Source organism: Leptonychotes weddellii, chromosome 5 (assembly GCF_054177405.1).
Source record: "Leptonychotes weddellii isolate Sample4059 chromosome 5, ASM5417740v2, whole genome shotgun sequence".
NCBI lineage: Eukaryota > Metazoa > Chordata > Mammalia > Carnivora > Phocidae > Leptonychotes > Leptonychotes weddellii.
The window spans coordinates 133,912,569-133,984,657 of NC_138373.1; positions in this window are offsets into that span (position 1 = coordinate 133,912,569).

The following is a 72,089-nucleotide window of genomic DNA, read 5'->3' on the forward strand; positions in this document are numbered from 1 at the left end:
TTAAAGGTTATGTGTCTGACATGGTGCTCAGCTAGTTGGAATTAAATGATTTGAAGTTTAAAAGCACTGGGCGTACTTCTCTATTCATTCTATTTCCTTCCAGTTGTATCCCGGAGATGTGTGTGGCAGTAATCATTGGTAAGTGGGTTTGGCCTCAGTAGACCTCAAATTTTCCTGGAGTGGGCTATCTGAATGTCTAAAATGGGGATGGAAGTGTATATAAATAGCAGAGTGTTTTCCAAACCCATTTGGCCACTGACCTAAGCCATGTCTTCTAGTGTAGGTTTTATTGGCAATGAAGTTGACATATTTATTCTATCACTTTATATCCTATATACAAGATGAGTTTTATTTGTGACCCCATAGAAATTCAATATCCCTTCTGCACGGAAATTCTAGATCCACTCACACCACCAGCTGGGACTCAAACACAGATATGACACCAAAGGCCTTTTTCTTAACTATTAATCATCTTTGCCTACATGCTACAATTATTTTAAGATTTAAATATTTCTATGAGCCAGTATCTCACACATAATAAATGTTCAATAATTGTGAAATCCCTCTCACTGCCTAATGATTAGAAAGAGAATCAAGTAAACTAGAAATTTTAAAATATTGTATAAGGTAATTGTTACTTTAATCAGCTCTCAATGTATAGGGCAAGTAATTTTTAATTTAATGGTTGGTTTGTTCATTCTTTAAACATCCCTCATTCATATGTTCAATTAGTTTTACTTCTCAGAAAAAATATAAGGTAAATGAATAAGACCAAATTTGGTTTTGTTCATGCCATTCATGTTTTTAAATGAACAGTGGAATCCAACTGTGTCTCTGTGACTCTCAGAGCTAACATTTCTTTTTTTTCTGATATAGAATAACGTAACCAAAGAAGATCAGCTGCCTGGAACTTAAAATAAATAATACCAATTCAGCTTTGTAGCCATAATTTTTACTTTTGTTAATCCAGCATAAATTGATCCTTACATCTGACGGTAACATACTTAGGCATAACTAACAGACAGTGTCTGAATATTAGATCCCCTATAATAATAAGTAAGCAAAACGAAGATAAAATTTTACTTGATTAAAAAAAATTGTGGACAAGATACTCTCCAGTATTATTAGGCTTTCCTGGAAAAGCTAATTACCAGCACTTACTAACCAACGAATGACAGATTTTCTCTGTTACAGCTGGTGGTAAGTTTTAGAGATCAGTAGATATTTCTCAGGACATCAAATACAGGATGAGATCAACCTGCTCCTATGGGATTAGTCTGCACAGCTATTAGTGTTTTTGAGGAAAAACAGTGACAGATGGTGTATCATTCACTTTTGTTGTTGGGCAGATTTATATAGGCATGCGCTACCACGTAGCTAATGTCAAAACCAGAATTTCCACATGTAAAAATATACACTGCTGGTTTAAGAAGTTTGAATACCTGTTGTATCATCTTATACTGTAATAGTCAAGTAGAATGTGGAAATTTTACCCTTTTGGAAAAATAATTTGGAAAACCAGTGCTGGTTGGATTTTCTCAACTACAAATTTTTCTAAGCCCTTTTATGCATATACTTTTTTGATATTTGCTCTAGGGTGCGATTTGCAATATAGGATCACATAATAATTAAGAGACTAAACTCTGGAGTCAGAAAATCAGAGTGTGAATCATTCGCCCATTTGAGATGCATGACCTTGGGGAGGTCATTTAACTTCTCTAATATTTACCTATAAATAATATTTGCCTATAAATAATACATGTCAGCCTCAGATGATTATTTTTATGAGCTTTTATAAGTCATTTTCACTTTTAAATGCAATATTTAGCATAGTATAATATTTATTAGCTATTATTATTACTTCACATTAGTTAGGGTTTGAACAGAAACAGCACATTCAAAGTATTGAATTGAAAAGACTCAAATGAAGGGGCTCCACAAAGATGCGGTCAAGCTATAAGGAAACTAGACAGAATGGTTGCTCATCCAGGAACCACCAACAGTGACAAACTATGACCATCCCTGGAGAGAAAAGGAAGAGGACTGGTATTATCAGAATGCAGGGAAATCTGTAGCTTTGACGGGGCAGGGGTCACTGAATAAACTCTGCAAGAAAGCAGAGGAACATGGCCACTGACACAATTACAGATGGTGGGGGGGGGGAGGGAGGTGAGGACAATCACTTCTCCCCCTGCCCTGCAAATGACTCTCATTCGTCAAACCCAGTGGACGCCAGAGACTAAGGAAGCACTGTGATGAAGTCCATAGAGGTCAGTCCTCTGGGGCAAGGGTCAGGACAGAGATGGCAAATAGAGGAGAGCCAGCATGGCCTGCAAGTTAACGATTTCCCCTGCAGGTCCCGTATCTCCTCTTGCATGAATTGTGACAGTCTGGGCCTGCTGTCCTACCTAGGATCCAGCTGTGGCGTCTGTCCAGCCCTGGTGCTCTGGACCCCAGTGTCTCTCTTTCAGCCATGTGGCATTCTTTCAGATCAAGGGTCTTGAGGTTGTAAGTCCACAAAACTTCCCTGTACTGGGAGACTTCTCAGCCTGGCCTGGTGATGGAAAACCAATGCAGGGGTGTTTTGATGGGAAGACAAGTAGTAGGTCTAGCTGTGTGATTCTATAGGGTCATTTCCGGTACCAACAATTCTGAGATGAGCAGCCGGACACAGCACATGTTCCTCTCTCAAAGACACACTATTTAATCTTCTTTCTGGGTTCTCAACAAAACTCTGCATAGAAGAGGGTGACTTTATTAAATATAAGATACTTGACAATAGTTGCCCTCTCCAGTAAATTTAATTCAGGAACTCCCTTTTGGTGAGTATGGTTGGTACTTTTAAATTATTTCATCCACAGAAGTATGTTAGGGGAAATAAGATACTGGCATGGTGTGTGATTGAACAGAAAACACATTTTCATAACGTCTCTTCTCTTTGCTTCAGAAACAGATATAATTTAAAGCAGAAAATTAAAGTAAATGTCTAACTCCACTATTCATCAGCTCAGAGAGATCACTTCATCTCACTGGGCTGGGGTGCTTTCTTGGGTGACATTAGGATACAAATATGTGGGCTGCTCTAGAGATGAAATCACATGACAGATATGAGAATCTTTATGTAAATTATACTTTATTTGGGAAACGCCTACTCATTCTTTTTTCTTTCTTTTTTCTCGCTCTCTGTCCCTGTCTCTCTCTCTTTCTTTTTCTTTGGCAACATGAACTCTGCTGTCTTTTAACTCAGGGAAGCCCTAGGGGTTTGGTCATGACGTGTGTATTGACTAGCTCTGAGATTTTGAAGAAGTCACATAACACCAGACAGGTAAAATACACTTTTAAAGATGCATTCTTTTAAAAGCATCCTGAATACAGTATATTTAATTTTATCTTTCTTCAGTCTTACTTTTACTATCAGTTATTTAATTATGATCACACTTGCACACTAATTATTTTATATTGAGATCTAGTTATTTTTATAGTTCCTTGCTAACTTAGTAAAGAATAATATTGTTTCAAATAATTTGACTGGTATAGTTAATTCAGTTATGCTGTTAGTATAACTTTAAAAAAAAACTGTTCACTCTCATCATAGAAGAAGGATGATATAATATACCAGATGGAAATCCACTTACTCCTTAGGGGTCAGGAATGCAAATAAAATAGCTATGTAATAATGTGGTCCAGCTGCACTTTTGGGTTTAGCAGAGGCCCCAGTTGTGATGTGACATCTGAAAGATTTTTCACAACATATTTTTCCAGCTGAAATTTGTCATGCCCAGATACAGGATCTGCCAAATTACAAAAATCTAGACAGATGCTAGATTAAAAAAAAAAAAAAAAAAGGTATTTATACAAGTTAGGAATTGTTCGGTAACTCCTTCCCCCCCCCTCCAAAATGGAATACAACAACTCAAAGAGATATTGTTCATTGAGTCTGTAAGATAAGTAGATCTACCCTGCTCAAGAGTTTATCTTTATTTCTTTATCTGAAACATATCAAATGCTCCTGATAGGGGGTATTTGCATACATGAGTGTGCTTGTATGTGCTTGTGTATATCCATGCATGTATGTATGCATGTGTTTGTGTGTTTTCAAAATATGGACCATTATTGGGAGAACTAAAAGCATTTAAGAAATGTACATTCACATTTTCACCCCTGTCCAAAAGACCTCATGGTTGGTGGCCTGCATCACTGACTCCTTCAAACTACTGAGTCAGTCAGTTGATCTAGTGAAGAATGTTATAAACTTATGAGTGAAGTGAACTAGGTTCAAGTTCAGATTCCCCCATTTGCATGCTTTGTGGCCATGGTGACAGTCAAACTTTCTGGACTTGAGGTTCTCAAATGAACAAAGACATGCTTAGACTAAAGAATCTCTGTGGGCCTCTGAAATCTGAAATGTATTGGATCTTAGTATTTTAATCTTAGAATTCAATTATCTATGGCTTATGTTGCCCCAAAATAGCTTCTAAATAAATATTTTTTAAAAAGTATTAGTAAATTTTACTTTTTAGAGCAGTTTCAGGTTTATAGAAATTTTGTACAGGAAGTTCCAGGGGCTCTCTTCTCCGTTTCCCCTGTTATTAACATCTTGCGTTACTGTGGTATATTTGTTTCAACTGCTGAGCCAATATGGCTACTTTAGCTAAAGTCCATAGTTTGCACTGGGGCTCACCCTCTATGCTGCACGGTTTTGACAAATGTGTTATGTCATGCATCTAGTATCAGACAGAATAGTTTCTACAGCCCTAAAAGTGCTCTGTGCTCCAACTATTCACCCCTATTTCCCTCCTCCTAAATCTTGGGAAACCACTGATCTTTTTCTTATCGCTATAGTTTTGCCTTTCCCAGAATATCATATGGTTAGAATCATAGAGAACATAGCCTTTTCAGATTGGCTGTTTTCTCTTAGCAACATGTGTTTAAGATTCTTTAGTGTCTTTTTGTGGCTTGATAGCTTATTTTATTTTATCATTGTATAATATTCCATTGTATAAATATACTACTGTTTGTTTATCCACTATCCTATTGAAAGACATTTGGTTGATCCCAATTTTTAGCAATTATGAATAAAACTGCTATAAACATTCGAGGGCAGGTTTTTGTGTGGACATAAAATTTTAACTCATTTGGGTAAATACCTAGGAGCATGATTGCTGGATTGTATTGTTAAGGCTATGTTTAACTTTGTAAACTGCCAAACTGTCTTAGAAAGTGGCTGTATCATTTTGTATTCCCACCAGTATTTTTATTTTAAGAAATACAATCTAAATAAAGTCATTCAGAATAGCTCCTGAGTATGAATAGTTTAATAAATAAACACCAATTAGCTTATACTTCATATCATAGGAATTCTTATTTATACAAGATAAAAAGCTTTTGATGCATATCCAATGGTGGTGTTTTACAGACTTTATCATCCGTTAAAATATATATCTAAGATATCCTATAGACATTAAACATTGCTTTTGCATAAAATACCTTAAGAGCAATTTTTGTTGCATGGGATAATGTTTATTACACTTCATGTATATTTATATTACTGCAAGCTATATATACAACTGATGAGTCCCAGAAATTTCTAGAGCACTTCTGAGATAGTCATAAGTCATGTTTATATTACGGAATTTCAGTATTTGGTCTACACTTGATGTAGATGCTTTCTGGTGATCAGACATGTCTCAGTGGTATCCAAGTATATCACATGTAGGACCCCTCTGCATATGAAATTAACTTTTTCAGCTCTAAAATCTAAACTTTGGAGCATGATATCCTTTTATAATACAGCCCCTGATTTCCTCTCTACTTTCATTTATTTATACTCCTGTTCATATCCAAGATACAAAGAAATATTTGCCATAAGAATATTTGCTGTAGTGTCCATATTCTGAAAACCAGTAGTATATAGTGAATTTAGATGTGGATCCTGGAGTCAAAGTGCTTGGTTAAGTTTCCAGATCTGCAACCTCATTGCTATTTGAAAATGAGTAAGTCATTTAACTTTTATTAGCCTCAATTTCCTCATTTATATAAAAAAAGTATACTTCACAGAGTTGTTATAGGGGTAAAATGAGACAATTTCTGCAAATATTGTTGCAGCAGAGAGATGGCAAACAAGAAATGTTAATGAGTATTATCTTGAATGGTGCTGGGTTTATTTTGCTTTTTGGTTTTGTCCTTGTTGTCATTGTTTTTTTAAATGACTCTTTTTGTTCTCTGTTTCACTTGTTTATAAAAGGCACTTTAGGGATCCTCTCCAAGAAATATTTCTTGGCAACTCTTCACTGTTGCCACTAACAAGCCAAGTGGGTTCTCCTTGCTAGATGAATCCTTCTCCCCCTTTATGCTAAAACTCGTCACTCTATACAATGTTACTTTTCTGTTTCTGTCACTAACATGAAAATCCCCTGATGCTACAGACTCTGTGTTATCCCTTTGTTATTGCCAGCATGGGGCACATAGTAGTTGCGTCACTTAGGAATTTTTCAGTTGAAATAACAGAAACTTAACTGGAGTAACTGAAGACCAGAGATTCGTCCTGGCCTGAGGCGAGATTTGTCCCAGTGTTCTCGATGGCATCACGCAAGACTATTCTTTCCATGCCTCCTTGTCACTCTTCTTAGTGCTGTTTCCACTGATGGCTGTTTTCTCATGGGGTTACAAGATGGCTGCCAGGACCTGCAAGTGGCTACCAGGCTTCTCATGTACCATGAGCAGAAGGGAGAACTTTGGTTTCAGGAATCTCTTGGGAGAGTAAGAAAGCTTCTTTCTCAAAAGCCCTCAAAAACATCTCCTCCCATCACATTCACCCGAATCTGATCATATCTTCATCCTTGAAGGCCAAGAGCATGGGTTTGCCTATTGGCTGAGGTCAATTGGGTCAGACCTATAGCTGAATTTGCTGTTATCTTTCTCCCTTTACGTGGGTTGCACAGAGAAGGAGGAAATTAGAATAAAACTAGCATACTGTTACCAAGAAAAAGGAAGAATGAATGTACTAAATATAAGAATTAAATCCTCCATTTTCAAAGGCACAAAACCCGATCCAAAAATATCTTGTGACCTTTGATGCTACAGTATCTATGAAAAGGGTTGGTATTATGCCTAAGCATGATTTCCCCCATGTTTACCTCTTTGAAATGAAATTCAAATTATGTGAATGGGAGTTAACCTTCGACAGGTATAAGTTGCATAGACTGTTTGAATTTTAATATAAGCTTCATGAGAGCAGGGTCCTGGTTTATTTTGTGTCTTGCTAAATCCCCAAATCATAGAACAGTGCCTGACACATGGTAGACATACAATAAATAAATAAATAAATAAATAAATAAATAAATAAATAAATATATATTTATATAAATATATATTTATTTATTTTATTTAATGAATTGATATTTCCAGTGCTTGAGGTTTACCAATGGAAAGTCCACAATGTAGACATCGGGGTAAAAAAAATCACATTATTTCTAGATTATTATTATTTCTAGATTATTAAGGTGCCCCAAAGTTCTTTGCTAGCAACTAAAGTTACATGGCATTAGAAAAAAGGGAGCAAATTAAGACCGTGTGTTTCAAAGAACGTGTCCAAATCATGTGAGCAGCTGCATCATGACATGACTGATGAAGAAATTAGAAGCAGTGAAGGAAGGACTTTAGCCCTGCAAGCTAGGGGAGAGCAGGCTTAACTCCTTCTGGGCTATGCTCAGTATAGCAATCTGAGTGAGGTGTTAAAATCTAATTCACAACACAGAACTTCTCTGCACAAAACCTTGCAATGGTTCTTCATTTTCCAAAAAAAAAAAAAAAAAATCAGCCCAAATTCTTAAAAGGTCTCTGTGGCGTTCAGAAGCCAGCAACCCCCTCCCCTCCAACTACCTTCTCTGATTTACCTTGTGATAATCTCTCCCTCCCTTACTCCCCTCCCACCATTGTTACTTCTTTGCCCTGGTTCAAATAAACCAGTCACTCTCCTGCCTTAGGGCCTCTGCACCAGCATTTCCCTTTGCCTGAAAAACTCTTCCCTTGGATTGTCCAAGGCTGTTCAGAGTTACTTCTCCATCAGGACTAACGTGGTTATCCTGTTTAACACTGTATACCATTCCTCCCTTCCACCCTGACACTAAATCCCCTTTACCATGCTCTACCTTTATTATTCCCATAGCATTTATTATCTTCTCACTTGTCACCTAATGTATTTTATCATTATTATTCATTTTTTGTCACCCCCCCATCAGAATGTAAACTCCATGAGGGTAGTGATTATGACTTTGTTCACTGATTTATTCCAAGGTGTAGTCCGAATACATACTGACCAAATACATGACTGAATGGGCTTAAACTGCATTAACCCTTTATTCAAGTCAATAGTTTAGGCTTATTCCATATGAAAAAAGAACCCAAAAGGGTTAATTGAGTGTCTATCCTTATTTTCCAGCACACTGACTATTATTTATCTAGGTCTCATCTATGTTAGAAAATATTCTTGCCAAACAAAATTTATTTTGAGCATATTTAATATTCTGATTTTTTTTCTGCATTTTAATGAAACCCAACTGTTAAATAAAACTAAACAGTGATATAATAGGCATAACAGTGACTAGTTCAGAGCCAACTTTGGGTTTCTGAACAATTGTCCAGCATCCAAGTATATTAAAAACTTTTGAGCTGAAACTCAAATATATGCTTCATTATTTTATTATGATACCCACCATGGTTGAAACTTGAGTTTTTCTAGCAGAACACTGCTCCGTAAGAGAATTTTATCTTTGATCACAGAATGGCAGATATCTTTATCTGAAGAACAGAAATTTCTAAAATCTTATGATCCTACATTTAAACTTATTTTTTTTTTAAAGTGCTAGCCAATAAATAATCTCTACTTTAGGGGAATCTTCCTTTTACAGACACTAATGCATATATGAAAGAGATAAGTTCTCCTTGGTATTTTTTTTTCCTGATCTAAGTCTTTCTTCCTAAATGTTATTAATTGATACCTGTTACCAGTAATAGCCTCTTACTTGGAAAATAGTCACCTGTTCTCATGGATGATGACTGTCCCAGTCTGTTCAGGCTGCTATAACAAAAATACCATAAACTGGGTGGCTTATAAACATTTATGTCTCACAGTTTTAGAGGTTGGGGGTCCAAGATCATGGCACCTACACATTTTGGTGTCTGGTCCAAGCTGGCTTCCTCACTGATGGCCATCTTCTTTCTAATACCATCACCTCAGGAATTAGAACTTCAACATATGGATTTTGAGGCATTGAGGGGACACAATGTTCAGTCTATAGCAGTGATTATTTGGCACTTTTTTTTTATTACGTTGATAGCAAAATTTAATGAAGTGGTTATTTGGCAATGTTTTGTTCTGCAGAGCTTAATTCCTTGAAGATGTTAATTTTGTTTTGTTTTAAATTTTTCAGAATTCTTGCTTCATTTATATCTGTTTACCATATGTTGAGAAAGAATAATGCTGAAATCTCAAATGTTGTAACTTTAAACTGTTTATATAACTTGATTATCTATAGACCAGGCCATATATTTTCCTTCCATCAGGCTCTCTGACAGCCCTCTGTGTTCCCTATGATATTCTACATCTCTCAGAAATCCCTCACCTGAATTCATCCAAACTTTACAAAATTAGAAAATATTCGTTGTCTATGACAGCCCTCTATTTAATTCTTACCCTCTTTAATCAACCAAAATTTTTCTTATTCCTCATATAATTTATCCATTCCTTTACTCAATCATTTCAATACATTTTTTTAGCCCCTAATATAAACCAGGCACTGTTCTAGAGAAAGAAAATACAGCGGTGAACAATATAAACAAATTCCCTGCTCTTATGGAATTTGCTAGATGTGGCCTCCTTCTCCAATAAATCATGCCTCCCTATATCCCCATTCTTGTATAGTTCTTCTCCTAAAATCTTGGTTTTTCGGTGACCTGCTTTAATCATAAAATGCAGGGAAGTCATGGTATGCAAGTGTTGGTCTGAAGGTTAAAAAGGATGGGAGATTCTGCCATTGCACTCTGGGGAAAGCTACTTGCAATGTTAAGCCATAACTACCATGAATCCATCATGCTGTGAGAAAGACAACCTAGTTACATAAAGAGTCCATGTGAGTGAGGCCATCTTGGAAGTGGATATTCAGTTGGTGTCACCCAAATGAGCCACCCTAGCTGGTGTCACCTTGAGCAGAGACAAGCCCCACTGGCCCTGGCTCAAACTGCAGAACTGTGATCAAATAAACAAAGTAATTGATGTTTTAAGCCACTAATATTGGGATAGATCGTTATATAACAATAGATAACCAAAACACAAGATCTTTTCAGATAAGGGTTGTTTGTAAGAAGTTAAAACTCATCAAACATCCCCACCCCCAACTGTCTTATTATGTATTTATAGATTTGGAGAAGAAAATGCATTTAACAGTAATCATACAATCAATGATGATATAATACAAAAATATCAAGTTCCATTGTATTTTATATATATATAAACATACACACACATGCACACACACATTTATTCTTTCATTTATTCAAGATTTTTTAAAATAATAATTGAATGATAAATATTTGTAGTGTTCAGCCACTATGTTTTGAATAATTTGTTACGCTGCAATAAATAACTAATTCAGGAGCTCTACTTCAGACTATCATGATAAATCTTGTTTGTTTTTGTTTGTTTGTTTGTTTGTTTTTGGTACACTAGCACTTTTTAGAGTTGACATCATTGTAACAGTTGAACAGCTATGGTAGAAGTAGTCCATTGCTATTGCTATTTTTCTTTCTAGGTTGGTTGTAATTTTGTCTTTGTGGTAAAAGGAGATGACATCCAAGTGTCTATTTAGAAAGAGAAAGGTCATGGAAGATACAGGATGCATTCAGCACACTACACTGACCTAACATATACTTTTATAGCCTTGTGTGTAAAACAAGATTGGTAAGAGAGTTAAAAGAAATTTGGTTATATATGCTTCATGTTTTAAGTGAATTATGGGGAAACTTAGAGGTTCCCCCAGGGTTGGGCTAAAACTTAGATCTAGATTTTCTGCCTTCCATTCAGTGATGTTTCTACCTTATCACATTTAATGCTTATACTAGGAGTGTTTATATTGGGGCAGGTATAGATGAAACAAGATAGACTGTGTGTTGGTTCTGGGTCATAAGTTCATGGAGTGCGTTATGTTATTCTTAAATTTTATCTTTGAAAATTTCTATATAAAAATTTTAAAGTAGAAAGTTCATTTGTCCTTTAGTTTGTTATTATAATTTATAATATATTACATATACTGTATTGTATATGTAATTTATAATAACCAAGTATTATATAACTTTTGAGGAAAATAAGTACAGACTACAAAATATTTGCCAGTTTAAAACATCCACCCATAATCATTCTAGCAAGCAGAAATTAGAATCCATTTTAGGAAAATAAGCATGCTATAGAATCACCATTTTTCCTCTTTGTTTTTGTTTTTATGCTGACTGGATTTAAGTTGTGTTGATAAAGTGTTATTTTTAACAAGTCCAAAGTGTGAGCATTTGTGATGTCCGATGTACCATATTGGTTCATTTTATACTCAACCTAGTAAAACATTCATCCAACAGCTGGGACCCTATATTACCATCTTGTCCAGTTATCTGGGCAAGAGTAGAAAGAACACATATTGATTGAGAAGATGTAGTGATTGAAAACTAAATTCTGGGATATGTCTTGTGATTTCTACAGATTTGGTACAACCTCTTAGAAAAACCTACAAGAATTTATTGCAAGTCAGCTGTTCTAAGATACATAAAGATACTACATCTCTAAAGGAAGATTGGACTGTTAGTTTCACTAACTGCACTCTGTCCACAAGATATGTTAACACATTTTAGAAAGTTGCTAGAGCAAGGATAAAAACAAAACAAAAGAAAAGAATCTTCCTTTGTACATTTTAACTAACTAGAAAATTCAGTAAACAGAACTGATCATTCTCTATGAATTAGGGTTATTCAATGAGTTTTAGGATAGTAATACGGTAGAATAAAATGTATGACTCAAAAAAATGCAGTACTGATAAAATTCCTGAGTGTTGATAATTGTCACAGAGTTTTCCTCATATCTTATCTGATGTTTATGGCACAGAATAAAGGAATGGAACATTTTTTCCAACAACTCTGAAGACAGTGGATTGCTAAACGGTCTTTTTTCCCAGAATCAGGACTATTCTTGTGATTTAAAACACCGCAATTCATATTATTTTAATTACTCATTTTTAAGAGCATGGTGTGTCACAAAACCTGTGGCTATAATTTTGAAGATTTATTTTTTCCAGAGTTTACTAAATGAGACAAAATATTATAGTAAAGCCACAGAACGTTACTGACTTGGACTTTCCAGACTTCAGAACCACAAACTGCCAGCCCTTTGTATGTCATCTGCAATGATCCAAAGTTTGCTCACCCAGTACACATCCCCACGTTCCCAGTTTGAGCAAACACAGACATTTGATGAGGAGCCAAACCCAGAACAGCATGCCTGGGCCTTTTTTGAACATGGAATTGCCTCAAATTAAAACAAATTTATTCAAGAACCCCAGACCAGATAACAGTTCTTTCACTCTTTGAGCTCTGTAATATAGAGAACTATTGTATTCATCCATCCATCCATCCATCCATCCATTCATTCATTCGTTTGTTCGTTCATTCATTCATTCATTTATCAAGTACTTATTGGCAGAAATCAAGGCTCCTTGTCCCCATGGGATCTATAGTCTGGTGGGTGTGACAGACAGTAAGTATGGGAACAAATAAATAGACAAGATGATTTCAATAGCAATGAAAATTTAATCCCAGTTCCCTTCTGAATAGTTGTGTAAAGTTGATAATGTTTCTTAACCTTTTTGATATATTAATTTCTAAGATGTTAATGAAACAACAGTTTCCCTGGACTTTCTGTGAAGATTAAATTAGATTATGCAGCAAAGTGCTTAGAAAATAGTATCTGCCTCATTTGCATAGAATGTACGCTCGGATGTCTATAGTACTATTTGTAATGTGGAAAAAATGGAAACAATCCAAATTTCCTCAGAGGGAAATGGATTGGTTAATAATAAATATTATATGTATATGGTATAATGCTGCCCAGCTATTAAAAGGCACATACTAGGTTTAAAAAGATAATAGACCTTAAAATATAATTTGAGTAAAAAAATGGGGCAGAATATATATGGTATGATGCTATTAACAATATACCATTCGTGAACATATATGCATGTGCGCGGCAATGCATATCAAGAATAGAGAAAATGCACATCGAATTCATGCTGATGAATGCTCCCTGAGGGAAGGAAAGGGCAATTTAAATAGGATTTGATAGGAGAATTCAAAGACTCATGCACCTTTATCTAGTATGTATTATTTATTTTATCTTAAAAATAAAGCACATGATGAACTGAATTAAAAATACTAAGAGGGAAAGTGCTAGGGGAGATAATATCCATTGTATGGATAACTGAGATACTATATGAAAAAATGGTCCATTTGAAAGGAAAGTTCTTTGTATATTGGCGACCATCCTTTTACATGGCAGTCACTTTGACAGTACATTTTCCCTCACTTAGCAAGGTTTTGTGGAAGGAATGTGCTATTGGTCTTCGGGGAGCTCCTGTGTTTGAGGTAAAACATATTTACTTAGGATAATCAAGTAGATTTTCTTCTCTCTCTCCCTCTCTCTCTCTTCCTCTTCTTCTTCTTCTTTTTTTTTACTTAATACTTAATGTTTTGTTTACACGTTGTTTTCAGCCAGGGACTTCATCACATCTGGGATACAGCACAAGATTCCTGACTGCTGTTCTTGAGCTTAAATCAAAAAGTCAGGGTGTTCTAGTGCATTGTCACAGAATAGCTGACACATGATTTCTCCCTGCCCCACATATTACCAAGACTTGATTGACTTTTACAGATTCCAAGTGGCCATTCTTCGTGGGCTTTTTATATTACTAAATATACACATTTGTCTAATGCTGCCAGCTTAAATTCTTTCCAGCTCTGATGGTTTTTAACTTTCACTGAGCACTTATAATCCATGCACATAGTCACTAAATGAGGTTGTTAAGTTTCCATTTTCCATCTCACATGAGTAGCTACTCAAGCAGATGTGGACTGAGATGGTTGTCCCCCAAACCAAGGCTATTTGGCGAAGATACGTCTTTCCTTACACAAGCAGGGGAAAGGGTTCTGGTGGCTAACATCTTCATTCACTGTACTTATTGCATGAAAACCAGAACATGCTTAAAATAGGAGTAGCTGCCATGGTAGCTGTTCAAAAGTTAAATGAAATGAAAAAAGCATTGTTAGTTTTATTGCAATAACTTTTCCTGGATGGATTCTGATCAGGAAACAATGGGACATATTTTTCTGTTTTTTTCTTTTGGGACACATTGCTCGTGAGATTTTTGGTACATCTCAGAAGACTTCAGGACAAATGAGAATATACCTAGAGTACACTCATTTAATGAAGTAAATCTATAAGAATGCAACGAAGGGGGGTGAAAACTCTAATCTTCTTTGTTATCTTCCAATGTCCAGATGTTGACTTCAGATCTCTGACTCTGTGCAATTCTCTACCAAAGACTAAGGTTCATGTTTAAAAAGTATTAGGTTGACTTGCTTGCATGGTTTTTCACCTCTGTCTCACCAAGTCATACTATCCATGCTTCAACCAAGTTCTTAAGCTTATAACAATGTTGACAAAGCTGGCAGAGACTTCTGGGATGCCTACAATATGTTATCCATTGAAACAGGTGAATTAGTTATTAAAAAACATGAAGGACTCTCTCAAACTCCTAGAACTTGATCATAAAATCCTTCTATGGAATGCTCATTCCTATCCATCTGACCCCATATTTGTTAACTTGTAATGTGGCTTCTCTGATCATAACAAACCACTTTTGCCCATTCTTCCCTTTAATTTTCTTGATACTTCTTACCTTTGGGCTATTAACCTCAGAGATTCCCTCTTCACAGTTTTTCAGTAATCCTGATTGAAGAGAATGTTCCAACCTCACTTCCTTGCAGGAAATGTCCCTGATTTTTTCTCACTTCTCTAATTAGTTCTGTTTTACACTTCCTTAGCACTTAATATGTACAGGTTTCACCCTAGCATCTGGTATTTTTTCATCTTCTCTTTAATACTTGCTCTGTAGCATAATGAAAGCATGTTTGATTTCACCCCTGAAACCCTCACCATTGCCATCACCATCACCATCAACCCAAGACCAATGCCATGTCTTTTTCTTTGTGTCTTGCCTCTCAAATCTCAATTAAACACTGACAATGTGTCAGGAGAGAAGATAACATTGGTTATAACCACCAAGAACTCAAAATCTTAAGGAGTAATCGAGGAAACAATATTTATTTTTAAATAATGAAAAAAAAATTAAATAATTTCTAACAAAGATAGAAGATATACACAATGTTTCCAAGCAAATCCCCTCAAAACTAAATTTTTGAAGGACCTGGGATAAGGAGAAATTACCTCTAGATGGGGATGAAGACATACTATATGAAGAAAGTACAATTTGACATTAAATAAATTTTAATTTATTCATTTAACATATTCACCAAGCACTGTGATAAACACTGGGCTAAATAGAATTTTACTAGGTGAAGAAAAAGGGATGAAAAATCTGTGAGCAGATGAATAGTTACAAGAATGCTTGAACAATAGTAACGGGGTCAATCTAGTGTTCATTCATCCATCAATATATTCAACAGATAGTTGTACTATTTCTGTGTACTTGGTATTATGTTCAGTTCTGAGAATTCAGGAGTGACACAGAACAATACCATCCTCTTCCAAGAATGCAAAACATAGTAAGACAGACAAGAAAACGATTGTCAGAAAAAAAGGTAATTGGTGTAACAGAGGTATATAAACCAGAATTCAGCTCTCAGAACTAAGAGATACTAAAAAGTAAGACACAGCTCCTACTCTTAGTGAGAAATAGACAAGTATTATAATTGATGTAATAAATTTTGAGACTAAGAATGGACATAAGGTGCTTTGTGCTTTGGGAGATTTGCAAATATACTGGAAAAACTACAGGTGCAAGAGAGTGTGACTGGAGCCTGCATAAAAATAAAATGTGGGGTCCAGGTCAGCTAAGCTTTGTATGATATACTAGGGGATCTGATAGGTTATACCCAGTGGGAGTCTTTGAAGAATTTTAAATTGGTCAGAGACATGATCAGAATGGCCAAATTCAATAGTCAGTTTATTCCTTAAAGCATTAAAAATATGCTTTAGGATGGGACAGTTAGGAGTCCGGAATTCAAAAGGTTAGCTTCAAATGAGGCTAAAATATAATGGCGGGTACCATAGGCATCAAAATAAGTAAGGGAGTCAATAAAAACTTGCTGAGTAAATGATTCAATAATTCTTTCCTGGTTTCTTGCCTGAGAGAGAAAAGCATGAAACTTTGGTTAAAGATTGCACTTTTGTGTCTTGGTCCAAATTCCACTGGGGAGGAGCATTGACTACACAGGAGGCAGGAAAGGCTCTGGGCCACACCACATGGGCCTCTGCTGTCTGCAGATCTGTGTCCATCTGGTCAAAGGGGAAATTGGTTGGCCTGAGGCAAATATAAATGGGCCAGAGGAGCATTTAGTCAGAGTTAAGTAACAATTCTCTTTTGGGAAATTTACCTGTTATTATAACTAAAAAGTAAAGTTCTGTATTCAATGGCTCATGGCTTCATAGCAGGAAGTTCTGGTCCCCATTCCAGAAAGTTCTGCATTACTTTTCCAGTACCTCAATTATCAAAAATGTTCAGAGGTAACAGAGAGTTGGGAACTCTGTCTTCTGACAGTCCCTCTTCCTATGACTTGCTCTGAAAACACTGGCATCTCAAACTCAGTGGCTCCCTTCTTCATCTGAAAACTTACCTCTGTGTCCCTTTTAGTTTTAGATTTTTTATAAATCTCTTACTATAAGGTCATAACCATTTCATTTGAGAAATTTAGTAATCCCAAATGCTTTTTACATCTATTTTGAATTATTATTATTTTATCACCCTTGACTTTACTCAATTTAATCGGTCTTCTTATTATTAGACTCCTAACATTTGATATTGATTATCTTCCTGTTGTTTCTTTTGCCTTGCTTTGTTATTTAATACTGACTGCCCTTCACCACAGACAAACTCTTCTAATAACTGTTAATATCCTTTGTCTTGGACCTCAAATCATTCCTTTTTTTGTCCTTTAAACCTTAGTGAAATTTTATCCTGTTTAGTAGGTGGTCCTTAATTTTTGTATGAACAAACAGAACTACCTATCAAAACATTCCATCTGAATTCGTTCAACTAGAATGAGTTAGTCAGTTACACTAAATGTATATTAATCATATAATCCAAGTTGCATGCACACACACACATACACACACACACACACTCCTCACATATTAGCACACTGGTCTTGCTTACTTGTTTCAGTATTAAGTGTCTGAGGATAAAGATCACACCCCATCTAACTCTATTAAAATAACATAGCACTAATATAGATCCACATTTCTTGTAGGTATGAATTAAATACGGAGCAATGAGGATGCCATACCTTGTTACAAGATTCGTGTCCCATTATCAGAATTATTGAACTAGCTAAGGTTTTATCAAATTTCTTGTCTAAACATGAAGAGATGAGATTACTTTTTAGATGGAAAATACAGACCATAAAAAATAAATATAAATATACAAAAAAATCATTCTCACACAACTTACACCATTTTTTAAAATAAGAATAATGTAATTTTAAGGGAATATTTGAAGAAAACACAATGAATGAGATTAAAAAAACATACAATTTAGCATTTAAAAACAAATAGCACTAGAGGTATATGAAATTTCAATTCTAACATTCATCTGAAGAAACACCATTTTATTTTGCTGTTGTTCTGGTCAAACATGTGTTTAGGGTTGATATATATGTATCTTCAGGATAGGGAATATTAAAATTTTGTGTCAAAAAATAGACATTTTCACTAGCAATGTGTCAGTGGAACTCTTGACATGTTAGCAAGTACCCCCAACTACAGATTTATCCATTTTTTGGTCTTTTTTTTTTTTGTGGACTATGAGGCTGCCACTGGCTCTGGGATAAGTATACATTATTGGGGTTTGGTTTATCCAAAACCACATATGGTAAACTATGCTAAGTAGAGGTTTAAACCTGAAAATGATGTTGAAATGCTACTTTGGTTGTAGACATGTGGGAGTAAACAGAATTTGCCTCTCCACTGCCAATGTCTTCCACATCAAAAGGATTGGGTCAGAGATGTCACTAGTATGTTTCCTTTTTTATTTTGCACCTCAGAAGCCCTTTCCCTATCCATTTATCCCTTCCTTCCCCTCCATGCATAAGAAGGGTCAAAAGTCCCCAAACAGTCAGCCATTTTAGATTGAATAACTGCAAGGTTTTGTTTTTGGTTTTGTTTTTGTTTCTTTTTTTGTAGGTCAAAGGAGACGTATGGTCTCTGGAAAGACACTCTGCTTAGGTCTGACTTACTAATGAGGATCATGGTACAGTCATAGGTTAACTGGCTGACATAGAAATTTATATTGTTTGTGTTCTATAGTCTCTTCATTTGAAGTAGGAAGGCAGACACTTGATACTCCTTTACCCTAGAAAAGTCTGTGTAGTGCATTCTGCCTCAAATTTTCCTTTCTTTCTTTTTTAGAAAATTTAAGCTACTTAAAAATAAGACTGGGGGATTGAAAAAAAAGAGGGAGAAATAGCTAAAGGGGAAACAATTTTGCCTCATTCCACAGTATAGGTTTTAGCTCTATTACTAATTATAAACCTGGCAGTTGGTTGATTTCTCCCAGGGTAGCCTAGTATACCATCTCATTTTCCAGTCTTGTCATAACTGTGTAAAAGAGTCCATGACCAATGAATGCATATTTGTAAATTGGAAATTATATATATCTACATATATATGTGTATATATATATATATATATATATATACACTTTAAATCATAGTAGTAATACCATTTTCTATATATTGAAAATCTTTAAAAATGCCTAGTATAATGGAGTAACAACCTAGGTACAGTGTGAAATTCATAGATAAAAATTTTTCATAGATACTCAGTTTCAAAATATCTGGGAAATGCAGGATCTGCAATGAATGAATGGATGAATGAATGAATCCACATATATACATGCATATAGAAATTGGGCAATTTTAAAATGTCTCAACATCTTCCAGCTTATTTTTTTATGTATTGCCTAGTTTTCACATAATTTTATATTATAGTAAGGCAAAGATGTTTGAAATTACCACAATTTACTTCAGGGCAAAGTAGATACTGCTTAATGACCAAGGAAAGAGATATATTTTAAAATCTAAAAAAATATATATACTGTTTTGTCATCATTTCCCTTGGAGGAAAAGAAAACATGTTAATTTCCATATGAATAAAATATCTTCTAGCCTGTCATTTCCACGTATTATTTTTTCTAACTCTGGAGTCTTTAATTGGATAGATGAAAATATATCAGCTTGAAGAAATCTAAAATATTAGTCTCTTGTTAGCTTAGGCATAGAGCTAGGTAAAATACTTTTCACTTTTGGCAAAAACAACGGGAAAAAGCATTAGTCTCTCCGGGACAATTTTTGATACTTCCTACTCTAGGCAAGTCCAGAAACACAAAGTGAGATCAGAATTTTTCACTAATTTCTGGCCCTCTGTTTCTCCACATTCTGGCAATAAAATGTGGAAAATATATTTGTTCAAGGGCAACATGAACTTTTTCTGAACCTCTTAAGACAGCCACTCTTAGTCATAGAAAAATAGAACTTTTTGGTCCTTCCTTAACTTCAGTTAGTGAAGCAACGAATGAATCGTGCAGTGGCTTCTCCCATTCGCCACCCAGTTGGCATTCATTTTCCTTTCTTTACATATTACCTTATAAGTAATATTAGGCCAAGCTCTGGATTTATAGAACATTTGATTGAAGACATGAAATCAGTTTTGTTGCCAGAGTGAAATGGCCAGTATTCCTAAAAATGTCCCTTTACTCCTCCCAAGCTACTTAAGCCAAAAGTACTATTGAAATAGAATGATGATTGAGTAGGGCAAATTCTCTTTCAAAAGGTCAAAGTCTATTATCATGCTTAATTTTATTATCCTTCAGAGTTATTTGGTCATTTGAGAGTAGTCACGTGAAGAAGTTAGTTTAGAGATTGTTTATCTTATTTTATGAATGGAAAAAAAACCATAAATGAAGACAAGAGGCAATATTTGTTTGAATAAGTTTGCTAGAGTCCCAAGAGTTTTTCAAAGATTAAATGCTTCTTCTAATACAATTATTCTCAAAGATTAATTTGGTTAATAAAAAGAGGAATCTGCACAATTTCTGATCGTAAAAGATTTTACCTACCTATAAACTAAACAGTAGGATCTCTTTAGGAAGAGGGACATATGCTGATGAGAAGTGAAGAAAAGAGCAAAAGAAGAGGAATTACCTTCCCATCCATCTGTCCCCAAACCCTCTCCTTTATTGCCTGAAGAAGTGTTGAGCAGCTTCCAGGAATTATCTCTTGCTGTGTCATTACTCAACTGAGGATATTATTATGGGTTACAAAAAAGAGACTTTCGTATAAGAACTTTTATTTCCGGGGCGCCTGGGTGGATCAGTTGGTTAAGCATCTGCCTTTGGCTCAGGTCATGATCTCCAGGTCCTGGGATCCAGTCCTGTGTTGAGCACCCTGCTCTGTGGGGAGTCTGCTTCGCCCTTACTCTCTACCCTTCCCCCACCCCTTCTTGTGCTCTCTCTCTCTCAAATAAATAAATAAAATCTTAAAAAAAAGAAATTTTATTTCCTTCCAACTCTTTTGTAGAAAGCTTCAATTATATTGCTTTAAGAAAACGAGGAACTAATAGCATTACTGTTAATATATTTATTTATTTGAATATTTTTCAGCAATACCATCCTGAGATTTATATTTTTCTTCAGTTTTTTAAAAAGTGAATTTAGGGCTCAACATTATAAAACACAAAGGTGAGCTGCATGATTTGGGCACGCACTGATTTAGACCACATGCTCTACCAGCTGAAAGGAAAATGCATTGCTGACTGTTTCCATTGTGTGGTGGCCTCAGAAGCATCAGGTTCCCACTCCAATTTCCTTATATACTTTCCAATGCTTAGAAGTACCAAGAACAATTGCTTTAGAAATTCTTTGAAAAGCTGTTTAGGTTGCTTTCCAATCTTCAAGAAATCTCAAATTCATCTGTTCTTCACATGGACGCACATAACCTGAATTACAATCTATCAGAGAAAATTCCTCTACTTCCTGGAATAGAACATTACAAGGTAGAGATTTTCTGTACGCAGATTCATTCTATATGGATGCCCTAGTGCAGGAGCCAGGAAACATTTTCTGTAAAAATATGGTAAGTTTTGTTGTTCTTACAGTCTATGTTTCAACTAGTTGACTACTTGCATTTCATACAGTTTTCACACGCCATGAACTACAGGCTTTTGGGGCTTCTTAAGCCTTTAAATGGTTAAATATATAAAAACAGTTCTTAGCTCATGGGCCATACAAAACAGGCTGAACGTGGATTTGCCCTTGAGTTGTAGTTTGCCAACCTCTGACCTGGTGCATTGGTTAGAAACCTGAAAGCTGAAATTAGCCATTCTTGACTAGAACTCAAATCCCGCCATTTCTTGTGCAACCTTACACAAAATACAAACCCCTCAGTGTCTCCTGTTTTCTAGGCACAACAATGTCTATTTAATAATGTAAGGATTAAATAAACTTGAACTCTTATAGTGTACTCATTTAAGTAGCTTCATTTGAGGCTATAACTTTTTCAGGTAGAGAAGTAAACCTCTGTCACCTTGCTTCATCTTCTGTATAAACAAACAATAGCCAACTACTATTTTTGGCAAGTATCTTTTTGCAAAACTTGAAGCCTCTTTGGGTCATTCCCTTTCCTCCCTCAAATGATGCTGACTCCTCCAGCTTTAACTTAGAGATAGTTTTTTTTTTTTTTTCCCCAACTCTTTAATCATGTTCTGAAAGTCTTTTAAACTCTCTCAAATGTTTCATAATCCTCTGAAATTGGGATGCCAAGAGTGGACTGAATTTTATGACCAAGTGTGCAGCCATGGTCTTTGCAAAACCACACGAAGCACTCCCAGAATTGCTGGTTGGTATTTTCTGAAAATATAAGTATTAGATCTAATGCTTATTCTTTCAGCAAGAGTAAGGTGTCTTACAGATTGTTAAGTATTCACTTTGCTCTTTATATTGTAGTCATATTTGCTGTTTTTACTTGAATTCAAATTCCTATTGATGCTTTAAAGGATATCTTGTTTGATTTAATATTTTTCAACGCATTACCTCGGCAGTGCTCTTTTAAGAATTGCCTTTTTACCTTTATTTTCTCTTTTTTTTAATACAGATATATTTATAAATCATCAGTCACTGCCAGGACGCTGCTGGGTGCACTTCTATAACAATACCTACCTCCCTCTACCCTTCCCCATTCATAACACCTGACAAACACTAATCTTCTCTCTGTCTGTATACTTTTTTAAAAGATTTTATTTATTTATTTGTTTGTTTGTTTATTTATTTGAGAGCGAGAGGGAGAGAGTCAGGGGGAGGGGGAGGGGAGGAGGGAGAGAGACAAGCAGACTCCGTGCTGAGTGGGGAGCCCGACTGAGGGCTCCAATCCCATGACCCTGAGATCATGACCTAAGTCAGAATCAAGAGTCAGACTCTTAACTGACTGAGCCACCCAGGCACCCCCTTTGTCTGTATACTTGTGTCAGTTCAATAGAGTTATATAAATAGAATCATACAATATATAGCTTTTGGGCACTGGCTGTTTTTACTGAGCATAATTCCTTGAAGATTTATCTGAGTTTTGTGTATCAGTAGTACAGCTTGCCCTTTTTGACTGAGTAGTGTTCTATAGTATGGATGTACCACTGTTTATCCATTCATTGGTTGAAGAACATCTGAATTGCTTCCAGTTTGGGGCTATTATGAATAAAACTATTGTGAACATTCCTATAGTGTGTGTGTGTGTGTGCGCGTGCATGTGCTTGCACACACACACAAACATTGCTTCTCATTTCTCTAGAATATATACTGAAGAATTCAATTGCTGAGTCATAAAATAACTACATGTTTAGTTTTATAAGAAACTGCGAAACTGTTTTCCAGAGTAACTGTGCCATTTCACATTTTCACAGTGTATGAGTGACCCCCTTTCTTCCCATCCTCACTAGCATTTGGTTCTACTATTATTTTTAAATTTTGGCCATTCTGATGGTTGTGTAGTAATATATCATTATAATTTAAATTTGAATTTCTTAAATAGCTAATGATGTTGAATATCTTTTCATATGCTTATTTGCTATCTGTATATCCTCATCATTAAAATTTCTATTCGTGTATTTTGCCCACTTCCCTTTCTAATGTTGAGTTTTGAAAGTTCATTGTAAGTCCTGGATAATAGACCTTTTTCAGATACATGGCTTGCAAATAAATGTTTTCTCCAAGTCTGTAGATTGTCTTTTCATCATTTAAGCAGGGTCTTTCATAGGGCAAAAGTTTTTAATTTGATGAAGTCCAAGTTATCAATATTTTATGTTTTATATTTAAGTCTGCAATCCATTTTGAGTTCATTTTTTGGTATAATATGTGAGGCTTAGGTCAAGGTTATCGTATGCCATAGATCTACTACAGTTCCTCCAGCACCGTTTGTCAAAGAGGAAATCTTTCTTCCCTCGAGTTCCCTTTAAAACTTGGTAAAAATCAGTTGGCCATATCTGTGTGGGTCTATTTCTGAATTTTCTTTACATTTCCATTTATCTATATTTGTATCTCTATAACACTTTTTTTTTGTTTACTATAGCTAAATAGTAAGCCTTAGGTAGAGTAATTTTATTGTATTATTTGTCAAGATCATTTCAGCTATTTTGGGGTCTGTGTGTTTTTATATAAATTTTAGAATAAGCTTGACCAAAAACTTTGGGAATTGCACTAAATGCAAAGATGGATTTGAAGATAAATGACATTTTCAGTCTTTCAGTTCATGAATGCAGTGTATTTCTCTGTTCATTCTGTGAGGGGGTTGCTGAATTCCTCAACTATAATTGTGATTTTGTCATTTTTTTAAAGATTGTTCAGATATAGCTTTAATCACTTCATAATTCTTAGACCATTGATGGAATATGATTTCTTTGAGGTATAATTGACATATAACATTGTGTAAGCGTAAGGTGTACAATGTGTTGTTCAATGCATTTATATATCATAACATTTTTTCATGTTCAGTTAACCAATCATAGAGTTAACTAACACCTTTATCACATCACATAATTATCATTTCCTTTTGTGGCAAGAACATTTAAGATCTAGTCTCTTGGCAACTTTGAAGTATATAATATAGTATCTTTGATTATAATGACTATGCTGTGCATTGGATCGCCAGAAGAATGTGATCTTGAAAGTTCTTCTTTCACCATTGCAAATATTTTCCTCAAAGAGTAGAGCGACAAAGTAACAGGAATTTGATCTATTTCATGGGAGATAAAAACTTGTGACAAAACACACAAATTTGGAGTTGAAAAAAGTAGCAAATTTCCAAAGGGGGCAAAATATTTGGCAGTCTCCAGGAGTCCAAGTGAATGCTGAAGAATTAAGTTCTATGCTGTTCTGGTCCCCTGTAATACACACATAGTATGTGAAGATTGCACTGCATTCATTCCATAACAGACTACATTGACTTGACTTTTCATGCTATTAAATACTGACTTACGTAGCAGTCCCCATGGTAGGACATAAAGGGAAGCAATTGTTAACAAAGTTGTGACTAGAACCCAGTTTATCTAACATTTACACTCTGTTTAATAGACTCACTGGCCATACATACATATGTAAGTCTACCCTTACCATCTCATGACAGAGACTTTTGTTAAATTTAAAATGAGAAGTCTCTTTTCTTAGTTTGGGCCTTTCTATTCCATAGCCACCAAAGACCTATAACTAAGGGCAAACTGAGGAACATTCTTTCTGGTAGTGTTACTATCTAATGAATCACAGCTGATTTTCTTGGCTGAATAGTCTCAGAAGAAAGTTTTATAATGTGTCCAGAGTTTAATAATTGCTGAATCAGTATATCTTTATAGAACAGGAAAATAAGAAAACTCTGCAGGAAGCATGTTGAACAAGGTTTTAATTAAAAGCAGTTCTACAGCTGGCAGCAGCAGACCCTGTCCCAACTCTGTTTTTACAAAATTATCCAAAATATTTTATAGTAATCTCTACCGCCAATTATTATAAAGGCAGATGCATTCTCCTGACTGATATGGGTAAGAGTCATTTTCGGCACATATAATTAGTAGGGTAACAAATGTACTTATATGTTACAGTCAGCCAACAATGGGTGTGTGTGCAATAAAAAGTCCACCCTTATCTCCCTAGTGTATGACCTCAACTTTGGAGAAGATAATAGAAATGGCTTATGGAAGAGATTAGTTCCTGATGTTTATGCACTTACATTCCGCAGAATGTGCTGTTTGTTCCAAAACAGAAATGAGCTTGCTCTTGTAGTCAGTGTCTTATTTACATGTACACATGTGTCATGTTTTTAAAATATGTCCTCAAGTATAAGCTCTACTCGTAGCTTCCAACGTCCATCTCTGTGTTGTCTTATGACATTTTCCTTCTTTTCCTCCCTTACTCCTATTTATGTTGAGTGGCAGTCTGACATTATAAAGAAAAGGCTAATCAAAAAAGCCTGCAGCTTTTTCAATTTTCAAAAAGAGAGCACTATGTTTGAGGTTTTATAAGCCATGCTAAGTGTCTTCAGTTCTCTGGTGACTTTGATAAATTACTTTAAAGGAGTTTTGTTATAAAGAAACAAATCCCCAGGATATATAGTTCTCTCATTGCCTCATCTCCTTATTTCTCACATGATTGCCCTGGGACTCTCTGGGAACATCTGGGAGAGCTCTGATTACAAAATCCAAACTGTTTTTAGCACAGAGCAGTTTGTAATTCTGATTTCCTTTCATGCTGAATCTTGTGTTCTCATCCCTTCTTCACTCCTTTCAGATAGAAGCCATGTTCCAAGATCTCTTTTAAATAGGCTGAGTAAACTTGAGTTCCATGGACTTAGTTTTTCTCATCACTTAAGGGAGATCTGATATAACAGTTTTCATTACATCTCAATTGATATCATATAGGGTGAGGCAATTTAATATAAAGAGAGATGAGGGATATACTATAGGGATCTTGGTTTGCAAAGCCAATTTCTTAATTTCAGTGGTGGAGCAACAGATATAGTTCCTGTAAGAATTGGTTCACACACTTATTAGGACTTTGTACTCCAAATGTCAGCTTGGAATTCACTGAAGTTCGAGACTGCATGACGCTTTATTCCTGTGTGTATGCCTAATGCAGAGACGGGCATACAACATTCAATCATTGTTTCTTGAAATGAATTTATAGGCAATTGATAAATAGGTAAGTAGATAAATTGGTAAATAATTATTTTTTAGATTGTGCATCCTATTCTCATTTTTAAGATACTTGGTATTTTTTTTTTTGTTAGTGGTGATGATGGCACACTTCTGTGAATGTACTAAAAAAAACCCCACCAAATTGTATACCTTAAGATGGTGAATTTTATGGTATGTGAACTGTATCTCAATATAATTTTTCAAAATGATCTTTATTTTTGTAAATACGATCTTTGTTTTTTAAGCCAATTTGAGGTAGATATTCTGTTTCTGGTAAACAAAAGCCTCCTCTCTGATACTTGGTGGGGCTGCCCTATCCTGATTTCTGTTTCATTTCACTGCCAGGAAGGCAGTCTGGTGATGGTGATGAGGCCTGGCTGGCGATGCTTGGGCCCCTGGGACCAAGGATAGCCTGGAGAGCTGTGTGAAAGAACAGAGGTGCCCCCTCAACTTCTGAGAAAGACAGAGTCCCACACTCTTGCCAAAATGTCCTGGGTCTTGCTGCCTCAGGGCTGCTCCTTCTGTGGCTTTGGAGGACCAGAGACTGCAGAGAGATCCCATCAGATTGGCTCATGAACTGCCATCTCCCCTTTGTAGTTCACTGGCCAGCCCATATTTTCAGATGCCCACATGGTAAAAGCAATGACCTCTCCTGGTTAGTAAAATTTAAAGAACCAAAAGCTAATGAGATAGGTATAATTTTTGAGAATCTGTTTTTGTCTGCTATATGGGATATTAAGATAAAATGACAAGTTGTTGGCTTAAGAGGGTGCAGCCCTGTACAGAATCATAGCTATGGCTTATTTAGCTTTGCTGTATGTGCCTAGGATTTTATAACCATTATTTAATAATCTCAAAACAAGCTATGAGTTATGGCATTATTATTCCATCATGTAAGAAAGGAATTAAAAACTGGGAAATTTAAGTAACTTCTCCAAAACTCCATGGTTGAGATTTGAATTCAGATATTGACTCCAAAACCTGGATCCTTACCCATTATTGTTGGAACTAGCACTGAACTGAGAGAGGAAATTTTATACCACACCTTGATAATAGCTCTGTGTCACCTTGGGCAAATGATTTAAAATTCTTTGACATCTTTCCCATTTTGAAAATAAAAGTGGAACCAGTTAACATATAAAGTCCTTTTCGGTTTTAAGTGTCTTGATTCAGTAATCATAGATAGCTTTAGTTAATTTCAGTCACTGTTGTTTCTTTTCTACCCAAATGCACAGTTGTGATGAAGGCAATGAAACCCCAGCCATACATGAGCACTCTTACCCATGAATACATAGGAAATAGGTGACTTATGAATTAAGTCACTTTTGACTATATGGGAAATACAAGAAAATAAAATAGATTTAAGGCAGGAAGAATGCACCCAATTAAAGGCTCTGATTTTACAAGTAAGGAAAGTTTTGGCCTAAAGAATTTATGACTTGCCCAAGTTACATAATTATTTTGTTGTCAGAGATTGGACTACATCCAAAATCTTAGTGTATTTTTCTTTCTACTACCATGTGATATTGATTCCTTTCGTGAAGAACTTAAGGTTCAGAAGAAAAACTAGAAGCATAAAGAGTAGTACACATAATTGTGAGAAAAAAAAAAAACCTGAGAAATCTGTGTCCAAAACAAATCATTTATGTGTGCATTCACTCAAAAAATATTCATTGACAACCTCTGTCTCATTGCTTACATAAGGCATCATTCCTGACAACAAAGAGCTTCTTGTTTAGTGGAGGAAGCAGATAAGTAAATAGGCTGTCACAAAAAAATCATAATAAATCCTATGATGAAAGGAAGCACAAGATACTCCAAGATGGAATATCTTATCCAGATTGTGTCGGTTAAAACACTGATCTCCAATTTTTTTCTTATTTACCTTCTAAAAAGACATATACAGATTTAAACCATGTACTCTCTTGCCTATTTTAAGTTATCTTTTCATCAGTAATGTATATGGTTCCAAGAAACTTCAATTTCTAGCATATTATAAATATTGATTTTTTAAAAATAAAATTATGTCTCTCATTTAAATATATCTAATAAAATTTAAATTGCAAGACAGTACGTCACCCGCTATCATTCACTAAAGTATACATGAGCAAGCTCTTCTTTGGAGGGCAGAATTTTTTAATCATTCCTTTTAATCCTTGAATTCATATGTATATTTTAATTCCTCTATTGGAGTTTTTCAAAGGTAATAGACTAACACATGAAAATATTTTCTTGATTTTCTTAATATTATTTCCTCAAGAAAAATATTTACATAGATTACATAAAACTAAATTATAATTTTAATGCATAATTTTATATATAATATATAATCAATTATAGATTATGTAATTAAATTTAATGAAATAAAATGATTTATATTAATAATGCAAATGTATTAAATAAATTTAATTTATATATAATTTTTCAATTTCCTGCATTTTATGGCTCTAACTGGTAAAATATTTTGTCTAGAGTTAGTATTGTAGTGTTTATCACTACTAACTAATAAAAACAAAAATATATGACTAATTTAATGACATGGATCAGAATTATTTTCAATTATTTCATGGATTTGTCCATGACTATTAATTATTGCTTGAATAAAGCAGCTTACAACATTAATTTTATTCCTTTTTTTTAAATCATTTTTATGGAGGCTAACACTTATAAAACCTTTTTAAATAAAACTATATGTGTGAAAGGAAGAAATTTTTTAGAGCAAAAGTACCAATTTAAAAAATTTCTTTCCATTTATATGCCAAAAATCACATAATAACCTATCATCAAATATGCTTAGTAAACCAAAAGCTCAAATAGGCATTCCTTTAATTTTATTGAAAGCAAAGAATTGAAAATCATCTGACATTAAATGGATTTGTTATCAAGAGTTACTCTCTTAGTTGCTGAAAGATACTGCCATAAAGCTTAATTAAATTTGGTCAAAGCATTTTTAATTTTGCTTGTTACCCTTTCATTTAGAGGCACATTTATGAAGCCACAATTAGGTAAAGCTGGGGATAAAATTTCATAAAATTGGGAATTTTACATTGTAGTACTTTTTCCTTCTGTAATTTTAATGTTGATTGGGTCAAAATATCTTAAAAAGATATGAGAAGTGTACGGAAAAATAAATCGTCCATAATTATATTAGTAATTTCTCTTTATGGTTAAAAACAATGATTGCAATTATGTCTTTGACATAATTTATATGCTTTATATCAACTGAGGGAGGAGGAACTTAATTTTAATTAAATTAAACTGATTCTTAAGGCACAAGACATATTTATACATGGATAACCTTTTGTCCTAATCCTCTATGTGGATATTAACATCAAAGAAAAAAAAGAGAAAGAGAGATTGGGCTCCAAGTAATTGTGCAGCTTGCAAAACGTATATTAATAATTACTACCAATTGTATTATTAATTATTGACATATTTGTAGAATCCACAATTTTCTATAAATAATTAGTAGGAATAAATAATGAACACATGTATATAGGACTGCAAGGAATTTGGGAAATATGGAAAATTGCCTCTATTTGAAAAATGGATATATTAAGTATATGTTTAACTTTAAAAGAAATCACCAAATTTTTTTTTCAAGGGATTGTACCATTTTGCATTCCCAGTGAAGGTGTATGAGAGTGCCAGTTCTTCCAGATCTTTGCCAATTCTTGTTATCACTAGCTTAAAAAAAAATTATTTATGTATTTGAGAGAGAGCGCGCAGAATAGAGAGCATGAGCACGGGGAGGGGCAGAGGAGAGGGAAAGGCAAATTCCCTGCTGAGCAAGGAGCCCAACACTTAAGACTGAGCCACCTAGAAGCCCCTATCACTAGCTTTCTAAATTAGCCTCTCCAATAGGTGTGCAGTGTTTTATATCATTGTGTTTTAATTTGCAGTTCCCTGACAACTTATGATGTGGAGGATACTTCCATGGTTTATTTGCCATTCATATGTCTCATTTGGTTAAAGAGCTGTTCAATTCTTTTGCCTTAAAAAAAAAAAAAAATCAGGTTGTTTGTCTTGAGTCATAAGAGTTCTTCATATATATATATATTTTAAAGATTTTATTTTTTATTTGACAGAGAGAGAGACAGCGAGAGAGGGAACACAAGCAGGGGGAGTGGGAGAGGGAGAAAAAGGCTCTCTGCGGAGCAGGGAGCCCGATGCGGGGCTCCATCCCAGGACCCTGGGATCATGACCTGAGCCGAAGGCAGACGCTTAACGACTGAGCCACCCAGGAGCCCCTCTTCATATATTTTGGACAGAAGTTTGTTTTTGTTTTAATCAGAAATATGTTTTGCTAACATTTTCTCCCAGTTAGTGGTATGTCTTTTCATTTTCTTAAGAGTATCTTTTGAAGAGTAAAAGATTTTTAATTTTTAAGAAGTCAAATTTTTCAATTTTTTAGTAGTTTACTCCTAGATGTTTAGCCAAGAATTATGAGAATATATGCCCTAGCAATGACTTGTACTTAAATGTTTATAGCATTTTATTCATACTAGCTCCAAGTTGGAAACAACCCAGATACCTATCAACTAGTAAATGGATAAACGAAATGTTTTATATCCATACAATGGAATACTACCTAGCAATAAAAATAAATGAACTACTGATACACATAATAACATCAATGAATCTCAAATGTATTATGCTAAATGAAAATGCCCAACAGGAAAGACTATATGCTATATGCTTTCATTTATATGCAATCTTACAAAAGACAAAACTATTCAGCAGAAAGCAGATCACAGTTCCTAAAGGCTGGAGAGAGGGGGAAAGGGCTTTTTATGCCTAATGAGCAAGGACTCAGGTGAAGGTACAAGTAATTCATTTTGGCTAAAGGACAGAGGGCATTGGCTCGGGATGAGGGTGGACCATGAGCTCTGATGGAATTGATCACTTAAGCATATGTTGTATGGACTGAGGGGAGAAGGCCACCTGACAGCTACGATGTTATAAAATCCAACTGTGAGGGAAGAAATGTCATAACTAGCATTAAGAGAGTAACAATGAAGTAACAACATATGGTTAGGAAAGTAATTGGTTATTTCCTTTTTTAACTAGAAGGGATCTCTAATAATAAATTCAAAATAACAAGCTGAAATTCATGATCTCAGAAGACCATGAGTGTAAGGGAAAGAAAAAAAAATTACATATCCAATCACAGTTTAAGTATCAGGATTCACTCTTTAATGTTGCATCAGAAATATACTCTGAATATTCCAGCATTATAATGAGTTGGAATAATCAGTAACTTCAAAAGAAACATTAATTTCCTAAGCCAGGTCTAAAATCCTTTTATTAATAATTCAAAATAGATAGAAATTATATTCATGTCTTCTGGATCCTGATACTCATTTAAACAGGTTACCTCAAAAGATGAAAGAAATTTAATTAATACTGAGTTTAGGGATCTAAATACATTATTTTAAGAGGTTGAAGATTTTTAAGTTCAGAGGCAGTTGTTAGTGGATATATTCTTCAAGTTCATGCTTTGGCCAAAACTACATGAAGGGTTTTGTTTGAGGGGAAATTAAAAGAGGATTTTGCTCAAGAATTTAATTTCCTAAATCTGACTTTTTTTTTTTCTTTTTTCCCCCCACAGCAAGTCAGCACAAAATTTCAGAATTAGATTCATCTGGCATTATTCTTCTACAGAAAGACTCGAAGCTAAAGGATTTGTTGTGTAGCTGAAAGCGTATTTGTTTATTGATCTTTAAATTCATGCCTTTGGGATGGTACCTTGATAGGCTATCCAATATTTCCAGTGAGATTAAGAAGTCAGGGGAATCATAAGGTTGGAATCAGTATCTCCAATGTTCCTTAAATTAATGGATTATTTTCAACTCTTCTGAAAAATCAGAAAACTTGGTACAATTTCCAGTTGCTCTAAGGTTAGACTGACATTAGTCATCCCTTCCAATGTTTTATCAGGCCATCTGCTTTCACATGGTGTATGTAGCATGTGATCCAACTCCTGCCATGTGCATCCCATGGTCACTCCAGCACATACTTCACTGTGAAGTGGGCCCCTTGGTCAAACGGTATTCTGTGTGAGACTCCCTGTTTGTAGATCTTGCACTATATAAGCCCCTGAATAGTCATACCTGGAATATGTATGTATTGTTGTGAAAACAAACACTAGCCCTTCTAGAATGAAGGGGATAGATGACTTGCCACAAACGCCCAGTTAGTCCTCTTGAGCAATAGTGCCATACCAAGATCTCAGTATTGGTCTCTGTGACTGGCAGGGTAGACATTCTGGACATTCTGAATTGTCTGTAATCTTAGTAAATGGGAGCCCATGGAGCCGATGCCCATTTCCATCTCTGCCACCATGGCTACCCTGGTCCTGTGCCCATTGTGTCAGTTCTGGGATAACTAAGTACAAAGACTAGCTGAAGTATTTTGTCTACTTGGTTGTGCAGTGCCTCCTCCACAGTGGATGCTTTCTGGTGGATGTTAATACACAATGGCAAGTTTTCACACTTCATGCCCATTTCCTTATGTTCATTCACTGCTTCTGCTCCAAATATCCTTGTTTCTGATCTTCTGGTTCTTTCCCTTCCAGTATGGTTATAATGCATCCCTTGTTCATTTTTGGTTTTTACCTTCCATAAACCAAACTTAAGCTTTTGTTCTTTTTTATCTGGATGTACAAGACCTTTCTATGGCCATAGGTGAAATGATAACTGAAGGAAGGTCACTGGAGCAACTCTGGTGGGTGCTTTGGGGATCTGGGCCACATGGGTTTCTCAGGTCCTCGAAAACTGCTCAGACTCAATTCCATTTTCTTCTTAGGATGGACTGTCTTGGGCCCTTTTGATATTGGTAGGTTTGATATTGCTTGGTAGGTCTGACAGAACCAAGCTTATACTAAGCAGTTTCAGAGACATGGTCACTGGGTGCCCTGTGGTAAATTGTTCTACACCTTCCAGGGCCCTGTTAACTGACCAGGAGCTATTTCTCAAAAGGAGTAAAATTGCCCTCTGCTGATGGCATGACCACAGGCCAGAATCACAGGAGCTTGTCATATTCTCTCTCTGGGGCTTGTCATAACGCCACACTGCATCTCTTTTAACCATTTACTCTTCAAACACACCTGGGCTCCATCATGTGGCCCAAGTGGCAGGGCTTTTTGCACTGTAGCCTAAATTTTCTGCAGATCCATTTATTGCTTCTGGCTTTACTCAGAGCTGGCAGCCTTTTGTGTCACTTAATATATTAGCCAGAGAAGTAGACCTAGATGTAAAATCTGTTGCCTCAGATCCTAAAAGCCCCTCCAAGCACTATGCTTCCTTCTCAGTAGTAAGGGATTAAAATACAGAAATGTATCTTTTACTCTGTGGGTGTTGTATCGGCATGCCCCTCACCATTCGTCCCTGTAAATTGTACTGAATTGTCATGTCCTTGAATCTTCATAAGTTTTTTTCTCACTCTCTCTGGAGTGCATGTATTTTACCTAAGCTTCAGAATCTTAATAAACTCTTGCTCATTCTAATTAAACTACAAAATGTCATCAGTATAATGGACCAATGTAGTATTCTATAGAATATTTCTCTCACATGATATTTGTATCTCTTTGGACTACATTATGACAAAGGTTGAGAGAGTTAACATATTTCCAGACCGAAACTGTATATGAATATTGTCATTCATCTCAATGAAAGTGTATGATCTCTGTGGTTCTTATTTTTAGGATTTATTTATTTGTTTTTATTTTTTTTGAAGATTTTATTTATTTGTTTGAGAGAGAGAGAGTGATCGAGAGTGAGAGAGCATGAGGAGGGGGAGAGGCAGAGGGAGAGGGAGAAGCAGGCTCTCCGCTGAGCAGGGATCCCGATGCGGGGCTCAATCCCAGGACCCTGGGATCATGACCTGAGCCAAAGGCAGATGCTTAACTGACTGAGCCATCCAATGCCCCTTATTTATTTATTTTTAGAAAAAGAGAGTGAGAGAGAGAGTGCACACACATGTGGGGGGGTCCGACGGAGAGGGAGAGAGAATCTTAAGAAGACTCTGCACGGAGTGCGGAACCTGACTTGGGGCTCAATCTCAGGACCCTGAGATCATGACCTGAGTTGAAAACAGGAATCCAAGGCTTAACTGACTGTGCCACATAGGTGCCCCATACAATCTCTGTGGTTCTTTATTCATTGGATAGAAAAGAAGCATTTGTCAAATAAATAGCTACATACCATGTCCCTTAGATTTTATCAGTTGGCTCTTGAAAGGATACCAAGTCCAGCAGAGCAGTTTTGATCAGGATAACTACTGTGTTGGGCTTTGAGTAGACTATGGTCTTTCTGAGACCTATAGTTTGCATAGGAATCAAGAGTAACATATTAAGTGAATACAGGATAAGAACCATCACCACTGCATCTTTTAGATCTTCATGGATGGCATAATCTTCTTCTCATCTCACCCTGAGATTTGGTACTTTTGAAAATTTAATATCTTGATGTGAAGTGGAGAGAGGTTGGGGAGGTGTCATTGATCTTCACATGGCTTTCCTTGCTGTCATTGTTCTCATTCCACAGGTCTGAGACCCAATGTGGGGTTACCCCAATTGCCAAGTATGATAATCCCAACTATACATTCAATGGCCAGGAAAATGAACCCCATGGTCCTACTGAAAAATAGATTTTATCAGGACTTTACCATTTATTATCTGGCCCTTGTATATCACCCCTCTGATGGTGGGTCACAATAATGTTTTGGGTTTCCAGGTATCATATCCATTCATACCCAATGCCTAATAGTCTATGAAATGTCTGGATATTATCCTTACTCCAATGTACAGATACCCTGAGTAAATGTTCATAGTTTCCCTTTTAAAAAATAAGAAATGGAAATCAGACATCAAAAAAAGAGATAACTATCCCGCTATAAATGGAATCATAACTCATGTTACTTATGCTGTTTACTGTAGTGATTCTTACATGCATGCAAAAACATTCAGGTGTTATTTTGTGACCCTGTGCTGGAATTTACATTAAAAGAGTTCAGACACAAAGCTAGGAGGTTCTGAAATTTGTCAAATTTCTCTTTGACAGAGCATATACATTTAAGAAATGATTTTTAAAAATGGTTCTTGGTAATTTAAAAGGATATAACCGTATTTTATTTACGATAGCAGTTACATTCTTTTAAGGAGTTCCAAGCTCCCTGTAATTACTGTTCTTTTTCTTTAAAAATGTATTGGTTCTAGACCTTTTAAAAAGGTTGAGACAAAGACATTTAAATAAATGTATTAAAATAATGTTGATATTGACTTGCGGCTATCACATATGTCCCTGCACAACTACATGAGGCTCCATTCACAGGGACTATGATGTGATTGGCAGCCCCTACTGTGTGCAATACACTGCCTGTGCAATTATAGGTAAAAGCCCCTCAGTCCTGTTACTGAAACCACAGTGTAATTGTCGCTTACCGTTCAGGAATTGGTAGGAATGTTTTTGCCTCATTCGCACATTTGAAAACCTTAAACTTAAAATTTTGATAAATTCAAATGAGGTTATATAACCCATTTTATTATGCTTATGCATGATAAAGTTTTAATTTGGTAAATGTAAATATTTAAATACACAATGAGTTTTTAAAACATTGCTATTTCATTCTTTAACAACTAGAGCATTAAAAAGCAATTAAACGGGGCGCCTGGGTGGCTCAGTTGGTTAAGCGACTGCCTTCGGCTCAGGTCATGATCCTGGAGTCCCTGGATCAAGTCCCGCGCCCGCTTCGTCCTCTGACCCTATCCCCTCTCATGTGTGCTCTCTCTCTCAAATAAATAAATAAAATCTTTAAAAAAATAAAAAAAAAAAAAAGCAATTAAACAAGCAACAATAAACAAACAAAACCAAAAGGGGTCCAGGTTCTAGGGCATGTCAGTGAGGTAGAGCAATTGTTACTATTATCATTTCCATCTATCGTTAAAGAAAGTAAGTGAATTGCACGAGACCATATGCTGGATCACAAACACAGCTTCTTTAATGTTAGTTGGAGGTCAGACTCCATCTCTGTGGGAAGATGAGGAAAGGAAACAAAAGAATTTTCTATCGGGCAAGGCGGGTGCTAGCACTTTGTACCCTTGGGAAGATACTTGTGTCTCATAAACATTCATTGTGTTCAGTCCTAGGGATATAGGAAGGAATGTGATATCTCCTTTCTCATGCTGATTAGACTTGTAAAGGAAGACCAAAAATGTGGTAATTAATTGTAATTATTTCTATGTACTCTACCCATCATAGGCCATGTGTTACATACTCTGTGCACCTACAGTGGTCACGTGCCCATGAAACAGGCCCTGCTTAGGGGATTATTTCTGGAGACAGAGGGAGAAACCTAGAGTAGTATTTATTGACTCCTTAGCATCCATTTGGTCCCATCCCATTTGACTTTGTAAGATTGATTGGATTAAGGTGGAAATAACCTCATCTTCAGAGCCAAGTGGAGCCTAACTAAAATAAACCAATTATTGTAATCTTATCCCTTTTACCTCCGTGAGACTTGCAATAACACAGGCCTACACAAACAGGCTAGAGCTGTTTCTAGATCCAAGTGATCCATTTGGCCTGGTCCAATCAGATTGGAATACAAGACTATTTTTACTGTTTGGGAAAAAAGGTCTTCCTCTAGGTGGTATGATATTCAGAGATGAGGGTTGGAACTTCTGTCTGCCATTTTTCTACCATGAAGAAAGCCAGCCTAAAAACTTAGCTCTCAGGTAGTTACAGGCCTACTTCCTTCAAGTCTTTATTTTAAGCCAGTAAAAATCCCTCATGGCTGCTAGGCATGGGAAAAGAAATTGAAGTGTAGACTGGAATACAACATGAGGCCTTAAAGCAGCATTTCAAAATTCCAAATAAAAGAAATAAAAAAGGAGACAACTATTTGATCAATGTAGGCACAAGCCAGGCAGATACAACAATAGAAAAAGAAAATGCCACAAGAACAAAATGTTGTTGAAAACTGACCTCCGTGCTTCGGAGCCAAAATATAACTCCAAGACAGAGTTTGGGATAAAGAGGAACAAAACCTTTATTGCTTTGCCATCACCAAGGAGGCTGCAGCAGGCTGTGGCCTTCTGAATCTGCAAGCCTTTCTGGAGGAAGGGCCTGGGAGATTTTTGTAGGGAAATACAGGATCTAGCCAGTTTCAACAGGAATTGTGTACATGCTGCCAGGCTCGTTAGTCATTTTCAGGGTGGTACTGCGTTCCTGAAATCAAAGGCTAGGAAGGGAGGACGGGAGGCTTGCAGAAGAGAGGAAAGAGGTTACTTTAACATCAAGCTTTGCTGAAGCATCAGTGCAGCCATTTTGATTTTTGTTCAACTTTGTGCTTTTAAGTGGTTTCGAAACAGGAAGTGTAAACTGTCATCTGGTTGTTCTCAAGCCTGAATGTTCCCCTTTGGCCCCTTTGGGGCCTTGGTATGTCAATTGCAGCTGCAAGTAGGAGTTTTGAAGAGGGAAAATGGGGAATCCTAAGAATTGGGGGCAGTGTGGAAAAGGCAGGAGGAAAAAGAAGAAAGAAAAAAAGTAAGAAAGAAAATGATACACAAAAGATTACTGAGTTATTTAATTATATTTCTGTCATACACAGAGATGGAAGATGACATGAGAAATAAAGACAGAGGGGCGCCTGGATGGCTCAGTCGTTAAGCGTCTGCCTTCCGCTCAGGTCATGGTCCCAGGGTCCTGGGATAGAGCCCCACATTGGGCTCCCTGCTCAGCGGGAAGCCTGCTTCTCCCTCTCCCACTCCCCCTGCTTGTATTCCCTCTCTCCTGCCTCTCTCTCTCTGTCAAATAAATAAATAAAATCTTAAAAAAAAAAAAAAGAAATAAAGACAGAAAAATTTATAACGAATATGGAAAGAACACTTGCTCTGCTCCTCTTTGGTAAACTTCCTTTTATATCCCTCCATTAGGTATTCCAAATCTGTTCCACTTCCCAAAAAGTCCCTTCCAATCCATGAGTGGCCCACTCTAAACAGATTATTTCTCTTACTACAGAAAAGTGACGTCATCAGGACCAAATGATTCAGCATTCTACCATTCTAATTACAATAGTTCCTCTCTCCACAGATGGTTTTTTCCTTCTCTCAAGTCTCCAGAGCCGGTTTCCCACATCTTTCTGGGCGCAAAAGCCCCCCCCCCCCCGTACTCTTCATCTCCTCTCTAGACCTGGTTTATCTGTTTTCCCTTCAAACTTTTATTTTCTATAGACTCCTTCCTTTCAGCTTAGACATACACTTGATCTCTCTGTCTTTGAGAAGTTCCTCCAATATATTGTATTGCTTTCTGTCTAGCTTTTTTGGCAAAAAACCAAATATACACTTGCTTCTTCCACTCATGCAATATTCCTGGAGGGGCATTGGCAGGTAATAAATGATCTGACTACCAAATCCAAAGGACTGGGCCTTGCTATGACATTGTATTTTGTAATTATTCCTTCTCTGCAGGAACTCTATGCCCTTGGTTTCCCTGACATCTTCTCTTGGTTATCTTCTCATCTGTCACTCACTGGCCAGAATTTTTCCACTTGCTATTTGAACTTCTATGTTTCTGACTTCAGGTCTCTCAGTCTGTAGCTCTCCCCTAGAAAACCTGAATTCCCAGAACCTACACGCTGGTACCTTTGCATCTCTACTTTAGACTTTTGTGCAAGTACTCGAACCATCGAACCTATTGCCTACTAGATACTTGCACTAAAATATCTCACCGGAAGTTGTTTTCTCTACTCATGGCTGAGCTTCTGTCTCTTATTTCCTGTCTTCATGAGGGGCACACGTTTTCCCCAGCAAGAACTGTGGGAATCCAATCCACATTCATCTGTCATTACCTTCTCTCAATTAGTCACTAAGGTTTTCCCATCCCTTGCATGTGCTGCTGCAATAGCCTCCTGTCCAACTGTTCTTCTTGCTTCCAATTTCACCCTGCCCCATCTCTTCCTCCACATGCTGCCAAGAGGGATATCTCTAATAAAAGTGAAATATAAGTCTGATCATGTCATTTTCTTGTTCAGAATTCTCTAACAACACCCCGTCACCTGCAGGATTAAAGCTAAGTTATTGCTCAATGTCTTTGGCAGACATACAAGAACATGCAGCTTTGGTGCTTATATACTTGTCCAGCCACATCTAGCTTATTAAGCAAACTGCTTAAAATTCTCCAAACACTTAATGCTGCTTTAAAATCTTGAATTTTTGTGCATGTTATTCCCTCTGACTAAACTGGCCTTTTCTTTATCTTTTCAACTTTAAAAAAGTCCCACGCATCTTTCAAAACCCTGACAAATGCCACCCACTCAAAAAAAGTGATCCCTATCCCCTGACAGAATCCATCCTCCATCCCCAGCGTATTGCCATTGTATCTTAAATCTACTTCTATTCTTGCACTTCTCACCTAATACTGCAATTTTGCTCACCATCTTTCTCCCTCGTTACTTATGGCCTCATTGAACGTAGGGACTTTGTCTTATTTTGGTTTTTATTCCCAGAACCTAGAACAGTCTGATCCATAATTTATCACAACAAATGTTGGCTCAAATAAATTAAATTCCAATGCATGAGAGACTTTTATGGCCCACAGAATATTTTATACAAGCATCCAAAGGAGCTTCTATGTAAGCTTCAGATGGTGAGGGAACATGGATTTATTCTGGAGACTGTACTACTACAAAACAATTAGGGCTTTTTCCACACAGCAGATTAAGAATAAAGGCCTCTGTTCATCATTTTCAGTAGTACAGTAGTGGGTGAAGTCACAGCTGGGTCCTGATAAAAAGATCCCGGGATATATGAGTGGTTTCAGGAAAATTAGCAGATGGATTAAGAGCGTTAGCTAGAGAATAAGGAAAGTCTGTTGTGAGGGCAAGGTGATGCGTACGGCATAGATACCAGGTGTTGTTTTAATCAATTGACAGCAATTTTGATGAAAACAGGGACTAACCAAAGACATTCTATAGATGTGGATAAAGAAGCATACCTAAGTGAGGCAACCACGGGGCACTGTTATTTTATACAACAAAAATTGGATTTGCGAGTGAATTCCAACTGAATCTTGGTAGACCTTTGATAGCACTGAAAATCACCAAATAACATACATGCAGGCAAATGGGAATTAAGAACTTTCTCTTAGAGTTGAAAGAGTGAGGATTTGGATATTTAAATGAACGTAAATTGTGAAATGTGGAATTAAAAATGACACCTATAATAACATTCATTTGCTACAGCCAGCCTCTTCCTATTTTAGGTCACTTTCTTTTCTGGTGAATCTTGGTGGGGGTGGAGGCTACCCTCCCATAAAAGTGAAAACTCATTTTCCCAGATGCAGCCTCCCCAGTTTTTAACTCTTTGCCTCAAAGGCATTTAATGCGAAGAAGCAGGACTGATGGGAAATACATTTTTTAGCAAGAATAGGGCTGCAACTAAGCTGCATCAAGTTCCAGAAAAGACAATAGCTGGGATTCTGTCAGCCTATCCAAGTTCTACACTCGTGGCTTCCGTGATAGCACAGTCGTGCTTGTGCTTAGTAGTGGTTGCATGGAGGTATTTATGGGGCCGATTCCCTGACATCACTTTAGAGGTTATTTTTGATGGTGTGGTCTCTAAACACAAGATATTTATCTCTAAATATTCTTTCATAAATTCCTTTTCTACTTAAATTATCCCAAGTTGATTCAGGATATCTAAAATTAAACATCTTGACTGGCCATCTCCCTTTCTAACAAATCCAAAAGTGTAATCTCCTCTTGAGCATGTACTGCATGTGCGGAACTATATTACGTGCTAGGGTGAAAGGGTGAAGGTGGAAGTGAATAACAAAATATAAGACCCAGGCTTGCTCTCAGGGGAAAGCAGCCTCAAAGAATCATAAACTGAGCTAGGATGATATAAGCAGCTTTGCTGTTCAAAAGTAACAGTCATTTCTGATGATGGAAACACAGGGGGATTCATAAAAGAGATATATTTGTAATTAATTCTGGGAGAATGAGTAGGATTTTTGATAGGGCCATGGCTGGAGTGAAGGAAGTGGGGATTGCTATTGAGGGATGCGAGGTTGAAGGGACAATGTCATCAAAAGCAGATAAGAAAAGATAGACAATGTAAAATGTCTAAATGTTGGCTACTGTTTCAACTATAATCAAGTACTGAGGAACATGGTCCACTTTAAAGATGATGGTCTAATTATTTTTAGAAACAGGAGAGTTCCCAGGCACACACATCAGAGGGCTCAAGTTTCTCTCACAGGTCTGAGTTCCAAGGGCCCCATTCCGACGCCTGTCATAGTGCAGATAGTTCCGTAGACCCTCAGCCTTGTAGATTCCAGTCCCTTGGGCAGGAGCTGATGTGCTAAGCCCACCTCAGCCTGGTTCTTGTCTCCTGTTGTCCAGAGTTACACAAATCGTGGGTCAAATGATGACTTTCAGCTTTTTTTAGAGTGAAATATATTTTTTTCAAAATAAAAAGTATTCAGAAGCCCAATATTTCAAAGAGATAAAGAGAATTTTCTCTGGTGGATGGAGATATAGATCTCACCAAGTCATACACTTTGACACTTCCCCTTGGAACTTCTAAGAATATGAAGAATTAAGGTTTCTAAAGCAAGCTACCCCTTGCTTTAGAAACCTTAGCAAGCAAGAAATCGCTTTAGAGGAATCGTGATGAGGGAATCTCACTAACATATGTTTGATTTTTAAATGGGCTATATCAAAGCCTCTTGGACTCACCTAATCTATATTGTGATTTAAAGGGGGAAAGGATGAACAAATAAGCTACACATATAAAGATATTATGGAGACTCATTAAAATTAAGAAGGAAAGAAAGAAAATATATGTTATAACTTGGGGAATAAAGACTTTTTAGATATAAAATAATAATAAGTAAGGACTTCTCTGAAGGTAAAGGTAAAAAAAATGTTATGTTACTTAGTTTATTGTTAAAGATCAAGGTGCAACTGTGGAAAGTTTGTTGTCACTGGTTATAGAAGTAAAAGCATGGGCAAACATACGTGTCTATTGCTTTTTTAATAAAATAATCTGTGATAAGTGTAACTGAAGTTGTACTTTTCAGTGCCAACAGTGTGATAATATAAGTCAATCTTTGATTTTTTGGGGGAGGGAGGGGATTAAGACACTATGAAATGCACTGAGCTATCAATGTCACAATTCAAGTACCAGACCACCCAAGAGCTAATTGGACTCAGAAAAGGGTGTGTTCTGTTTGGATGATGTGTGTGTGTTTTCTGGAAGAAAGAAGTTTTCAGAATGCAGTATGCTAATCTATACATATATGCCCTGAAGCGTGGAGTGAATTCAAGCATGTTTATTCAGTTGTCTATGCCAAACCAGGCAAGGCAAGATGTTTCTCAATCTCCTTTAAAGCAACAAATCAAAGTGTTTTCTTGGAAAGGATCATCTGAGGGGTGGTAATCTAGGGTCTTACATTGCCACCCAGGAACTACAAAAACCTAGGTAGGTATCAACCTATGTTTTCTTCCTTTCGCATCATCTCTTAGTTGTGCTTCTCTTCAATTCTGGAAGGAGACTAAAATATAAGAGTAAAAAAGAAAATGTACCTGGGTGTCATCAGTTGTAGATAGGAATAGAAGAAATTTGTTTTCTCATGATATTAGGAGAATTTCCACTAAAAAAAATTGGTATGCATATATATATACACACATATATACATATACATATATATAAATATATATATATTTATATAAAGCTCTCACCGTGTTGCCAAGCAATATTTTAGGCACAGTTAAGGTCCCTACCTTCCAGGAGGGTGAATAAAGAGGAAAATGAGACAACCTTAGACTGCAATAATTGGCATAGAGGAAAGAAACTGGGTAATACGGTAGTAACTAGGAGCAGGTTTTCTTTCTTTGTGTTTTCATGTAATTAACTTCATTTCGTCTTCATTATAAAGAGGGTTGCCAGGGAAAGCTTTTTTAAAAAATTTTTCTCTTTTTTGTTTATTCATTTGAGAGAGAGAGAACAGGAGCAGAACAGGGAGGAGGGTCAGAGGGATAGCGAGAAGCAGACTCCCTGCTGAGCAGGGAGCCCGAGGCAGGGCTCCATCCCAGGACCGCAGGACCCCAGGATCATGACCTAAACCAAAGGCAGACGCTTAACTGACAAAGCCATGCAGGCGTCCCCAGGGAAGGCCTTTCTAAAGAGGTGCTATTAGATCACAGTGCTGACTAAAGTTAAGTTGCATGTCATGTGAAAGTTCTAAGGAAAGAATCCTTCAGGCAGAGGATCAGCATATATAAAACTCTGAGCAGGAAGCAGTTGGGCGTGATGGGAAGAGGGGCACGGAGCGCACTGGGGAAGGTAGATAATGACGTCAGAGGGTAGAGAGCTGGGCAGCAGTCAGACCAGTTAGACCACTGAAGAGATTGAGCTCAACTCCAAGAACATTTGGAAGATACTCAAGGTTTTTAGTAGGGAAGATGACCTAGTGTGGGTGGCTTTGTAAAAGAACACTTGGGTTCTCTGCGTGGAGAATGGCATGTGCTAGCAGAACCAATGGCAGCTGAGGGACGAACTGGAGGCTGCTTTGGAGGCCCACTGGGAGGGGATGGTGGCTTACACTGGGAATGGCAGTGGAAACTGAGAAGAAAGCATATTCCAAAAGGGCTCTGGAGGTGAGATTGATGGACTTCCTGCCACTTTACATGTGACAAAAGGGATGGGGGTTCACAAGGAGATGGAAAAAGCTCTAGAATGACCTCAACGGTGGTTTAAACAACAGTGTCTTTTTGCCTCCCATTTATTGAAATGGGGAAGGATATGGAGGAGAAACAGGTTTGTGGAAGGAATCAAGAGATCTCTGTTAAGCCTGAGGTGTTTCTGGAACATCTAAGTCAAGATGCCAAGCATACAGACAGATAAATGAGCAGGGCTCCCTCGTACACTTGTGCAGATGACATTTTACACGACCGCACCCGGTAGCATCTCCCCAGAGGTGGTGCCTCTTAAAAACTCTACACAAAGACTTAAGATAACGCTAGATGCAACCCTGCTGTGATGTGGGTCCATATTTTAAGCCTCCATACCCAAAGTGCCTTCCAAATCTAAACTCCATTTAGAGTATGCAGGACTTATAAACCTCAGCATAAGCTAATTTTCTTCCCTTTAAGCATTCTAATCTATAACATGCAGTATATTTCCATTATGTCCAGTTGGACATATTTTATTACTTACCCCTCACCTCAGGTGGCCTGCCTTCTATAATTTTCAGAAGGTTAATCCTGGGAGTTACATTGCATAAGACTGCTCTTTATTTGACCTGAAACATTCCTTCACTCCTCAAAGACAGACAGGATGTGGCCTAATAGGAAAGGGTTCATGAAGCTCCAGCCCTAGTACAGCTGGTGTCCATTCTCTGCCTGTGGCTGCCAACAAGGCTGGGAGATGGCTGCTCTCCTAAGCATGTCAGATGCTGCAGCTGGGGAGGTGCAATTCTCTGGATATAGCCTCTAATAGGGCCCCCAAAGTGGGTGGCATGTTTATCTTTCTCCTTGAAAAACAAAAGGTCAACTAGGAACACATGTTTCTATGACAACAATAAATTCAAAGGAGATGCTAAATCCCAGCAAATGGAGACACGGGGGGGAAGAGGGAGAGATAAGTTGGCCCATTTGGAGAAGGTAGGTCTTGGTAGTACATTGAGTTTCTTTTCATTTCAACTTAGTCCCCACCTGAATTTACACAGGAGTAAAGGCTTTCCTGAAGAAAATGTGTGAGAAAATGAATAATGCCCCAAAGAATATAACCTGAACCTATAACGTATAACCACTTAAGAAGGAGGTGTTAATCTGGTACAACAAACTAGTGATCTTTTGTCAGTAAATGATGCTATTGATTCTCAAAATAGGTATTTTAATTGGTAGTATTAGAAATGACTTAACCTAGTCTGCCTTCTACACTTATTGAAGAGCCACATTTACGGATATGTTATTTAAAAAATTATTTTGTCATTAGTATTTCAAATGACAATGGTCCAGCCTAGTTTATCCTGCCATGATTTTGCTAGTTTTCAGCACACGGGTAACCAATAGATGAAACGTGGCAGTACTTCCACAACATGCTACGGGGCCCCTGTGGAGCACGTGGAGCAATTTACACAATAGTTTACATGCTAAGATGGCAGGAGGAGGGAAACAAAAACAGTAAGACTCAAGTAGATAGGAAAACCAAATGGAAGGAAAATCCTATTCAGAACACTTAATATCTAAAAGGAACAGAGAGAGTGAAAAGGATTGTGCAGAAGAATAATACCATCAGGACAGTATTTTGTGTCATTTCATTCAATGTTTAAAAATGGAAGAAGAAATACTTTACAGAGTATTACAAAGATGTTCTCTAAACTATCTCAGAAAAAGCCAAAAAAAAAAAAAAAAAGACATGGAATAGAACTTATTTTTATTTTTAAAGTCACAAATCTAATGTGTCTTTCAAAAATTTCACAAGAATATATAGGACAACAGTGGAATTCCCTTCACTGCTGTATCCTCATCTCCACTGTAAAGGGAGTCTCTGGTAAAAGTTTGTTGCATAATTTTCCAGAGTTATTCTGATTGCACTTTAAGGAGCCTTGGAGAGGAAGCAGCATGAGGTAGTGGAAAAGCACCAAGATGGAAAGGTTACTTCCCAAGGTCTGCCACTCTGTGGCTTTTGGAGAATCGATTTATGTCCTTGGCACTCTGGTTCCTGATGTGTAAAATGAAGTAGTACCCGGGAAAGGTGGGGTGAGATTTACCACTAGCCACAGGCTACTGGAAATCTGTAGGGATATTTTTGGCAATTTCGTTTGTCATAATAACTAGGAGAGCTACCTGATATTTGTGTCCCCGAGGACAGGGATGCTAAGCATTTCCAAAGCACAATAAAGAATTTTCCCAATCTAAATCCCAGTAGTACCTTCTACCCGAAGAAAACTAGGAGCATTACTGAGGTCTTGTCCGATAGACAAGGCCTGGCGTAGAACAGTTGCTGGTGATGTCTACCAACACCAACATTTGCTGGCTTACCAAGGGAATTTCCTTCTCAGAAACAAAAGTTTTGTACAGCCCATAAGTGTTTCGTTTACATTAAAATGGTTTCCTTTGTGTTCTAATTCAATAGAAAAGGTGGTTTTTAAGTCTAGAAATAGTCTGTTATTTTGGTGATCTCTCAGCTTGCATTTTGCTTTTATTTAAGTTTTTAAGATGGTCTGCTAGGAAATCAGTTGTTTTGATTATTCTTTTCCTTTCTCTTTTTCTTTTGGTATTATATACATCTCATTAGTTGTTCATTTGTATAGGAGTTTGCCTCTTTTATCACACATACAAATCCCAAAGAGAACACTACAATACATATAAATGTCCACCCCAGCCTAAAAGCCTCAAAGCGGTTGCTGCATCCAAGCGATTTCTAAATGAGTATTTAATATTCAACTATTGTGTAAATTGCTCCACGTGCTCCACAGGGGCCCCATAGTCAAACCTTTTTCCTATTAATTTTATTTTAAGAAGCTGACCTAATAACAATAATGATAGTGATCAAGAGGTATAGAACACTATTTTACATCTGTATCAAGTAAGTGGAAACCTATAGCTTATTCTAATACTTTCACAAAAATCGCCTTATGGGATGCAACGAATTTGGGCGATGGGGTAGACCAAGTACTAGTATTTTCCTTTTGTAATTAAGAAAGGAAAGGAACACAGCAGAGTTAACTTGACATCCAAAGCATCTTCTTATAACAAACTCTTTTCTTCAAGGGTTTAAAAAACACCATTATAAACTTTACTTTTTTTTCTTTCTTTTGCAAATATACTTAATCTGGCAAGGTTCTTTCACACAGCAATAAATAGCATTTGTTATCTTTGAGGGAAAGCCAGCTGGTCTCCGTCCTAGTCCTGAAGTAAACAGAAGGCTGCCTGCTTGCCTTGAGTCTGCTTTTGCTAATTAGAGAATTTGTGGTCTGTTTCACTTTAAGGACCTTCTGGAAAATAGTAGCTCCCTTTTACCCTCAAGTTTCTACGCAGCTCTGTGTTAGAAGCTTCTCCTTGAGTACCCTCCTCTCTTCCATAGGGATAACAGTGAAAAAATCCCTAAGACCCAAGGATCTTAGGGAGCAGGAGCAAAAGAATATCTGGATAAGGAATTAATCCATATATGGAAAGAGAACCATGAAGAGTTTTCATTTCTATCCTAATTTAAACTAAAACAAAAATCCAGCAAAATCCTTTGACTTTACAGGCTTAGTGTAAAGCACTAAAGCACTAAAGATGTCTTCCTTGTTTTTTAGTTGAAAATCTGGAAGATCAAGAAAAAAAAAAATCCTCTTTCTCACCTCCTGCCACTCAGCCCCCACTACAATTTATTTGGCCAAGAGTAAGATATTAAAGCTTGAGCTTCCACAAGCTGTTTCTTCCCCCACAACCCTCACAACCCTCACTTCAGCTAAAGAATATTCGGTCTGGCCAAGAGACTTACTTTGGACATCTGTATGTAAATCGAGGTTGCAGCAGTTGAGGGGGTAGGAAAAAGGCAATGAAGGGAAAATAGAAGATTACCATAAGCAAAAGTCAAGGTAGAGTTCGGGATAGTTCACAAAAAAGAAACACTTGGGAGAGCTACTTCTTTGTGGGAGATACTTCCAAATAAGAGATAGGACACGTACTAGAAGTTTTCCCAAGTGTTAAGAGTATATTCTCTCGGGCGCCTGGGTGGCTCAGTCGTTAAGCGGCTGCCTTCGGCTCAGGTCATGATCCCAGGGTCCTGGGATCGAGTCCCGCATCGGGCTCCCTGCTCTGCGGGGAGCCTGCTTCTCCCTCTCCCACTCCCCCTGCTTGTGTTCCCTCTCTCGCTGTGTCTCTCTCTGTCAAATAAATAAATAAAATCTTAAAAAAAAAAAAAAAAAAGAGTATATTCTCCATCTCCTGCTCTTTGGTAATTTCAAGAGAGTCCCCAGTACAAATGCCACATGCTTTGAACTGCTTGGTTGACAGGTGTTGTGTGTGTGACAGGGATGTTGGCGCTGGACCGTGAGGAAACTAGTCTTTACGTGCATTACACTGAAAGGCTGAAATTTCCTTTGTGGACGACTCATCAGTGCACTCAACCCACATTCAAAAATGTTCACTGCCTACTCCCCAGAGTTGAATGTTTCTCACATGACTACTATCAAGCAACAGTAAGTAGGAAAGGAAAGGACAAGGAGGTACACGTGCTCACAGCAAACACGTCTATACTCTTTGCTGCTTCTCTTTACTTAACTCTCCTTGAATACTTTTTATGTCATTTTCTTTACATATTTTCTTTTCTTTTTGCCCTCTGAAACTTTCTTGGTACTGGTACTCACTCAGATACTGAAAATGTAAAATTTGGAAAATAAGGACTCTTCATGTTTCTCAAATTGATTCAGTATTTGAATATCCACTCTGTTTCCAGAATATGGAGGATATAAAGATGAACATGAAACATTCTCCGCCTTTAATAAGAGAGTATTATACAAACGTACTGGCACACATCATATAAAGATGAGATAAGGTATGTGCCTCCTCCACACACACACTAATAATCTCATTCTGGACAGAGATGAGAACTAAAACACAAGCCCTCCTAAAATCATGTTGTTACTGCCATTTATTATTCACTGAGTCCAGGAAGAGTTTGGGAAAAGAAAGACATCTGTCCATTTCCTGCTTATCCTATGACTTTATTAAAGAGCCATCTTTAGATAATAAGGGTTTTTCTAAAATATAAATTATTTATTTCTCTCTAGAGTCACATATGCTGACCAGAAGTCTCTACTATCTCAGGAATGATGTGGTTTTCAGGCACCACCATTTCTCCTAAGAAAACTTCCTGGACCTTGGGAAAACTGGGTAAAAAAACTTTTCAAAGTCCTCTTATTATCATTTCTTGTTCTGTCCAAGGGGTTGTTTTTCATCCACATTTTTCACATCTTTCCCTTCAGGCAGTTTGATAAATTGTGGCTTTTATGCTCATGGCCCCTCTTCTGAAAAATGAAATTAAAATCAAAAGGAAATTCACAATAACGATTTCTATAATTGGAACAAAGCCAGGGCTCTGCAGGATTTTATATTCAGAATAGTTATAAAAATTTGGCATCACTTGTGCCCCTACCTCTAAATTTGTGTGCAAATATGATAAATGATTAGTGTTTATGGTTTTAAAAATAAAACCTTGGAGGCCAAACCACAAAACATCCTTTCTGAAGTTGACAGATCATTGGGTATTTTGTCACTGATTCTCTGCCAGTCATCAATAAAATCCATCCCCTCCCCATGACACACACACTTAACTTTGACCCTCTGCCTTCAGTTTGTTACTGAGTTGAATTATGTCTCACCCCTGAGGTTACTTGGCAGCCCTCTCCAGTGGGGACTCTTTCTTCCCCCACAACCCTCACAACCCCAGATGGGCTCTTTCCTCCAACTAGATTTCTCCCAATCTCTCCAACTAGGTGTCCTCTCTGCTCTTTCAGAAGCTGCTTGGTCCAGGTGACTGACTCTCCTTCCTTCTTTCCATAAGAACATCCTCCTTTTAATGCTGTGTTACCGGAATGCACCAATTTTTTTGTTGTCCTCATCTACCAAGCCCTGGGTCACCCCACTTATTTCTTAAAGAGTTTCCTGTCTCAGTCATTCTTCCCAGCATTGCTTGTGTGATCACTAATGAGGATTTCAATAGCCACATAAACATCCCTCCCAGTGTTTTGGCATCTCTGTTCCCTGATATCCTCTCTCTCCTCCATTGATTTTGTCCTTTATCCTTTCTCTGTCAACTACTCGCATGGTCATTCTTTAGAGTTTGTCATAACAATAAATGTTGCTCTATCTTAATTTCAATTAGCCCACTTGTAACCTCCACTTCCTTGATATCCCACCTCTAGCAATCCTACAATTATTGGTCCTATGAATGTTGCACAAACTGCCCTCCTCATTAGGTTAGATTCCATTGTCTACATTATAATCATTACATGGCCCATCTTTTCAATTCCTTTGCCCTCTCTCCCTTCATCTTACCTGGCTGCCAATACTTATAACTCTGGTTAAATATGCTTTTCCACCTGGATCCATGTGACTAAATGTGCTGGGGAAAATACAAAAACATCCATTGTCACTAACTTTAATTAATCCAGATCATGTCATTTTTCTTGCAAAACCCACAAATGACATACAATTTCATTAGAGTAAATGCTAGTCACAGGCCCTACAAAATTTTAGCTCCGTTCTCCCTCTCTTACCATATCTCCTAGAGTCCTGAACCTGCTCTGACAATACCAGCTTCCTTACCATTCAACAAACACGTTAGGCACAATCTCAACTCTGGGTCTTTGCACTTGCTCTTCTCTTCCTTCAGAGGTCTCACAGCAACATTCTCACCACCTTCAGGTCTTGTCCACCTTATCGGAAGCTGCCCTCACATTCTTTCTCAGACAACGCTCCCCCACACCTCTCACTTCCTGCCCTTTCCCCAGTCCTACTTAGTTACTTTTCTTTTCATACCACTCAAAACTCTGACATATTATATGATTTATGTGTGTATTTTATTTTATTAATAATTTTATTAATTTTTCTACCTCTATTAGACCGGACTTGCAGAAAGGCAGAGATGTTCATCTGCTTTGTTCACTGCTATGTCCTCAGCCACTGAAATATACAGCATATGTATTATATGTAACATATATGTGCCCCATAGTAGACATGATGTATATATTTGATTATTGATTTCCCCTCCTTTGAAAAGTAAGGTATATTATATATTTATGATCAAATCAATTCAGTATTTTGAAACTGATCTAAAGTTACGATAATTGTAGAAGTAATCCCAACCTGGATTTGTGAGGGACTATCTAAGGTATTGTTTGCTCAGCTTTAATTGGGTATGTCTTTGTCCTTTGTGTAAATATTGATCCCATATTTTAAGTGAAGTGCTTTAATACTGTCAGATATACGGGAGAAAGACTTTAGCATTTCTTGCCAATTTATGCTGTTTATAAAATAACTAAAATTCTATTAGTTTTTGGGTTGTTTCTTTCAGGGCTTTGCCCTCCTAAAGAAAATAAAATTGATTGTCTCAGAAGAAAACCAAGCACATACCATTGTTTCTAAGTATATCTCTTGTCAAAGTCAATAAGACAGGATTTTGCTTTGAAGTCTTCCCCTCAAGTGAAGAAAAGCATAGGTTCTGGAATGAAGATACTCACTCTGTAATCAAGCCATCACTCTATGTGTAACTTACTTCCTCCTGCATCTGGGTGATCTCAAAGGAACACACCAGTGTCTTTCTTTCTGAGTACCAGGACATGTGCATCACTATGGGTCTTGCTAATCATTGCAAACTCCCAACAAACAATAAATCCCTGGTGTAATAACTGTTAATTGCCATTAAACAAATGAATACTTTAACATTAAATTTCTTAATTCAACTAAACAAATGTTCCTTGTATACTCTTAATAAGGAGTTGGATATAGCTTAAAATTAGTAGGAATTTGGTTAATGTAATATATTTTATCATTTTTTGTCCCACATTTGCTACTAAAATTCAACTGTAAAATCACAGACCAATAGTAAATTCTAAGAGGAAACAAGACATATTTCCTTCATCTCTTCAAATATTATATAAAAACAAAAATAATCACCACAATAATAATAGTATTCATTATTTTTAAATTATTTATTTATTTGAGAGAGAGGGAGAGAAAGAGAGCATGAGTGGGGAGAGGAGGAGAGGGAGAGGGGGAGAAATCGTCACGCAGACTCCCAGCTGAGCACAGAGCCTGAATGTAGGGCTCGATCCAAGGACACTGAGATCATGACCTGAGCAGAGGCAGAGTCAGACACTTAACAGACTGAGCCACCCAGGTGCCCCAATATTATTCACTGTTTAAAGAACTGACACTGGGTGCCAAGAGCAGTGTTAGGTTTTTTTATTATTTTTTATTTTTTTTATTTCTATAATAATGATCTCACTAGAATAGTATAAGGAATGACTTTCAGAAGGAAACAAGATCTAAGCTGAGACATATGATTTAGTAGGAAATGGTTAAAAAAAATGATTTGGACTTTGGATAGGGAGGAATGATTTCAGCAGAAGGAATAGCAATTCAAAGCTCTAGTGGTCAGAGAAAATATAGCAAATAATTGCAGATTGTTTCATAGGGAACTAACGCATGTAGCTTTCTGGGCTATAGATGCACAAAGTGTTGGAGTGAATGTGGACAAATGGCTAGAAGAGAATTTCAACCTTAGTCAAGAGGTAAATCATTAAGGGATGTGTAAGCCATACCTACATTAAAGACTAAATTTTAACTGGGGGGAAAAAGAAAGGTAATTTTTCTTCCTTGCTTTCACTAATTTTTTTTCTACCATTGTGTTTATTCCTCTTCTCTGGTTTCCCCCTCTTTTCTTTCCCCTCAGGTCTCTGTTTCTCCCCTATATTTCATTTAAACACAAGAAATGTCATTGATTCATTCAATAAATCTGTGTTGGACCTGGCTACATATAAGACACTCTGTTAGACCCTGAGAACGGTTACTCAGCAAGACAGATTTGATTTCATCCCTGATGAAACTTGGAGCCTGGGGGACAAGCTTGACATGTTCAGGGAACTAAAATAAACCAAGTGTTACTTAAACTTCGAAGTAGGGAAATGTCATGAGATGAGGTCAGAAAAGAAAGCAGCAACACATCAGCGAGAGTATTTTAAATTAGATAAGAAATTTTGGTCTTTATGCTAAGAGCAATAGGAAGCCATCAAAGTACTTTAAGCATGGAGATGATATGATTTGGGTTTATAAAAGATCACACTGGCTTTGTGTGAAGAATCAATCAATAAAGGGGAGGAATAGATAAGGAGACATTGGTAAGTATGCTATTGCATACAGGGAAAGATAGCTCACATTCATAAATTGGAAGATTTGAATTGTTAAGATGTCAATACTTACCAAAGTGATCTACAGGGTCAATGCAATCTCAATAAAAACTCCAATGACATTGTTTTTTCCAAAAGAGAAAAATTCGAATAAACTTATATAAAATCTCAAGGAACCCAAATAATCAAAACAATCTTGAAAAATAGCAAATTTGGAAGATTCATACTTCTGGATTTCAAAACCCATTATAAAGATACAGTAATTAAACAGCATGGTTCTGGCATAAAGATGGACATACAGACCAACAAAATAGAATAGAGTGCCCAGAAATAAGCCCTTGAATATAAGAGTCCAAGATCATTCAGTGGGGAGAGTATGGTCTTTTCAAAAACCAGTGCTAAGAAAACTGGATATTCACATGCAAAAGAATGAGGTTGGACCATTACCTAATACCATATGTAAAAATTAACTCAACATGGATCAAATGTAAGAACTCAAACAATAAAACTCGTGGAAGACAACATAAAGCAAAAGCTTCATGACACTGGATTTGGTAATTTTTTTTTTTTGATATGACATCAAAGCAAGGCAAAAAAAGCAAAAATAAACAAGTTAAACTTCAAGAAAGTTACAAACTTTTGCACATCGAAGAATGCTATCAACAGAGTAAAAAAACAACCTATGAAATGGGAGAAAATATTTTCAAATCATATACCTGATAAGAGTTTAGTACCTAGAATATAGGGAGAACTTCTAAACTAAAACTAGAAAAAAAAACCTTATTCAAAAATGGGCAAAAGACTTGCATAGTCATTTCTTCAAAGAACATATATGAATGGCCAATAAGCACATAAAAAATGCTCAATAACTAATTATTAGATAAACACAAATCAAAATCACAGTAACTACATATGTAATAATCCTAAACTAAAAGCAATCTTTATGTCCATTAACAACTGAATGGATAAATAGAACAGTGAAAACAGAGAAACCAGATGCATGTAACATGAACCTGAAATACATAATTTTGCCCCTAAACAGACATAAAAGAATAGACATCATCTTACTCTTTTGTGCATTGTTCAATAAAAAAAGTAAAACACACAAAAAGGATGACTATATACTGTTCAAAGTTAAGAAAGGGATAGCAATGTGGAGATGGAATGGCAGGGCATATTTTGAGTGCTGGTGACATTTGCTGATCTGAAAGTGGTTACTTAGATGTGTGCTTGGGGTTAATTCATTGAAGTGTACATTTATATTTTCTTGCACTTTTTTGGGACACACTCTACTTCTCAGTTAAAAAGAAAACATCCTAATTGTCACAAAACTACAAATACCTAGAAACAAAATTAGTATCATAGGTAAGTTGTCTATATGAAATAATCTATAGAACAAAATCTGAATGAATAAGGAGATGATATAAGTTCTAGAATAAATAAAGGCATCCTACAAATTGATGAAAAACAACCAAAAAGGCAACAGTCAATAGTAAGCGGCAAAAGAGATGGACAGGAAACACATAGGAGGGCAAGGCCATTATTGAAACAATGTCAAAGGTGTCAACTACACTTCAAAAGAAAACTCAGGAAAATGCAAGTTAAAACCACAATAACATTTTTACAAAATTTTTATAAAATACCCATGATATAAAGGTCCAATGGGGAAACATAGAAACTTTCTTTGCCACATTACTAGTGGGGGGAGAGTGTTAACTGAACTTTTCTTGAAAATAGTCTGGCAGTATCTATTATATTTAAAATCTCATAAGCCCTTTGTTTGGCTCTACCAAAATGATAGGGCCATAGACAAAACTATGTGTACAATATTTTTGTTTGTTTGTACCATCGCTTACAATGACAACATCGTGAACAATTTGAATACCCATCAATGATGGAATAAGTCTGTTTGCTACATCTGAAGGGCTGTCCATAATCCATTGCAAAATAAAAAAAATAAATAAGAAAGTTGAAGAGAAATATGGTCTTTTCTTGATTCTGTAAAAACATTGTCACAAAAACCCATTTATCTGTATAATGGCTTGTAAAAGACATTTTTAATCTATTACTCTCAGAAGTATGGAAGTGGACAAGGCTAGGGGTCAGGCAAAGAGATTTTTAACTTGTTTTTTTTTCCTCTTTTATTGTTTCAGTTGTTACAATGAGCATATATATATATATATTTTTAATTTAAGGGTATTTATAAAGAAGAAAGTTTCCTTCTCAGATCAAATATATGACACTTTCCGTTCTTTTTCATAAAACCTCATACTTTTAGCTTCACTCATTTCGAGCTTCAATGCCAGTTGCTTCTTGTCCACTTTCATTAACTTCCCTTGAAACTGGTCTAGCTATGCCAGCTTTTCTGTTATTATGAAGGTTATTTACATGCTACCAGTATTTACAGCGTGTTAAGATAGCTCTGCGGCCAAGTTGAAAAGGGGATTCTGGTAAATCGCTTCCGCTTACAATGCTTTTATCTATTACTACACTGTAGTTCATTGCTCTCCTTCTGTTTACTTAAAGATTTCATCTAGGTTCTTTATGCTTTGCCAGGACCCAAAGGCACACTTTTCTCTTGATGCATTCCAGTTTCCATAGTTCTATTTGCTGGCTTGATTCTCTAAGAGACGATTCATTTATTGAATCACAAAGACTCTAGATTTAACCCAAGATAAATGTTGAATATTGCTTGGGGTCCTGGAAAACATTAGATGCTCTGTGAAAAAGTGGCTCACTTCGAAGTTAAAAGCAGCCTGTTTTGAAGTTCCAAATACACATTCTTCCTCAGTGTGCTCTGTCACCGTAAGATTTTGTGCCCTGGGCTCACCTTGACAACCCAAATCCTCTTCTTACTGGGTCAGTTTCTTTCCTCTGGGAATTCATGTAGAACACAGACTCTAAGATCCCTCATTGTTCTCACTCCAAAAGCATTATTCTTATTTTGAATTCCAGGCTTTCAAAGTCACAATGGCCCAAATGTCCTAATGGTCAAGCACAAACTCTTTTTATGGCTCTCCAGATGCTACAGTGATGGTTTAAGCTAGAAATTTGCCTCATACCACTTCCTCCTCAACATTCAATGTTGAAGAGTCCTGTCTAAACCTGGCTCTCCTCCTTCCTGATGACTACTAGCTTACTTTGGCTTTTTTCATGTCTCTTCTGATGATTATAATAGCCTTCCCTTTGAGCTTTGTACCTCTAGTCTTCCTCAGTTTCCATCACACTTCTGCCAAAGTTATTTTTCGAAAAACAAAACCCAAGCTTCTCAATTTCCTCCAAAAAGAGCTTTGATGTTTCCCCAATACCTACAAGAAAAGGGCTGAAGGTCTTAATTTGTTAAAAGTATCTCCCAATTAATTTTGGCCCATCTTCCTGACCTTGACACCAATATTCTACCAGCATTGCCCACCACCAAGGATTACAGGCTCTGCCATACCTTCTTGCATTTGGACATACCATTTCCTTTGTGCGAAGGCCCTTCTGACCCAGTCTTGTGTGGTGGATTCCAACTCATCCCTTTAGACCCTACTCAAGTGGCACAAGATCTGAAGCCTTCCTAACTCCTTTATGTAAATAGCTGTTCTTCATTTTTGTCTCCATTTTATTGTTTGGAGTTCTACTATGGCATGTATCAGATTGTATTTTAACCACCTGACTACACACCTGACACCCTCCTTAAATCATGAGTTCTTGAAGGCCAGGGATAATAACCTTATACCCAAATGTTGGATTCAGTTTCTGACATGAGAAGGAGTCCAGTGTCTGCTTATTTGAGGCCTTTAGGAATGACAGAATAAACACAGTTCTTCCACAGTAATCAGAAGTCTCAATATTCCATAAAGACTCTTGTTAAAACTTGACTGAGTAAGATCGGGAAATGAATCAGAGAGATGCCTCTGTTATTTTATTCAAAGAACATCCTCCCATAAACTGGTTAAGATTCAGTGGAAAATGACACCTATTTCCTTCATTTCAATTGTGGACTAAATAGTATTACCAAACATTCTGCTCTTAAAAACTGAAAATTTGGTTTCCAGACGGCAAAATGTCTCAAACCTTTGACTCCTTTCACTATGGCTAAATCAAGGTCGAATTTTGTTTTCCACTCAAATATTTGATTTTACTCCAGGAGTTCTTAGAGAAACCTCTTATGTCAGTGAATTTGTGCTCAGAGTGCAAATTCTGTTGCTCAATTTGTGATGTTTTTTCTCCTACACTGTAACTATGATTTATTTATTATCATCATGGTATATAGCCTGCTAAATAAAAAAAAACTTTTATAGGTACTATGGTAGAATATATGTATATATGAAGAGAAAGAAAGATTTGAATATCACCTCATACACGTACATTTCAGGTAGGGAATATGACACTTAGAAAGCCTAAGTCATTTATTAGCATCACTCTACCACTTATCCAAGTTCACAAAATAAGTGGCACATACAAAATTCAAACTCAATCCTTTGTAAGCTCCCAAATTTTACATTCATTCTGCATGTTGCCTCTGTGATTTGGATTTCATCCATAACATTTATTTCCATATTGTTGGGGTGCCTGGGTGACTCAGTCATGTCTGACTTCAGCTCAGGTCATGATCTTGGGGTCCTGGGATCAAGCCCTACTTTGGGCTCCCTGCTCAGCAGGGAGTCTGCTCCTCTCTCTCCCTCTCTGCCTGGCCCTCCTTCTGCTTGTGCTCTCTCTCTTTTTCAAATAAACAGATACAAATCTTTTAAAAACATTTATTTCCACATTGTAAGTCATATGGTGTCAATAATTAAGGTTTTAAGATTAATAGAGAAATGAAAAAATTATAATATTTTAACTGAATTTTAAATTATGTCTCAGCATAATTTGATTTCAGCTATAATGTTCACCTTCTAATTACATGCCCAAACTACTAGCTAATAGATTTATTTTGCATTTGGCTATATTATAAAATGCATTTAATTGTTTAGAGACTAATCATTGAGACTCTCAAGTTAGACTATCACTCCCCTTTCACTATGAAAATAAGTAGTTCTTAATTTTTTGTGACCATTCAAAAAGCTTTTAATGTCCCTCAGGGTGCTTCCATTACTTCCCCCAAACCATGCCCCTCCAAAATCAATACCAGAGAGATTTACAATAGATGAAGAGGAGAATGATAACATTTGCAGGTGGGTTAAGAGGAAGAGTGTTAAGACAAATGGATGAGGGGACAGAAAAGGTTTAAAGAGGATGGCATGTACCACTAAATAGTTGTAGTAACCTTTTCCAAAAGATATGTAAGCGTAATATATTTTGTCTTGTGAAATTTCATCACCAACCTCTGTGCATTTCTAAAGACATACTGAACCCTTTTTTGCATATAATTTCTAAAACTTCAAATTCTTTTGATTATTCTCTCCTGAGATATACTAGATGGAATGTTATAGATATAATTATATTTCCAAATGTGTCTCAAACAATAATTTGGAACTTCAGTATCTTAATTATTACAAACAACAGCATGGTAATGGTACAGATTTTAGACCAAGGGTTAACGATTTTGAGTACATGTTTTCAATCTACTTGTGCTTAGCCAGGTAACCCTAAGAATATCAGGTAATTTCTTTTTTCAATTGTCTATTAATAAAGTGAGAAATAGAATAATTGTCTTACCTTGACGATGGGCATGGAAAGTTTATCTGTGTGACCATGATGCATGCTGGAAAGGAGACTGGTGAATTTGAATAAGGAAAAAGAACACAGTAACTTCGATAGCTATTTGTGAACTCCAAGAGAAGCTAGGATGCTTTGAGACAATATTATGTGGGGTCAAATCACAAAATACTTGAGTTCACTCAAGTGATTCTCATGTACCATTAAGTTTATGAATATTATAGCACACTGTGCTTCTTATATACTTTACTGTGAATACACATTACCTAGAAATTTGTTAAAATGTAGATTATAATTCAGAAAGTCTGCTGTTAGGTTCAAGCATTTACATTTCTAACCAGCTCCAGGTGATAGCACTGCTCAAGGTACCACACTTGGAGTAGCAAAGTAGAAGGCTATTGGTTTTCACAGTTATCAGAGAAATAATAAAGAGAAGTGGCACTGTGATATATAGTTAAGAGTCATTCTTTTTTTTTTTTTTAAAGATTTTATTTATTTATTTGAGACAGAGAGGATAAGAGACAGAGAGCATGAGAGGGAGGAGGGTCAGAGGGAGAAGCAGACTCCCTGCCGAGCAGGGAGCCTGATGCGGGACTCGATCCTGGGACTTCAGGATCATGACCTGAGCCGAAGGCAGTCGCTTAACCAACTGAGCCACCCAGGCGCCCCAAGAGTCATTCTAACATACTAGACATTACAACAAGACACTAATTTGGAATTTGGGTAAGGGATATGAATTTGGGGAAGTAATATGACAGGGTAGCCCCCTGAAAAGGGTAAAAGGTGCCCAAGAACAGATTGGAAAAATTACTTTAGGTAATATGTGTTGAGAAAAATCTTAAGTATATAGAATACAGAGGCAACTTGCTTTAATAAAGAAAAAGAAGAAGAAGAAGAAGAAGAAGAAGGCAAAGACTGTCGTGCACCAAATGTGTGTACAGAAGAACAAATTTGAGCAAACTTCTCAGTAATAAGTCAAAATGAATGGAGACAGATGCAGCTGGTTCAGCTTCAGTGACTGGGAATGAAAGGGGAACTTAAAAACTTTGAGTGTTAACATCTGCACAATGTAGGGATGACCCAAAAGCCATTAAGAGAAAGGGACACAGGATGAAGAGGCTTTTGAAGAGAAAAGGAAAATTAAGATGTTTTTCAGGTGGTGGCAAACAGAAAGGCAAAGGAAAGTCTTTATGGATGTTATAGGTCATCTCTTTGGGGAATGTAACCATTGCTGAGGATCACGGACAGAAGGAAGGCCATCTGAGTCCACTGGGAAGGAAAAGGAAATGGGAGAAGTTATCTAGAGAAGCAATTAGGGGGAGGGGCCAGAGAAAATGAGGTGATTCCTGCTGGGTTTTGAACTAAAGTGACCAGAAAAATCAATGCAGGAGCTGAGAAGGAATAGATCTTAAAGCCAAGGAGAAATGTAGGAAGAGAAAAGGCACAAGGGAAACAAAAATCACATTGAAAGGGTGCCTTTACAAATTAAAATCACAAAGTTTATAATTTTTATGACTCACTATTAAAAAGGAAAAAGATGACATCTGTTCAAATTTTAACAAATTCTAACTAACTGTATTAGAGATTGATGGAAAGGGATGGCATCACAAGGACAGAAATTAGTTTTAAAAGTTGGAAAGAGCAAAATAAGTGCAAAAACATGGTAAAATAAAGTGGCAGGGCAAAGAATAACGACCAATGACCAAATGGTTGGAAAGCATGATACAGAGAACAGAGCAAAGGAAAAGAGTCTGCAAATGTAAAACTAAGAACTCCATTCATGTGGAGGAAGTTGGGGAGATTTCACTCATTTCCGGCACAGACACACTAGAGTATATTTGACCCTTGGCTGAATAGCAACAGATCTTCCTCTCCCTTTTAGTTCTTCTCCCACCCTCTCACTCTTACTCATTCATACCAATATATTGTCCCACATTCTTTTGAAAGATACTTGACACTTTCAGAAAATACAGAGCCAGATAGTAGTTGAAAGTGATAAAAACAGATTTTTTTCTTTTTTTAGGAACCATTGCAATAGCAGAAGAGAGACCTCAGTATAGAACTGGGCTCAATTCCAAGTACAGCAAGAACAGTGGGTATTTATAGTCAACATGTAGATTAGAGGGATTGGTGGATGAAAAATTACTAAGAGAAGACATCAAAGGTAGGGGGGATTCTTGCTGAAGGCAGACCAGGATAATCAGTTGTCACCTCAGGGATGGAAGGGGATGAGGAATGTGATTAGATATCAAGAGTGATCAGATCCCAGGGTTGGGATTCTCACTAAATTGACCTAGCAGGATTCTTGCTAAAACTGTCTGAGGACAAGGTCCAAAGATGAGGCCTAGTTGAGAAAGAGCCTTAAAGGAGCCCGACTAAAGTTTGGTCAAGGAAAGAGTCTTTGTCAGTCAGAGGATCAACTCTCCTCAACTCAAAATGGAAACACTCTCTCAGGGTGCCTGGGTGGCTCAGTTGGTTAAGTGTCTGCCTTGGCTCAGGTCATGATCTCAGGGTCCTGCGATCAAGCCCCTTGTCTGGCTCCCTGCTCAGATGAAAAAAAATGGAAATACTCTGCTTTGACTCTGCTGCCCTTCTCAGTGTTGGACCTCACCATTTCCCTAAGACCTGTGTTTCTTTTTTCTTTTTTCTCTTTTCTTTTTTTTTTAGTCACTGCCCATAAAATACTAAGGCCCTTTCCTTTTCCCTTTTTCCTTCAGGTCCTGGTAGATGACAGTTTGAACATCTGATAAATGAATCTGAGTTATGAAAGTCATGCTTAATAGTAGTTTCTATCTCGTTCCTTACATATACATTGGCAAGACTTAAGTAACGTTAACACAGGAATTACAGGGACAAAAAGGAGGTAACTTCATTTTGAGGGTATTTTCAGCTGCATATACTCCCAGGAAAGAAGAGCAATCCTATGTGATAGGCAGCACTATAATTTTTAAACATCTAATTGGTCTTGGTCCATATCCAATTGTGCCATTATTCAACGTTCTCAAATCTATTTCAGAGTTTATCAGAGGAAGGAGAGGAAATTGTCCAAAAGTGAATAACCACATGAATCATTACTGATTGTGATGTATCTCATTAAAAAAACATTTGAGAAGTGCAGAAAAGTAGGGCAGAGGAAAATGGCTGTCATGTTAAGGACAAAGGGAAAAATGATCAAGCATTGGATATAATTTAAAAAAAAATAATTTAAGCAGAATACACACATAGAACTAGCTGGTATCTTTCATAATAGTCATCGGAGGAGATAGCATACAATGATGTTTCTGTTGCTCAAGACATTTTTGAAACACTTCCTGGGAATTTCCATCAGGATCACTTCATAAGTCATATAAGAAAATCATTCCCTGGGGCACCTGGGTGGCTCAGTTGGTTAAGCGACTGCCTTCGGCTCAGGTCATGATCCTGGAGTCCCGGGATCGAGTCCCGCATCAGGCTCCCTGCTCGGCGGGGAGTCTGCTTCTCCCTCTGACCCTCCTCCCTCTCATGCTCTCTGTATCTCATTCTCTCTGTCTCAAATAAATAAATAAAATCTTAAAAAAAAAAAAAAAACATTATAAAAAAAAAAAAAAGAAAATCATTCCCTAAAATTATGGTCATTGCCTGCATATTTGCACATTTCCACCATAGCATCTGGATCTTTATTTTTTTAAAACAGATAAAAATACTTGTTATTGAAAAGTGTACCTGAGTGAATGTAGATGAAGCAGTCAACTTAGCATGTTGGAAGTAAACTTAAGTAAGATTGAACATGGTTTTCAATTTGAATGGTTTTAAGCACCAAATTTCTTGACTTCTTACTGGTAGTAATTTCTTTTGGTAATAGTTTTACAAGAAAGAAAATAAAGCTTGATTCATGACTTATTTGGAATAAACAGGATCAGATATTCCCTTTGTGATTTTTTTGGGCATAAAAATGAAATAGTTCTACCAAATATTAACTTGGAACAACATATTAATACACTCACCATTGTCAAAGCAGCAAGTTGTGTAGTAAACTAAATCTCTGGCAATTTCAGAGTCATTATTCAAAGTGGAAATTACAATGCATTTCTCTCTCACCATGAACAAGATGGAATCCCTATAGAGGTGTATCACTCAGATGTCCGGTTTAATAAAATTTGTGTATTGTGTTGCATGTTCATCATTGTGTTGAGTATTAACACAAATCTTTGTGTTTTTTCCTTCCAGTATGAATCAAAACCACTTGATAGGATATTATTTTATATAAGGAGAGTATTGATCATAGCCACATGTGTCAATGATTCAATTTCTTTGGTATGGATTTTTTAAATTATAAATTCCTTGACTGACCAGAAATTATGCATAACAACATTGAATTAAGAAGATGCCAATAAAAAAGTATTTCTTCAACAAATTCCTTTTAAACATTGGTATAAAATGTCTTCTTTCCTTTCATTTTACACTTAAAGAGCTCTTTGGTAACTGTTTGGGGACAAGCCAAGGAGAAAGCGTCACTAGGTTTTGAACAAAACTGCTGTCTTTGCCTTCCACCTATAAACACAGAGTTTATGACAATATCCAGTCCTGACCAAGATGTTTATATCCCTTGAAAAAGAAAACAAAATTGGTGTGTGTACAATTTGTAGGAATAAGAAAATGAATGCACCATCTTTTCAAGGAGATAGAATAGCTAATAGGATCCATTCATTCATAACAGCTTACATAAGGTTTTGATCCTATGCAAGGAGAAGCCAGATTGCATTGGCAACCAATAAAGGGTTTTAAGCAGTAAAGTGGCAAGGCATGGCTAAAATCGTCATTTTGGTGGCCATGAGTAAACGACCTTGAAGGAGAGCAAGATCAGTTAGGAAACAATCACAATGACTAGGACAAAAGATGATGGTGGTGAGCAGGGAGAGACTTGGATCTCTGCACACGGAGCTCACGGAAGTATTGATAATTAGATATCGGGGGAAGGAAAGCATGAATATTCTAGGATAATTCCCCATTGTTTAACTTGACTAACTGGAATAGATAATGTTGTTGTTTCAGGAAATGGCGATGACAAAGAGAGAAGTGGGTTGAAAAAACGAACCAAGCATTCTCGGTTGACTGTGTTAGTCTGTGATGCTTACTGGACACCCAAAGGGAGATGTCCAGGAGGCGGTTGAAAAGACATGTATGACACCGAGGAGAGGAGACAAATTACAAATGAAAACAGCAAAGTCATCTGCATATCAGGGGCATTTTAAAGCCACTTAATTAGATGAGTTCAACCAGGAAGAATAAAAGCAAGGAGGAAACTCAAAACATTCATACAGGTAAAGGTTGAATAGACAGGAAAGAGCAAACAAAGGAAAAGGAGAGAATAGTCAGAAAAAAAGGAGGAAAACCAGAGTACTGTGTGGTGTCCTGAAAACTTAGAAAAGAAAGTCTTTGTCAAACAGAGAACACTTGACAGTGGCAAATACAGCTGAAAGGGGAGCTATGGGATAGTACACATGAAAGCATCTAGTGCACTTCCTGGAACACAGTAGGTACTCAATAAACGCCATTTCCTTTCATTTCCTCATTCCAGTCCTAGAGGTACTAGTGTTCAGTGATGAAGAACAAAGGCTTAAGAACCAGTCTGCCTCAGTTCAAATTCTTCCTCAGCCATTCCATAGCTGTATAACCTTATAGGGGTCATTTCACCTTTCAATGGTTTGATTCCTGTATTTTAAAATGGGGGCAATAAGAGTGCCGACTTCATGGGGATGCAGCTAACACTCTGCAGTCAGTCAGTAAGGTTAATTATTCCTACCTTTTCTGTTTAATTTCTTCCATGTGATGCATTTTTAAAAAATTACCCGGTAATGAATATTAATTCATTTTTAATTTTCATAATGAATACTTATCTGAGACAAGGAACAAAGCCTACCCTTCCTTCTCACATTGTGCCCATATCTGCTTTTAAGGACTACAGTTCTTTTTATTGACTGGGGTTCTGATCATGTGTGGACACATGCAAAAGGAACAAACAAGGGACAGTGGGACACCTGGAGACTAGCAACAGTGCAAAGCTGTTTCCACCAAGAGGACCAAAGGGACAAGAGGACAAAATGGGTGTTATCAGCATGCATTGAGGACTAGAACTGCAAAAGAGTGGTTTCCTGATGGGAAAGAAAAATATGCTTATTACCAGGGACTGGTGCTGATAAAGGGAGGGAGGGAGAAGGGCGCCACTTATTCTCTTTTTACCTTCATTTCTCAGTCTACTGGGACCTCTGGCTGATTCTAAGCATAAGCTGGCTGGCAACGGAGCCACAGTGAGGCAGTTTTCAAAAATTAGCCTTCTAAGACCCAGATGGGGTAGAGAAGGGTGGAACATAGACTAAGCGAACAAAGAGACAACAACCAAGCATGGTCTGCTGTTCTCTAGTGTTATGTTCCTAGCCAAGTCCCAGTAAATGGTACCCAGATAAAGGTGATTCCGCCCCATTTCAATACCTCCTCTCATGCTGGTGGCCAATCCACAGCCAATATCCTCAGCTTCTAAATTGTCTTTCATGTCATCCAAGTTTTCACAACTATTAAACAATATGGAATCTCCTTAGTACTTTGCTTCTCTCTCTCTCGGTCTCTCTATCTCTATATATACATACACACACACACATACATATGTATAGATCAGTTAAAAGGGTGTTTGTAATTTATATTGTATTTTATATATTTTAAATTATAAAAATGAAAAGCTTGATCCAAACTTTTCTGGAAAATAGGCCAAAATTTTTGTCTGTTTCCAAGATTTGGATAGAATTCCTTGATTTGACTACATCCCACAAGAATGCCTTCATTCCTGTTTTTTACTGGAAACTTTTAAACTGTTGACACCACAGATTTTAAAAAATAAACAGATGGGCATGTCTCCATGACTTCATTTTATGTTAAGGATATAAATATTCATCCAGATAAAAAACAATGTCTCTATTTTTTTAATTTCTGTAAGTAAAACAATTTGCCAAAGTCATTTTATCCATTCATCCATTGCTTGCTTGTTGACATTAAATAGATCTATGGCTATGGTGGGAAATTCTTCGATCATCAGTCATTCTCAGTAATGCAGAGGATTTTTTTCAATAAAAATGAAAGCGAATTTTTATAAAAAGGTTTAGAGTTCAAAATGGCTAAAAATGTGAGATTAGAGAAACTTGTCATAATCATGACAAGGTGAATGAAAATCCTTTTCAATGAAAATAACAACATTTTTTATAAAGAATTCCTTTTTTTCATTTTACAGGCAAAAAAAAAAAAAGAAAGAAAGAAAAGTATTTGGCATAGAGTGCTACTGAACTTTAGCCAGAGGAAAGTTTGTTCAGAAGTTCGTCCCTCCTTTAATCTGGGCAAGTTTAAACTACAGCAAAATTATAGTTTCCAGTATCCCTTGAATTTCCAGTGAGTTCTGTTGAGAAGGAACCTCAAAAGATAGTGACTCCACACTCTTAAATTCAGGACAAGACAGCATAAAACTCTTTACTATTTAAATAATATCAGAAAAGTAGTTTGCTACTTTTTGGTATCAGATTTGTAACTATCAGACCTTAACTTGTAGATGCAAAAATCCACCATCTCCCGAGTTAAAGTCTTTTCATAAAATAATGGAAGCCATTTACTTTCAAATAATGAGCTAGCAAATACTATTTTGTCATTTCTAAATGAGTTAAATTCTTATATAGTTCTTTGTATGACTAGGAGTATCACAAAATGGATGGTAATTATAAATTGCATTTTGGCAAACATAGAATCAGAAAGAAGCAAAGGTCTTTCATGGCAAATCAATAAGTAGTTATTACATACCAACTGAGTACAAAGTTATGTGGTCAAATTAATAAAAGCAAATTGTTCCTTTTCTCCATTTATCAGTTTTTGTTGTTGCTCAAGAGTCATTTATCCAAGTAATTTTTGTGTGATGTAATTTTATTAAATTTATATGTTGAAGAGAAGTAGTACAGTCTGGCTGGTGCTTTGCTCATGTCAAGGACATATTATAAACAGGTTATGTACTTCAGGATCTGTCATTTTCTCTATGGAGAGTAGAGCCATACTAGAGGGACTATGACAATGACCAACATGTGCTTTCTGTATTCATAGAGTGTGAGCCCATACAACAGCCAAGTCTCATGGGATACCTGAGATATGAGCTGATGTCCCAGCAAGATTGACTTAGCCAGTATATAGACCACATAAGTAACTTTTATTTAAAAGAAAGGTCTAGAAAGTGATGGTCTATTTTGGTTTCTCAAGTATTTTTCAAGTAATAACTTTGATTTAGAATTTGTCTGTTGTACACAAAAGGTCCTTGTAATGGTAAGTGCCATGTATCTCAATGTGATCAAGATACATACTTAGGGGAAAACAAAACAAGTCATCTAGTTAAAATGTGCTGTGGCTGTGAGACAGAGGGGTGTGTATTGCAGGAATGACCAGGAGAAAGTCAGCTCTGTGCTCCTTCACTCGGTGGAGAAATTTCCAAGCCACAGAACAAATACAAATGATTCCAACCGAAATCAGTGCAAATGTCATTTTAAGTATGCAGCCAATTTTCAAGCGTGGATTATTCAAGAATATTGTGGATTTTTCTAATGCTACATAATACTAACTGGGATACATTTTAATGACATAAATCTACTCTTCAGCTCAACATCTAAAGATTTTTTTTCTTATTTTTGTAGCAAGTATCAGGATTTATTTATTTTGCAAAATATCCAGCTCTAGTCTTACTAGCAGAGAGTTGTAAAAATCCTCAAGAAAATGACAAATTTTATCTTTGACCAAAATTTATTTTTCAAATTACTTTCACTAGTGATAACACATTCTAGAAAAGGATATTTTGAGTTATTCTCTGTCACACAGCTCTTAGGGAATAAAATTACTAAGTCCTATGTTATTCTTACTAGATTCTTTTAAAAGAAAAGTGACTGAGAGAAACAGAATACCAGCAATATTTTTATTTCTTTTTATTATAAACATAATTCTTTTATTGTATTTTTTCTTTTTTATTCTATTTTTATTATAATTTATATTTAATTCTTTTTATTATATTTTTTTTACTTAATTTTTCAGATGAGAACATTAGAGTCCAGAATTGCAGTCATTTCCCCAAATCCATGTAGCTAAGGCGTGTTCTGCCATGAAAAAGTTAATTTATTTCTTTATGCTTGGCAGTATATGTGATTCAATGTGTGAATATACTTTCGTTATGCAAGAAGAGTGTATTTAAAACATATGAATGGAATTTTTGATTATGAGAATCTTTGAATTCTAAGACACTAGAGGAAAACCTTGGAAGAGAGGAACAAATCAATTGTAGATAAGAAAGGGAAAATTCGGGCGCCTGGGTGGCTCAGTTGGTTGGGCGACTGCCTTCGGCTCAGGTCATGATCCTGGAGTCCCGGGATTGAGTCCCGCATCGGGCTCCCTCTGCTTCTCCCTCTGACCCTCCCCCCTCTCATGTGTTCTCTCTCAAATAAATAAAATCTTAAAAAAAAAAAAAAAGAAAGGTAAAATTCTTTGAATCGATGGATTGGACAGAAAAAGTTGTGAGGCACTAAAAAGTGGAAAAGTCATCCTAGAGGGATGTTTGTTAGTTTGTCTTGTTTTATTTGTTTGTTTTGGCAGGAGAGTATGACAGAGTGAAAAAGAGGATGGAATCATGATAGCGCTCTATGAAAGATTAGGAACAAGTTCTAGTCAATTAAATCCTGTGTGGCAAATTTGATGGATAGGATTATTGAAAGTTTCTATTGATGAAGGTAAGGACAATCTCTAGCTAGGTTCATTTTATAAATAAATGCAGTACCATCCCACTATAATACAATTTGTGATTAATTGCAAGTGACACAGGATATCTGAGACCTAACGAAAACATAAAAATTAACACTTGGCTGATAATGTATGTGTGAGGGGAAAGTCTCTATCATACCAACCTTCATACTAAGTAGCATGTGGTGTGGGTGAAGCACTTCCAAATAATATGGTATAGAGACAGTAACGGGCCCAGTTAAAGACACTTGACTGATGGGGTGGTGGCGTCAAATTTCCACGCAAGTGCTGCTCAAAGAGAAAATCTATATAAGACCTAGAGTTCAAATAACATCTGGATTGAGGTGTGCCTGAATGAATCACACTGTTATTCAGATGGTCATGGGAAGTACCGAAACTGACAAGTTGCATGCTACTGATGTTCTCCCGATTGCCTGCAAACGATGTGATTTTTATTCATCTGCCAATTGATAAAAATTCTATCTATCCTTTTCTTTTATATGAAGAACGTTTGTTTTATTTACATTTGAACTCTGTTAACCCCTAAGAGTTCAAAGTATTGACAGAACATCAAGCATTGATCGATTCAACACGAGGATCTTTTACAAGCACTTAGCTAAGAGATTTGAAGAAAAGCCCATGCAAATGTAATTCTGTCTTTATTCAGAGAAATTCAGAAAATTGGGCTTAAAGAAAAGAATGTCGATATGTGCAAGACACAAGTTACTTGATGATTCATTGGCAGATACGAAATTAAGAAATTATGAAGCTGGTATAAACCAATCCCTACTCTGGGTTGTTAATGGATTAGAAAAAAAACACTGGACTTGATGTAATAAAAAGACATGGATTCCAGTCTGAGGACACTTTTTGTTTTTTACCATCTGTATTATTTTGGGCAAGTCACTAAACCCCTCAGAATAAACTTCCATCTATTAATCTACATAGTTATGCTAATAATTCTTGTTTTTACTAATTCAAATGGCCTGAGAAGTTCATTCTCTGTCTTAATTGTGCTCTGAACCCAGGTTTTCCTCCCATCCCATTCATCATCACTGAGCATCCAATGCTTCCTTTTTAGTCATAAGTGCAACGTCTGTCTTGTGCTACGTATTTACTGGACATTGTGAAATGGAAACGAATGATGCACACAGGAAGGAATAAATAAGATACCCACAAGATTTATTAAACACTCAAAGAAAAGGAATATTCGAGAAGGCATAAGTAGGAGGAGAAAGGGGGCGGGAGAGAATATAAAAAGACATAAAGCGGCGAGTTTTCCATAGCCGGCTGTATAGTTGCTTAGGAACCCATGTAGCTTACGAAACTATGGATAGATACTACACCCTGGATTAGCCCATCACAGTAGTTACCTGACTTTGTGTTGTACTCTGCTCATACTCTCTACAGTTAGTGATCCATAACAGTGCTGCCTAAGAGAACTTTCAGCAGTGATGGAGAGTTCTACGTGCTCCCTGTCCAACATAGGCAGCCACGAGTCACAGGTAGCTGTCCAGTACTTGAAATGTGGCTAGAGTAACTGAGGAACTAAATTTTTATTTTTATTTAATTTTAACTCAAAATGCAATTACATAGTCACATGTGGCTGATGGCTACCGTATCGGACAGCATGGATGTGTAACTTACATGGTTAATGAACGACCATATTCCTGTGTGGAGCAGAGGAGAGCTTTTTTATTTATTTATTTATTTATTATTTATTTTATTTTATTTTTTTCAGAGGATAGCTACTAAGACAGCATCATAGCTCCAAATAATATGTGTCTAGCAAAAAGAATCCTTGTTATAGGGGCTCCAATTTTCAAAACTATCCGAGATTTTGTTTTCTACAACTTGTGACTTGTAAATACATCTCTTCAACCGATCATTGCCTTCGGTCACCAAAGTAGAAACAGAATTGAGTTTGCTCCAAGGAACGCAATCCTGTATGCTTCTGGGACTCAGTTTTGTCATCTGTAAAATGAAGTGTTGGACTTCATCAGATCATGTTTAAAATTCTTTTCAGCTTCGGGGACTGGAAGCAAATTTACATGAACGGCTGGGAAGAGCTTGCATGTTTGATTTTAAGTCTCATCTGTGAATTCCTGTCTCATCATCAGAATCTCTCCAACATGTTTCCCCTTTTCCTCTGTGCCTCTCACTCTTCTTGTCTGTCCACAGTTCAAAAGATTTCTCCTGTCTGAATGATGTATCCTTCTTGATTTACGCTGTCAGAAAGGTCTGTTTAGAAAGAGTCCAGACATACTTATGTGTTGTTTATGTATTCTAACTAAGAAAGACAACTTCAAATGGATCAAGGTTATCTAAAAGAAAAACTTAGAACTTTAGTCAAAGATCAGAGGGAAAGAAAAAGGTTATAAAATAAACTTGGGATAAAGAATTCTAAAGTTTAAAGCAAACCAAGACAGGAAGCATGTTTTTCTTTCCCCCAAATCAGACTAATTCTTCTGTGAAGGGTTCTTTGAGCATAAAGGAGCTACAGTTGAAGACATGCAGATTTTTGACGTGGCTGCTTGGAGTTTGTCAAAGAAAAACAAATCTGAAAATTCACTCTGGTCCCTCTGGCTCCCCCGGTTCTCTGCACCCTGAAAAAGAAAAAGATTACGCAAGTGCCACCTTTTGGAGAAAATAGCAATAGCAACAAAGAGGCCAGCTTTAAAGAGCATTAATTCTCGTTCATTCTCAAAGGAAAAGTAAAATGAAGTGCTAAATCATTTTAATCTTATCATAATGCTTAGAAGTTATATTCCACAGAGGTCTGTAAATCTTTCCACTTAAAAATATAAGTAAAGGCTGAATTAAAATCTGGATTTGGTGTTCCTCATTTTTTAAACTATATGTTTAAAGTAATTGTATCTGACTCTGTTTTAAAACAACATGAAATGATCACAAAAAATAAAATGCTACGCAAAATACAGATGTCATGATTTTCTTTTAGTCTTGGTCCATGCATGTAGATCTACTGGGAATGTTAATTATTTGCTCCCAGGTACTCTGCCCTAGAGAAGACAATCCTTAACTTTAAGTAGTGTCCTTTTTTTTTTTTTTTTTTTTTTTTTTGTATTTAGAATGGAAAACTGGACAGGCAAATACCTTTATTTTGCTAGAGAAGGAAATTCTTGTTTTATCTAAAACCAGGGGGAAAATGGTGCCAGGAATCTGCTAAGTTTCTCAGATTTGTAGAA